This window comes from Ursus arctos, unplaced genomic scaffold, assembly GCF_023065955.2.
Source record: "Ursus arctos isolate Adak ecotype North America unplaced genomic scaffold, UrsArc2.0 scaffold_4, whole genome shotgun sequence".
Taxonomy (NCBI): Eukaryota; Metazoa; Chordata; class Mammalia; order Carnivora; family Ursidae; genus Ursus; species Ursus arctos.
In genome coordinates this window covers 17,496,518-17,557,465 of record NW_026623056.1, presented here as the reverse complement: position 1 = coordinate 17,557,465, position 60,948 = coordinate 17,496,518, and the positions used below count along the sequence as shown (strand labels likewise).

Genomic DNA, 60,948 nt, shown 5'->3' with positions numbered 1-60,948 from the left:
TTCTATTAAAATACTCTTTTGAAAGCTGTGGTTGTGGAAAGAGGAAGAAATGAGACAACAGGTAGGAGCTGGGTTGGGAGGAGAATGTAAAAGGCACTGCATTGCATTCCCAAAGCGAACATCAGTGCTCTGTGGTATTTATGGATGAAACCATTTAATGTCTGAGACTTATTTTAAAATAATATGGGAGAGTTCAGATAATGAAGATGGGTCATATATTGACATTGTTGAAGCTGGGTGTATTTGGGTTCATTATATTCTTTCTATTTTTTGTGTATACTTGAAATCTCCACGAAGTTTAAAATAAGGTAATGAGTGCGTTTCCCTTCCTCCAGTCAAGACCAAGTTCAAACTATCCCATGGAATCTAAATTTGTATACTTTTGACTGATGTGACAGGAATCTTGTCACAGATTGTGTTTTTGAGAAGCAGACACTGATATGAAGACGGGGATTTTCATTAGGAATGGATAGGAGCAGGATTGGCCAGAGGAAGATGTTGAACTGCTACTCAGGTTGAAGGAATCTTCAGCCAACTTGGGGGAGAGCTGAAGAGTGAGTGGTGCCCATCAGAGAGTATCCTGGGTCAGGTTGAAATGGCCAACCCTTTGCACTGGATGCTGTCTGCCTCAGGAAGGGTACAATTTCAAGCAAGGTGGCTCTCTGCAGCTGAGGCATATCCTAGAGAAGCTAACAGAGGGGCTGCCAGCTGGCCATGCTCTCTGGAGTTGTGCAGCAAGTCCTTCCTTGAAGGGGAGTCTGGGCAATGCCTCTTTGCATCTTCCACAAAACACAGCAGAATGTAGCTTCAACAATAGGGGATGTATTGACTTCTGTAAATGGACTGTTATGACAGGCATCGGGATTGGTTATTCCAGCAACTCAATGATGTCGTTCACGACCCATTCTTCCCCTCTCAACTCTGCCTTGGGTAGCATCTGCTTCAGTTTGTGGCCAGCTTCCCTCAGGGTGGCAAAATGGCTGTAGCAATTCACCTCACATCTACACACTGTGCACACTCGCAGAGGAGATGGACACATATTCAGTAGTTCCAAGACGATTCTCAGGCTAGAAGAGAGAAAAATATATATACATTCAGAGGGGCGTCTGGGTGGCTCAGTTGGTTAAGCGTCTGTCTTCGGCTCAGGTCATGATCTCAGGGTCCTGGGATCAAGCCCTGTGTTGGGCTCCCTGCTCAGCAGGGAGTCTGCTTCTCCCTCTCCCTCTGCCCCTCCCCATGCTCGTTCTCTCTCTCTCTCTCTCTCAAATAAATAAAAATCTTTTTTAAAAAATAGCCAAAAAGTGGAAACAACCCAAATACCCATAAACTGATGACTGGATAAACAAAATGTGGTGTATATATATATAAATGAACTATTATTCAGCCACTGAAAGAGATGAAACACTGATGCATACTATACAACACGGATGAATCTTAGAAACACGCTAACACAGCCTCCAGAGCCAGACACTGTGGGTTAAAACTTCGGTTCCACTTTCAGTAGCAATGTGGCCTTAGGCAAGTTAGCTCTCTGTGCCTCTTCCATAAAATGGTGATAAAGAACGATACCTTATCCATGGGCTGTGAGAAGGACTAAGTGTGTCAATACATGCAAAGCATTTAGGACAAAGCATGGCAAATGGGAAGAATGAAATGTTAGTTATTATTTTATTTTGTATTATTGTGTTTATGATCATTAGTGTACTTAGCTGGAGAAACGACTTGAATCACAATATGGTGTTAGAATTGAATACAATGTTCTACAGAACATCCAGATGAAAAACAAATAAATAAACGGTTCTGCCTGCATATTTCAAAGGAGGAAACTTGTGCAATTTTAAGTGTTAAGCCTTTTCTTGTGAAACACCAAAAGCCCATTTTTCTAAATGTTGTCATTTATTACTTTGGTATGCATCCTGCCAATTTAAAGGGCTTTTTCCCCTTTCCCTAAAAAATAATGTCAGATGGAGGCTGCATCTTTTCTGTTCATTTTAATTTCTTAAAAGTCCAATAGCCTTCAGGTGTAGCTGGTAAGGTCCAAATCTTTCTCCTTGTAGTGATTCATATGAAAAGCTAGCTTGTGTGGTTATTTAAGGATAAACATTTCCCCACTCTGGACAGTTTTGCTCTCTTTAGGAAAAAAAAAAAAAAAGCCGGGGTGCCTGGGTGGTTCGGTTGGTTGAGTGTATGACTCTTTATTTCGGCTCAGGTCTTGATCTTGGGGTTGTGAGTTCAAGTCCTATGTTGAGCTCCACGCTGGGCATGAAGACCACTTAAAAAAAAGAAATCAAATGTAACTTAATCTAAACTATGAATTATGATTCGGAAGAGTGGAAGTCATTGCCATTTCTGTAGCTTCAAATACCAAGATTGCCTGGTTGCTTGTTGTGCTCAAGTCATCCTGCCCCATAAAAGGGCATCTACTGCAGTAACCGCAGGGGGCTGTTATGGTTTGAATTGTGTCCCTCAAAAAGACGTGAAGTCCTAGACAGCAAGACCTGTGAATGTGACCTGATTTGGAAATAGGGTCTTTTCAGATGATTAAATTAAGATGGGATCATTTAGTGTCCTTATAAAAAGGGTAAATTTGGTTGCAGAGATACACCCACACAGGGAGAACACCATATGAAAACTGCAGTCATGTTGCCACAAAGCCAGGGAACTACCCAAACCTAGGAGGACCTGGAATCACTCCTTCCCCAAAACAAACAAAAATGTTACACTAAGTGAAAGACACCAGGTGCAAAGGCCACATATTGTGTGATTCCAATTATATGAAATATGTGGGATAGGCAAATCTGCGTGGTGGGTACAGGGTTTATTTTGGAATGATTAAAATGTTCTGGAATTTGAGAGTGGTGATCATGTACACCTTGTGGATATACTAAAAATCATTGAATTGTACACTCTATTTTTTTAAAGATTTTATTTATTTATTGGAGAGACAGAGTGAGAGAGAGCATGAGAGGGGAGAGGGTCAGAAGCAGAAGCAGACTCCCCACTGAGCGGGGAGCCCAATGCCGGACTCGATCCTGGGACTCCAGGATCATGACCTGAGCCAAAGGCAGTCACTTAACCAACTGAGCCACTAGGCGCCCCTGAATTGCACACTTTAAAAGGATAAATGGGATAGTGTGTTAGATCTCAATTTAAAAATTCATTATCCTTTAAAAAAAGACAATATCACTTGAAATTTTCAGAGGCATCAGAGATTGATATCGCCTGTAGAAGTTGGGTTTTGTCCACTGGATTGTTTGTGATTGGGAGGCCACTAGAAATGAGGGCTGTCCTTGCTAGACTGGCTGTCCCTGATAGGTTGGATACCTTCATACTGCGGCTTGTTCCCAGGACCTCAAAGCAATCCTACTTTCCAAGACTTGGAAACTGTTTTTATTTCCAAGAAGTCAAAGAGTATGAAAATAGTCCCTAATCCTAACTGAGATTTGCGAAACATCAGTGAACGAAATCATTCCATTGTTTTGTTTTGTTTTCCTCTGAAACTTCCAGACTGCCTTACGACCACGTGATGGACTGTGAGGGCCACCAGGGGCTGATGGCATCTAGAAAAACCTTGTTTCAGTGGTGCACTTTTGGAGGGAAGGGGCTGGGCCTGGTTTATCTTTCGTCTTCTGCCCAGGCCTAGCACATAATAGCTGCTCAATTCATGGATGAATGAAATATTAGAAATCACAATCCTTAGGAATGACAGAAGAAGAGAGGGTTTTTTTTTTTCCTTTTGTCTATTTTGTATCTATATGAGATGCCAAATGTTAACTAAACTTATTGGGGCAATCATTTCCCAATCTATGTGAGTCATTATGCTATACACATTTAACTTATATAGTGATGTATGTCAATTATATCTCAACAACACTGGGGATATTTTTTTTTTTTTAATGATTTTTTATTATATTATGTTAGTCACCATACAGTACATCCCCGGTTTCCGATGTAAGGCTCGATGATTCATTAGTTGTGTATAACACCCAGTGCACCATGCAATACGTGCCCTCCTTACTACCCATCACCGGTCTATCCCATTCCCCCACCCCCCTCCCCTCTGAAGTCCTCAGTTTGTTTCTCATAGTCACTGGGGATATTTTTTAAAAAAGAAAAAAGAAGGTTGGGGCAGACAAGATACCCATACATTTCACTAGGTTGCGCGTTATAGTAAGACAGATAAAATTACTGTTCTGTAAGTGGTTGGTACCATACCGGTGAAATTCATGGTGCGTGTATTTTATGTTCCAAGCGCGTGTCCTATCACCTAATCGGTAAGACCCCAGGTATCTATCTCTGTTAAGAAGGCTCTTGAAGATGAAAACTGATGACAGCTCCACCAAGTTAGTGAACCCAGAAGTTGTCCAGCGAAGGCAGGGTTGCAAACTTCGACCTGCTGGCAATCACACCTATTTTCCACGGTCCTCCCGGATCTACGTGGCGATGGGAACCTGCGCAGAGAAAGAGAGCACAGGCGCCTGCGGAGCGCGGGGGCGGGGAGGGGGGAGGAGGAGAAGCTTGTGGGAGGGCCGGCGGCGGCGCCCGGCGCCTCGGGCGGCTGGGGGCGGCGGGAGGCGGCGCCGGGCTCGCATTGGCTCAGCGGGCGCCCCTCCTCGCCGGGCCGGCCCCGCGCGTGGGGGAAAGCGGCATCGCCCAGCACGGGGAAGCGGAGACGACCTCCGCAACCGCGGAGACATGGCCGAGTACACGCGGCTGCGGAACAGCCTGGCGCTAATCCGCCTCCGAAACCCGCCGGTCAACGCCATCAGGTAACGGGCTCGGTGGCCCCCGGCCCCGGGGACGGCGCGCCCTTCGCCGCCTGCCTGCTCTGAGGCTTTGACCCCCCTGCTGGTTTAAACGCGGAAAGACACTGGCCCAGATGGAACCGCGGCGCATGCCAGGGCCTTGTGCTTAAGTTAGCTTGGTTAATGTTCGCGGCGAACTCTAATCCCTGCTTCACTGGTGAGGAAACTGAGGCTCAGAGGCAGACGGAGGGCTACTAAGTGGGGGGGATCTGGGCTCGAACCCGGGTCGGCCGTGCCAGCTTCGTGCTCAGCCCTTCTGCTCGCTAGCAGCTTTGACTTATCTGGTGTACGTTCTGTTCCAAAGGTGAACAATGCTGGCTGGACCTTGATCCCTCACTTCCCAACCTCAAGTCCAGGCCACGCTAACAATGTGTGACGGAAAGATTTAAAAATCCGATGAGAAGGTGGCTTCACATTTGTAAAAAAAAAAAAAGAAAAGAAAAGAAAAGAAAGAAAGAAAGAAAAAGAAAAGAAAAGAGTAAAGAAGGTCCTCATTAATGCCAAGGCAGTGAAAACAGGTGAAATGTGGTGTGGTGCAGAAATGCAAAGTTCTCTCTCCTGATCTGTTCTAAACTCAAGGCCTTGGTGCTTCCGTGGAAGATATGTTTGGAGTAAGCCTGTTCAGTAGCATTTCCTGAAGAACGAGTGTTTGAGCAGTTTATCTTCTTTTACTACATCGTGAAGCGCCTTACTTATTAAACATTTCACAAAAATGTGTGAGGTGTACTTGCAGCTCTGCTTTCAAAACTGGTGGTTTTTCTGTTTTTAATTTTTAAAATGTTTAATTATATAGGTTTGGTTCGTGCATATTTTTGTAAAAAGGATACTGATCCATCAGCCCAGGAAAGAACCACCCATCCTCAGAGAGTAGGATTAACAAATTATAATTTACAAAGAATATATAAAACAGCAAGAAAGGCCTTTGGTCAACGTTCTTATCACATAGGGCTGGAGCCAAAAGAGACTGGAATGAGGAGGCCTGCTAATTTTAACTGAATTTTTACCTTAGTGTCATCAGATTTGATTTTATCATGAGTATTAGTGTAATTCTTATTTTTAATATAAGTCATTGCATTTAATAATACAAAAAAGTGCAGGAATAAAATCCTACAAGAATATGTCCACTTGCGATTCTCAGGAAAAAAAGCAAAATATCTGTTATTTTGGTTTTGATGAAGAAGAACAGAAGTGAAATGATTACGTATCCATTTTGGACTTGTGTGTGTTTTAGTTGGAGACACTAGATATTAGGACTGCGTCAGCCTCTGCTCATAACGGCAAACCATGCCCGTCGCTGAAATCGGGAAAAAAGTTTCAGTCTTATGCCCATAACTAGAAATATTTTCTCATAACGACTTTAAACGTTCCTTGTATTTAGCCTGCCCCTCCCCCCTTGCAAGAGACATGTTTGTCTCTACCTCATAATGTGCTGGTTATGCCGGGGACGTGCGCTGGCTTTGCACAGGTGTTAGCTCCCTGTCATGGAAGTCCTTCCCAGCAGGCGCTGCTGCCTGGGGTTTATTTCAGCTTCATCAGGCTTTCTGTACTTGGGAATGCTTTCCCGCCCTTCCTTCTATCTTCTTCTGAAGTTATATACATATATTTTTTTAAGATTTTATTTTTGAGTAATTCGACACCCAATGTGGGGTTTGAACGAATGACCCCGAGATCAAGAATCACACGCTCTACCGATTGAGCCAGCCAGGCACCCATTCTGAAGTTGTATTTTACATCGAGGTATATACCCCAGCGTGTTCATCAAATTTAGGTTGCCTATTTTTTTCTTTTTTTAAAGATTTTTATTTTTTTATTTTTATTTATTTATTTATTTTTTAAAAAGATTTTATTTATTTATTTGACACAGAGAGAGACAGCCAGCGAGAGAGGGAACACAAGCAGGGGGAGTGGGAGAGGAAGAAGCAGGCTCCCAGCCGAGGAGCCTGATGTGGGGTTCGATCCCAGAACGCTGGGATCATGCCCTGAGCCGAAGGCAGATGCTTAACGACTGAGCTACCCAGGCGCCCCTAAAGATTTTTATTTTTAAGTAATTCCACACTCAATGTGGGGCTTCAACCCAGGCACACTCCCCCTATTTCTTTTCTTTATACTTTTCTTTCCTTCCTTTTCCCCTTGCTACTTGTATATGGGAAATTATCTCTTCCTAGCTCACTGATTCTTATTTGAATTTTTTTTTTTTTTGGCCCAAACATATAGTTTAAATCCTTTGCTAGTTTAGCCACCAAGTTTCCTTCCATTCAGATGAATGCCAACCCTCTTCATAAGTGTAGGATATGTCTGATTACTAGGCCCGTCTCTCAGACAATGGCTTTCAGGCTTCCCGTGTTTTACACAGCAGCCTAATACACACACATACACATACATAACTGAAAACAAAGTTTTGTGAAACAAAACTTTTCCTTATGGGGTGCCTGGGTGGCTCAGTCTGTCAGGCATCCGACTCTTGAGTTCAGCCAGGTCTTGATCTGGGGGGGGGAGGTTGTGACTTCAAGCCCTGCACTGGGCTCCGCGCTGGGAGTGGAGCCTACTAAAAACAAACAAACAAAAAACCAAACCAAACAAAACCCTTACCCTTACATGTTATGTAGTTTGTCATTTTTTTTTTTAAGATTTTATTTATTTATTTGACAGAGAGACAGCCAGCGAAAGAGGGAACACAAGCAGGGGGAGGGGGAGAGGAAGAAGCAGGCTGCCAGCAGAGGAGCCCGATGTGGGGCTCGATCCCATAACGCCGGGATCACGCCCTGAGCCTAAGGCAGACGCTTAACAACTGAGCCACCCAGGCGCCCCTAGTTTGTCATATTCTATTTTTCTCTTCTCTTCTATTTCTCTAATTTAAAAAACTCTGGTCACAAGTCACAAACTTGATTTGATGACCTTTGGTTTTAAAAAACTGTCACAGGAAAGGCTTCCTAAAATCACAGAAGCTAAAGAACTTTGGTCAGCCCCCATGAAAATGTGATCTTTACTCTAGACTCGATTTCTCCATACTTGCACAATATTAAGGGGAGAAAATAATTTCTTAACCCCTGTAAACTTATCATTGCTACAAGGCTGTGGGCCCTTTACTCAGCTTGAATCTAGTAAAGCTGTATCTGTTTACAACCATTTTCATTTCCCTTTGTTTGAATTTTGCAAAATTAGCAGGACCATAAGAAATAAAAGAGTAGAGTTTGGTTGAAATGGGGGAAGCCAGCCTCTTGTCCTCAGGAGCACTGATTTTGGCTACTTTTGCAGCCATTATTTATGCAGAGGAAATACTTGCCTTTTGGACTTCTGAGTATTCTGGATGGGTCCAAATCTCATTAGCAGATTTGGTTTCTCTCTTCTTCTTCCTCTTCCCCCCCCTCCTGCTCCTTCTTTTAAGATTTATTTATTTAGTTTAGAGAGAGAGGGAGAAAGTGAGCAAGCACAGGGGGAGGGGCAGAGGGAGAGAGAGAATCTCAAGCAGACTCCCTGCTGAGCACCGAGCCAACGTGGGGCCTCATGTAGGGCTGGATGTGGTGGGGGGACTGTGTGGGGGACTCAGTCCCATGACCCTGAGATCATGACCTGAGCTGAGATCAAGAGTTGATGCTTAACCAGCTGAGCCCAGGCACTCCTAGCAGATTTGGTTTCAAATTAAGCAGTCAAAGCCAAGAAGTTTAGTTTGGTTTCCTCTAGGTTAAATGATGAAAAGTAACTAGGTGAAAGGGAGTTAATATATACCAGTATCTCCTTTATTTCCCGAGATTTTTAACTTATAGTTGCTGGTCTGAACAATCTGGCTTTTCTAGGAGTTTGTTGTGGTTTTGTGTGTGTGTGTGTGTGTGTAAGATTTTTTTTTTCACCCTGTATACTAGGACAGACCTTTTACCCAGAATGCTTAAAATTCCAGTACAAACTGATTGGATTCTGGTTCTGTCATTTTTCCTTTAAGCAGTTCCTCATCACATTTCCCAGGTTCTCCTCCTTCACCATCCCCTGACACTTACTGATCCTCTGTTGCTTGGCAAATTCTCTTCTCTTGATCTTTGTGACTTTGGCCTCCCTTGGTACTGAATTGCTCTGCTGAGCCTCTCCCACTTCTTCAGTGAGGGTGTATACCCCCAGCTCTCTTTTCCTTTGGCAGACTCATTCAGTCCTGACTCTCTTCTGTAGATGACTCCCTCATCAATGAAACTTAGCAGTCTATTATATGTCTTTTCTTTCCCAGACCTTGCCTTTGCCTCCTTAGTTAGTATTAGGTTTGGCTGTCAGAGACAGAAAACTCAAGAGAGTAGTGGATTAAACAAGACAAGGTTGATTTCTTTCACAGCAGTGTCTTAGAATGGCATGACTTCTCCACAATCATCAGGGACCCCATCTATTTATCTCTTGCTCTGCCATCCTCAATACTCGGCTTCCACCTCTTGGTCCATGACGGCTGCCCATGATCTAGCCATCACATCCCCATTCCTGCCAGAAAAGGATCAGAGAAAAGCATCCCCAATCCTTTAGGACTCTTGCCACAGTTGCTGCCATCCTGTTGGTCAGAACTTAATGCCTTACACTGTCTTCCCTGAGTAGCAGGCTGGAAAATGCAGTCTTTACTTTGGGCAGTCATGTATCCAGCTAAAGACTAGATGCTTAATACTTGGAAGAAAGTGGGGAGGGTTGGATATTTGGGGTAACTTGAAGCCCTTGACACGTCTCTTAAGTTGTTTCTTTTAGACTATTTCAGTTTTCTTATATTTTGCTAATATGACAAATTGTAAGTAAATTCTTCTCTTTGTGAACGTCCACATCACTTTCGTTGTAATTTTATTACAGCACTTATCTTAGTGTGGTATTTTGTTGTTTCCTAGGATGTTGTAGACTCCTTTTCCTGTACATAGAGAATGTACAATAATATTTTAAAATTGATGAGTGCTGCTTCTGTGTGGTCAAAGTTACAGCAAAGTTCAGGAAAATTTTATTTTTTTTTAATTTAATTTTATTTTTTAAGAAGTTTATTTATTTAGCTTCATGTTTAATTCACAGTTGACATATGTATTATATTTTTAAGATTTTTATTTATTTATCTGAGACAGAGAAAGTGAGTGAGAGAGAGAACATGAGTGGGGTGGAGGGGCAGAGGGTGAAGGAGAAGCAGACTCCCCACTGAGCAGGGAGCCTGACATGGGGCTCGATCCCAGCACTTTGGGATTATGACCTGAGCCGAAGGCAGATGCTTAAACAACTGAGCCACCCAGGCGCCCCAACATATATATTATCGGTTGGTTAAATTAGCGAAAACTGAATAGTAAGTAACTAGGGTTTTTATCCATTGTGTGTTTCATTTTCCATTGTTAGAAAAGGAAAAAACTCTGAGATGGTAGAAATTAAATTCTAATGCCTCATGTATTTTTTTCCTTTTAGTGCGGCCGTACTCCATGGACTAAAAGAGGGACTGCGGAAAGCTATAACAGACCATACAGTAAAAGCCATTGTGATTTGTGGAGCAGATGGCAAATTCTCTGCAGGTAACCAGTCCCTAACCCTCTCCCACTGTCTCCGGAAACCAGCCACAGACCGAGACCAATACTGCGTGAGCTGTCTCTGTGGGGTAATGCCTTAGAGTTGGTAAAGGATGTGGGAGAGTTGAGTGGGAATGAGGAACACTGTAGAGAGACAGAGTCACAAAGAGACCCGGCAAAGATTCTGACCTTACTCTCTTTTTTATTGGATTGGGCCTTTGGCGGACATTCAGTGCCAGGCTTGATGGGTGTTATACCTGCTAGTATACACTAACTAACACTAGCAGGTGTGTTGGTACAAACCTGCTCTGCATATTTCTCCACCCTATGTGAGCTTGGGCAAATCCCTGTAATCTCCGGAACCTCAATTTCTCTGCTTAGAAGGTAGATAGCTGGGGTGCCTGGGTGGCGCAGTCATTAAGCGGCTGCCTTCGGCTCAGGGAGTGAACCCAGTGTTGTGGGATCGAGCCCCACATCAGGCTCCTCCGCTAGGAGTCTGCTTCTTCCTCTCCCACTCCCCCTGCTTGTGTTCCCTCTCTCGCTGGCTGTCTCTCTGTCAAATAAATAAATAAAATCTTAAAAAAAAAAAAGAAGGTAGATAGTAGGGCCGCCTGGGTGGCTCAGTCGGTTAAGCGTCTGCCTTCGGTTCAGGTCATGATCCCGGGGTCCTGGGATGGAGCCCCAAGTGGGCTCCCTGCTCAGTGGGGAGTCTGCTTGTCCCTCTCCCTTTACCTCTCCCCCCCCCCATGCTTGCTGTCTCATTCTGCTTGCCATCTCTCAAATAGATAAATAAAATCTTTAAAAAAACGAAAGTAGGTAATAATATCTATCTTAACAGGTTTCTGGGAGGTTGCATGAGATATATCTGAAAGTCCCCAGTGCAGTGCCTGCCTGCATCAGATGTTCAGTAAATGTTATTGTTTATTTCACACAGACTTGAAATGGAGTTCATTTTTCTTGTGAGGGTCACCCATCTCAGCGACCATGGCAATCTTTATTGGGTTCTTCCATGAAGATGCAAAAATATTGAATATGGCAGAAGAATCTGAAATGGAGATTCAGTGGTATTTGTGACAGTTTTTCTTCTTTTCCCAATTGAATATGTTTATGCTCTTTGACAAAAGTCACGTGGATAGGAGGGCCTATGTGATCTTACTGCAGCCAAGGGAATTTAGTGTATGTTAATTGAAACCTGAGAAGAGCCAGATATTGGAATCATGACAATAAAGAAATGTAAAAATGTTAGTCATTATAATAATTGCCAACTACCTTGCCAGTTATGTAGGTAATTTATTTATTAATAATGAAAATAGTATTTTTACATGTATTATATTTTAATCCTCAGTAAATCCAACCATCTCCATTTACGGATGAGAAGGATGAGCCTGAGAGATTAAAATACTGTGCCAAACGTTAACCAGTTATTAAATGGCTTACTTGTTGTTTGAACACTTGAGGTCAGCAGTCCAAGACAGTGACTTTGTGGCATGGAGAGAGGGATCCCAATTATGGAGAACTTGATTATTTCTTTGTAAGAAAGGAGATAGAAAAGAGAGAGTGTAGTTAGAGGTCAAGGACAGGAAAAGTTATTTTCCTAGAAAAGCATTATGAGTTGTTAGACTTAATGGATTTATATAGAATAATGCACCCAACAATTGGAAAATATACATTCTTCTCAAATCTCAACATTTACAAATTTGACCAGATACTGGACCACAAAACTTCTCAATAAATTTCATTTGCAATACATATTCTGACAACAGTGCAATTAAACTAGAAATCAGTAACAAAAATATAACTAGAATTAGAAATTAAATTCACTTCTTAATAATCTCCGAGGCAAAACAGAAATCATAATAGAATTTAGAAAATATTTTGAACTCAATGATAGTGAAAATGCAACATGTATAACTTGAGGAATACAGCTAAAGCAAAACTTAGCAGGAGATTTATAACCGTAAAGGTATTTATCAGAAAGGAAAACAGACTGAAATATAACGAGCTAAGCATCTATATCAAGGAACTAACAAAACAAGCAGTGAAATAGACCCAATGAAGTAGAAGGAAGGGAATAATGAGGAGGAAAAATTAATGAGATAGAAACAAATGTGATTTAAGACTATGTCAAAAGTTAGTTCTTGGAAAGACTAGTAAAATTGACAAAACTTTGGAAAGATGGATCAAGAAAAAAAGAGAAGGCACGATGTATATAAGGAATGGTGAATGGGATATCACTGCAGATGCTGTAGCCATTAAAAAGGATAACGAAAATATTATGAAAATATTGTGGCTTACAAATATGACTCAAGAGGAAATTGAAAACCATTCAAGAAATTGAGCTAGTAATCAAAAATCTCACAAAGTAAATTCCAGCCCCAGATGACTCTAACTAAAAAGTCAAGGAAAATATCCTAATTTTACACAAATGTTTTAGGGAATAAAAAAAGAGGGAACACTTCCCGTATTAGCTTCCTAGGGCTATGGTAACAAATGACTTTAAGTAGATGACTTAAAACACCAGAAGTCTGTTCTCTCATAGTTCTGGAGGGTAGAAGTTCAAAATCAAGATACCTGCAAGGCCGTTCTTACTCCAGAGGCTCTAGGGAAGAATCTTACCTTGCCGTCTGTGGTTGCTGGCAACCTTTGCTGTTTCCTGGCTTGCTGCTCTCTCACTCCTGTCTCTGCCTCTCTCTTCCCATGGCCATCTCCCCTGTGTCCAGATTTCCCTGAGCTTACACAGATCCACTCTTATCCAGTATGATCTTATTATAACTCAATTATATCTGCAAAGACCCTATTTCTAGATAAAGTAAGTTTCGTAGGTTCAATCCAGTACAATTTCCAATTCATTTTGTGAGGCTAGCATAACCTTGGTACAATAGCTGTCAAGGCCAGTATAAAAAAACAAAATTTGCAAATGAAATTTACAATGAAAAAAAAAAGCAAAATGAAAGGCCAGTTTCATCCATAAACCTAGATACAAAAAATCTTGAACAACATATTATGAAATTGAATCTAACAACATATAAAAAATGGAAGACATCACCTTTTTCCCAGAAATACCTGATTGGTTGAACATTAGAAAATTAATGTATTTCATCCTATTAAAAGATTGCAAGAGAAAAAAACGTGATTTTTTTTCAAGAAATGCAGAAAAAAAATTTGATAACATTTGACATGTATTAAAAATAAAAACTCCTGGTAAACTAGGTATAGAAAGAAAATGTCTTAATTCATTTTGGAAAACCTACAGCAAACATCAAATAAAATGGTAAATTGAAAGCTTCCCTTATGAGAAAGGAACAAGACGAGGCTAACTGCTATCACCATTTCTATTTGACATTGTGTTCCAGGCCCTGGTCAGCCCAGTAAGCCCAGAAAAACAAATGGCAGGTATAGGGATTGGAAAGGAAGAAATGAAACTTCGTTATCCAGAAGATATGATAGTGTTTGCAGAAAAATCAAAATAATCTATTAGAAAATTGTTAGAATTAATATGAGAATTTTGCTGGATATACAATCAATATCCAAAAATTAATTACATTTCTATATGCCAGAAAAAAACAATTAAAAAGTGAAATCACTGAACTCTTGTCTGTGCCTTGGTTTCTGTAAAATGGGATAATAATACTAACCTTACGCTGCAAGTAGAAGGATGTAAGTATAACATTTAAGAATGTGGGCTATGGGGGCGCCTGTGTGGCTCAGTCGTTAAGCGTCTGCCTTTGGCTCAGGGCATGATCCCGGTGTTCTGGGATCAAGCCCCGCATCAGGCTTCTCCGCTGGGAGCCTGCTTCTTCCTCTCCCACTCCCCCTGCTTGTGTTCCCTCTCTCGCTGGCTGTCTCTCTCTGTCAAATAAATAAATAAATAAAATCTTTAAAAAAAAAAAAAAAAGAATGCGGGCTATGTAAACTGTCTGAGTTCAAATCCTTATTCTACCAGTGATTAACTGGGCATATGTCTGAACTAGCCACTTTAACAACTCAAAGCCTCAACTTCCTGACCTGTGAAATGGGGATTGTTACACACTTAATCTAGGTGTTAAGAAAATTAAATAAGAGAGTATATGAAACTATTTAGCACGGTGCCCGATGTAAAGTAATTATCCAATATGTGCTAATTGCTGTTAGGATATGAAAATCGTTTAAATATAAAGTTACAGGATTGATAGGCCTGAAATACAGGCTGAAATAGATCTTGTTTTTCTTAAGCCAAAAAGGAATCTAAATAATAACAATAATAATAACACTAGGTTAAAACGTGAATATGATGGATTGGTAAGAAAAAAACATAACGTTAGGTAAGGAGCAGGTAGAAACAAAAAGATGAATAGGCTTAATATGAAATACTCATATTTTAACTTTTTAACTTATACCAAGCTTAATGTATTTATTTATTTACTTACTTACTTGGGTGCAAAAAGGTGGTCTCATTAAAGCACAGGGACAGGACCCATGGGCAGAAAGAGCTGCTTTTTTTTTTTTTTTTTTAAGATTTTATTTATTTATTTGACAGAGAGAAAGAGCACAGAGGCAGGCAGAGGGAGAAGCAGCCTCCCTGCTGAGCAAGGAGCCCTCATGCGGGACTGGATCCCAGAGGCAGATGCTTAACCAACTAAGCCACCCTAATGTTTTTAAAGAATAGATAATGCTATAGGGAAAATGCTCGGTATTTATAATGTTATGTGAAAAAAGGAAAATATTTTAAAAAATGATGCTATAGAATGCTCTCAGTATTGTTAAATATTATAGACTTTCGTTTAATTCTCTCGTAAGTCATTTAAGATAGGTGTTAAGATTAAGAGGCTAAATAAATAACTTACTGAAGATTACAAAGCCATTTACACATATGAACTGGGAAACAACTAAGAATTCACTAGAATATTACATTGTTATCTCTGTGTGATGATTTTTTAGGTGGTCTTTATGTTCTTTATTATTTTGTATGTTTTTCAGATTTTCTGTAATGCATGTGTTTTTTTTTTTTTTTTAAGATTTTGTTTATTAGAGCAAGCACAAGCAGAGGGAGTGGCAGAGGGTGAGGGAGAGGGAGAGGGAGAAGTAGGCTTCCTACTGAGCAGGGAGCACAATTCGGATTTCGATCCCAGGACCCTGGGATCATGACCTGAGCCAAAGGCAGACATGTAACCAATCGAGCCACCCAGGCGCCCCACATGTGTTATTTTTATGATTAGGAAAACAAATAAATGTTGTTACTTCTCTTGATCACAAAAAATTATTATGAAAACATAATTCCAAGCTGGTTGATGAATATATAACTCATAAATATGTGTGTTTCAAGTTTTATGTTGTAATGACTTCACGTTCTTAACAAAGATATGGGTCTAAATGGCTGTGAATAGGGTTGGTGAACAACACCATGCAAAAAAAATAGGAAGGGCTGGCTCAACCTCAGAATCTCTGTTCCCCTTCTTTGGGCTTTTTAATGTTTTGTTTTGTTTTTTTTAAGATTTTATGTATTGATTTATTTGAGAGAGAGAATGCATGTGCAAGCAGGGGGAGGGGCAGAAGTGGAGGAAGAGGGAGAGGGAAAGAATCTCAAGCTGACTCTGCTGAGCGTGGAGCCCTACCCGGGACTTGATCTCACAATCCTGAGGTCATGACCTGAGCTAAAACCAAGAGTCAGGCCCTCAACCAACCAAGCCACCCAGGTGCCTCTGAGCTTTTTAATTTTTTAAAATCTTTTTAAAGATTTTATTTATTCATTTTAGAGAAAGAAAGAGAGAGCACACGAATGTGAGAGGGAGAGAGAATCTCAAGCCGACTCCCCGCTGGGCATGGAGCCTGATGTGGGGCTCGATCCCAGGACCCTGAGATCATGACCTGAGCTGAAACCAAAAGTCAGACACTTAACTGACTATGCCACCTAGAAACCCCTTAATTTTTTTAAAGGGTGAGTGGCTGCCTATCATATGGAAAGCTAGATTTTAGAAGATTACAGGATTCCTGATAAAGATTTGGGGATTTTCTCTCATATTGTTCTACATTTTCCAGGCTGTTTTTTCTTCACTGTGTGTCCAACCAAACGATGAAATGTTTCATGGGCCCAGAGAGGTCTGTGATTCCTTGAGAGTGATCTGTTACCTTATTGTTATATGACAGAACCCAAGTCTTTCTCAGCTCTCTTCTTCCTTGTCTGTGTCCTTAGGTGCTGATATCCACAACTTCAGTGCACCTGGAAAACCTGGCTTGGTACTGGGACATGTAGTAGATGAAATACAGAGAAATGAGAAGCCCACCGTGGCAGCTATTCAAGGCCTGGCTTTAGGAGGGGGACTGGAGCTGGCCCTGGGCTGTCACTATAGGATTGCTCATGCAGAGGTAACAGCCAAAGCTCCATTAGGGGCTTCATGGGGGGAACTTTAAGGCAAATTCTAAATGCTGTGTAAGCCTTAGAGGTGATAGTTTTAAAGGGCCAGCTCACTGGCTGGCAACTCATATTTTTAACACTGGTTTTTCAGCTGCTACGTACGAGCACCAGGATAGTAGTTGTTGAAATATGTCCATTCTCATGGGTGAATGGCTAATAGCCTGAGCCCCGTGACTGTTCTTTTGCTTCCCCTAACCCTATCCCTTGGGTCTCCCCATGATCCACCACCTAAGGGGAACTCCTGGGTCGGTACTGGGCCCCCAGGACCCTGCTCCAGTAGTATGACTCAGGTCAGGCTCCTCGGAGCCATGCTCGTGCAGTGCAAGCTATGAAATATTTTGCCTATCATCCTGAGTATGTGTACTTTTTAAAATTTTATTTCCTATCTCAAAGGTTCCAGTTTTGTGGTCCCTCATAATTATCAGTACCTATGAAGACAATTTCCTGTTCAAAAATAGCACAAAACTGTACATCCATTTGTTTCCGTAAACAGATTTAATTTGGGCTCTTAGGTTTGTAGATGAGGTCTGTGATACCAGTCTTACAATGGTGACAGTTTTGTAAGTAACATATTTTTCTAAGGATAGAGATAATATTGATCATTGTAATAGACTAGAAAATACAGGAACCTATAAAGATGTAGACTAAAATCACCCATAAACTTACAGTTCAGAAATAACCACTATTAGCGTTCTATTTTGTTTTCTTCTGGACTTTTTCCTAATTAATATTTTTTTCTTACAGCTTTTTTTTTCTTTGCTATCTTTTTTAAACATATATTTATTTATTTTAGAGAGAGAGAGCACACATGTGCACGCCTGTGTGCACGAGTCAGGGGAGGGTCAGAGAGAGAGAATCTTCAAGCAGACTCCTCACTGAGCTCGGAGCTCAGGGCTCGATCTCACAACCCATGAGATCATGACCGGAGCAGAAACCAAGAGTCGGACACTGAACTGACTGAGCCACTCAGGCGCCCCTAATTTGCCTTCATTTTCAAAAGCTAGTTTTGCCAGGTATAGAGTCCTTGTTTGACACGTTCTTTCTTTCAGTGCTTTGAATATGTCATCCCACTGCCTTTTGGCCTCCGTGGTTTCTGATGAGACATTTGCTGTTAATCTTACTGTAAATAGTCTTTAAAAATATCATTTTAAATTGCTGCATAATTTTGTCTTATAGATATACCATAATTTATTTCACTATTTCCTCAGGGCATTTCAATTTTTATAAAGGCTTATGAATAAAGACCTATATCATAAGTGCTCCTTTTTCTGTGTCCCTCTTATATGCCTTCTGCACACTGAGTGCAGATCTAAGTTATGAGCAATAATAAGTCAGGGAATGGGGATGAACAGTGGTGGAAAAAATCATGACTGACTGTTAGGAAAGCCTTGTGTGGTTGAGGCTCAAAAATTTATTTTGGAGCTGTAGGCATCACAATGTGGGTACATGACAGTCTGCTTTAAAGTACTCTCCTCCCATCCTGTACCTGGAAGATGACTAACAGAGCTTTAGCCACTTTTTTTTTTTTTTTTAAACAGAGGGCATGTGTATGTGTGCAGGGGGTGGGGGGGTGGCAGGCGGTGCAGACAAGAGGGAGAGGGAAAGAGAGAATCCCAAGCAGGCTCCACGCTTAGCACGAGCCCAATGCAGGGCTCGATCTCGCAACCCTGAGACCATGACCTGTACCGAAATCAAGAGCCAGACACACTCAACTGACGGAGCCACCCAGATGCCCCAAGCTTTAGCCACTGTTAAATAGCCAGGAGAGGCATGTGGTAAAGGATTCAAGCTTACTTTCTTGTCTGGACAGAGGTGGTTGCCTGATTATTTTTCCATAGTAGCTTTATTGAGATATAATTCAAATACCATATAATGCACTAATTTAAATTATACAGTTGAATGGTATATTAGCATATTCACAGAGTTGTGTAACCGTTACCACAGTTAATTTTAGAACACTTTATCATCCCAAAAAGAAAATTTGTACCTGAAGGAGTAACCTACCATCTATCCTCTCCCCAGTCCTAGGCAACCACTAATCTACTTTCGGTCCTATGGGTTTGCCCATTCTAGACATTTCATATGAATGGAATCATACAATATGTTGTCCTTTATGACTGGTTTCTATCACTGAGCATAATGTTTTCAAGGTTCACCCATGTAGCCTCTATCAGTACTTCGTTCCTTTCTATGCCTAATAATATTCCCCTGTATGGATAAACCACATTTTCTTCTTCCATTCATCAATTGATGGACATTTGAGTTGTTTCCATTTTCTTGGCTTTTGTGAATAATGATGCTGTGAAAATTCATGAACCATTTTTGTGTGTGTGTGGATATGTTTTCTTTTCTTTTGGGCATATATCCAGGAGTGGAATTGCTGGGTCATATGGTGACTGTATGTTTAACCTTTCAGGAACTGCTAAATTGTTTTCCAAAGTGACTGTACCATTTTATATTTCCACTAACAATATATGAGGGTTTTGTATTCTCTACCTTCTCTCGAACACTTGTTATTGTCTGTCTTTTTATAATACTCATCCTACTGGACATGAAGTAGTATCTTGTGGTTTTGATTTGCATTTTCCTGATGGCTAACGATATTGAACATCTCTTCATGTGCTTACTGGCCATTTTGTATCTCTTCTTTGGAGAAATGTCTATGCAGATCCTTTGCCCCTTTTTAATTGGATTGTCTTTTTATTATTGAGTTGAAAAAGTTCTTTATGTATTCTACATATCTGATTAGCAAATATTCTCTCTTATTCTGTCAGTTGTCTTTTTAATTTCTTGGCTGCCTGGCTTTTTTAGGGCTCCATAAAGCTGTTTCTGGAGAGTATCATTTTTGTTGGCCCAAACAGGTCATAATGGAGTCAGAGAAAAAATGTGTAAGAAGCTAGAGATGTGTTTCAACATGAAGACTTAGGGACAGCACAGCTCTGCTTATTCTGTTAACTAAAGTAGAGTGTGCACTAAATTTGCCCTGTAGAAACTCTTGCCAAATAGTATGAAACAGGGTTTTTGAGAGTGTGGGAAATCCAGGGGAATGCTTGCCTTGGCTCTACAGGTCACCTCATTCTTATGATCTTCATGCCTTCAAACTTTGATAGGCTCAAATTGGCTTCCCAGAAGTCACATTAGGACTCCTTCCTGGTGCAAGAGGAACCCAGCTTCTCCCCAGACTCATTGGAGTTCCTGCTGCCCTTGACTTAATTACCTCAGGTCAGTACAAACCCTGCCAACAACCGAGTAGAGCAATGTGAGGAACTGAACTAGGATGTAGAGAAATTCTAGATTGACCATTCCCTACACATGTAATCTTAAGAGGATACTTTAACTTCTTTGACAATCAGTTTTCTCATCTGTAAAATGGAAAGCGTACCTTCCCTGAGAGCTTCTCAGACATTACCATGAAGACTACGTGGGAGTGTCTTCTAAATGAAAGTGTATACAAAGCACCAATTATATATAAGGTTTTATTATAGTTCGAGTGTCCATGCACAGACACTGGTATTCACATAGGGTGCATTAAGTTCAGACCTAATTTAGAAATTGTAATATAAACAAGAATTAAAACCAGAATTATCACAGAAAGTTTTCAAGTTTTAGTGTGGAAATGATTGAATTTTTCATTTCACAACTCTTAAGCTTTTATCTACAAATAAAAGGTGTTCTCTCTCACTAGGGAATGTGAACAGTGCAACACTAGAAAACATTTAGACACCCTGGATTTACCAAATACCAAAAGACTTATAAAAAGATTTCCAGTTGAGGTGAGGTTAGAAGAAAGAGTCACGTTTTGATTGACATTATTTCTTCTTTCTTTATTTCTATGGGTCGGGAATTTGGGACCGGCTTAGTTGGATTCTAGTTCAGGGTTTCTCATGAAGTTGGAGTCAAGACACTGACTGGAGCTGTAGCCATCTGAAAACTTGAGTGGGGCTGAAGGATCTTCTTCCAAATTGGCTCCCTCCCATGGATGGCTTGTGGGGGCTGACTGTTGGCAGGAGGCTGCATGTCTTCTCCACGTGGACCTCTCGCTAGAGCTGCCTGAGTGCCTTCACAAGATGGAGGCTGGCTTCCTCTGGAGTGAGTGATCCAAGACAGAGCTAGGCAAAAGCTGCAGTGTCTTTTATGACCTAGCTTTAGAGTCATGCACCATCTTTTCTGATTATGTATATACATTATATATATATATATATTTATATTTATATATATAATATACATGTATACATAATATATATAATATACATGTATACATAATGTATATATGGTATTGATTATAGAGGTCTTCCCTATTCAACATGGGAGGGGCTTGAACACCCGAGAGGTGAAACTCCCTGGGAGTCACTGTATACTCACACATACGCCTACCTATTACGTGAGTCACATGTATAGTAGGTTAGATGGAGATAAGTGCTAAAGAGAAACATAAAACAGAAAGTGGGAATATAAAATGTTAGGCATAGAGGGGTAATATTTTAATATAAAATGTTAGGAATGGAGGGGTTAAAAAGGCTTTCCTACAAAACGACATCTGGGTGAAGACCTGAAAGAGGTGAGGAGGCTTATTATGCCAATATCTGGAGGAAGATATTTCATGTGGAGAAAATAGCAAATGCAAAGCCTGGAGTCAGCAGTGTGCTTGGAAGTGTCAAAGAAAAGCAAGAAGGTTGATCCAGCTGGAGTGAAGTGAGTAAGGGGAAGAGATGTAGGGGTTGAAGTTGCATCATGGACGGCTTTGAAGATGATAGAACCAACTTTGGCTCTTCTTCTAGATGAGGCAGAAAGGCATTGGAATATTTTGAGCAGGGGAGTCACAGGCTCTCATGTTTTTTGAAGATCACTCTGGCTGTTGAAAATATATTAACTGGAGGTAAGGGCAGACCTAGAAGGCTGATTAGAAGCCTGCTGTAATCATCCAAGGGAAAGATGAGGAAAGCTGGGACCTGAGCGGTAGCAATGTAAATGGCGAGACATGGTCACATTCTGCATGTGTTCTGAGGGGAGGGCCAGCAGGATTTTGTGACCCATCAAAAGTGAAATGTGCGAGAAAGAGGAGAGGGAGCGATTCTGGCAGCCTGAAAGGATGGTGCCATTATCGAGATGGCAGGGCAGGTTCTAGGGAGGAATCGCCAGAGCTTACTTAGGGACACGTTAAGTCTGAGAGCCTATTAGACATCCACGTGGAGAGGTCAAGTAGCTAGTTGGACGAACTGGCCTGGGGTTTAGGAGAGAGGTCTTCTGATCTCCTCTCAGCCTCCATTTTCTCATCACTACAGGTTGCGTTAAAGAATAATGAAATTACATGACTTGCTTCTGGTATGGTACCTGCCACATAGAAGACATTTAATGAGTGGTAACGAGTGGCAGGTAATGGTAATGAGTGGCAGGCCGAATAATGCCCCCCCACCACCAGAGATGTCCATGTCATAATCCCCAGAACCCCTGAATATATTACCTCACATTCAAAAGAGACTTTATAAGTGTGATTAAATTAAGAATCTTAAAATGGGAGATTATTCTGGATTTTTCAGGTGGGCCCAGTTCATCACAAGTGTCCCTAGAAGAGGGAGGCAGGAGGTCAGAGAGGAGAAAGATACTGTCCAGCTGGCTCTGAAAATGGAGAAAGTGGCCACAAGCCAAGCAAGGCAGGCAGCCTCTAGAGGCAGGAAAAGACCATGAAATGGAGTCTCCCTTAGAGCCCCCAGCCAGTTTTGCTGACCTGTTTCAGACTTCTGGTATCCTAAACTAAGATAAGAAACGTGTGTTGTTTTAAGCTGCTACGTTTGTGGGAATTTGTAGAGGAAACTAATGCAGTGCCTATTAATGACGCTATTAAGACTGTTGCTGTTTGGTTTGGAAAACTTTTTTTTTCTAGCAGAGTATGCTAAAAAAATTGTTATTGAAAGTTGAAGATCCCCTACTGATGTTAATGTTGAAAAAAATACCAGCTTGTTAGGCACTGTGCCCATAGGAAGTTAATAAGTAAACAGATTTAGATTAAATTAATATGTAAATAGCTAACCTTTGCTGATCTTCTGGAAACCATTAGAGAGCTAATTCTGGAAAGTAGAGCAATTATGACAACCGCCATTGCTTTTCCACACTTCCCTGAAAACGCTACCTGAAAACAGCTGAATCTTTCGCAGTCACCACAAAAGAGATGCTTGAGCGCGTTGCGATTCATTCCCTGATGTTCCCTGTCCAATCAAATGACAAGGCTTACAGTGCCCTGCTCTTGCTTCTACTTCCTTTTTTTAGGGTTTCACTGAACAGCATAGAAGGTCTCTGCTCTGTTCTCAGAGAGCTTTGCTCCAGCCCCTGAATTTCTTTCTGGTCTCTCCTGGGACAGGGGTACCCTCAGACTCTAGACTTTGAGGAGATGCTTCTTACCACCTAGAATAGTCAGGGAGAAGTTGCGAGTGGCATCCTTACCCTACCTGCCTTTCAGGTGGGTTAAGTCCAGGTGAGTTTTCTCTATATTTGAACAAGACGTGCAGGGTGAATTTTAGTAGCCGGGGCTCCCAAGCAGCGATAATAGGTATCAGCAAATATAATTCGGTGATCAAAGCCAACAGATGAACAAAAAAACTTAACACTGAACCCAAAACCTATGAAAATATTCTATGACATTAGAAGAGTGAAACATTAATGTGAAACAGATTAAAGAAAATGAAAATTTTAGAAAATAAATTAGAAAAGAAAATATTGTATTTGTTAAATAAGAACACACTGTCTAAAATCAAAGCGTTAGGCCAAATAACTTCTTTTTGAAGCAATGAAAAGAAGACAGGATGGAAGAGACAACCCAGTCAGCAGCATGGAGGATAAGTTGAGACATATTTTTGAAATTCAGAAGAATTTAACAAAAAGATACAGAAGGTGTGTGATCAAGGTCTCTGCTTTGAATAACAAGAGCTCCCAAAGCATGAAGCAAAAAAGGTGAGAAACGGTAACCAAAGGAAAAAATAGAAGAAACGCTTCAGATATGAAATGGAACCAGAGATGGCATTTCAGCGAGCTCACCGTTTTCTTGGAAAAACTGATGAGATATCAATTGCCTGATGTATTTTGGTAATGATTTTAAACTTCCAGGAAATGGAATCCCGCAAGATTCCAAAAGATAAAAAACAAAACCAAAGATTACTTTCAAAATAACTAAGATCACTCCAGCCACAAATAAATGCTAAATATATGGAACATTCATATACGATCCTAGTACCCAGGGCTCTGAGGCAGCGATAGTGTGTATCAAATCAGATAATACACGATCCTCGTGTGTGAATGTTCCATACGTTTGTCATACATTATTATCCCTACATTATCATCATTTTAAAGACTCTATAGGGTCCTAGAATGTAGGATCCTATTCTAAGATATATGCAATCTTTAAAACGATAATCTGTATCAGAAGTTGTTAAGGCGTGGTCCAGGGACCCTTGGGTATGCCTAAGACCACTGGGGCGTTTCATGAAGTCAGAGCTACTTTCATAACAATAGGACGTGACTTGCCTTTTCCACTCTAGTTCTCTCACATATGTATAGTAGAACTTTCCAGAGGTGGTTGTATGCTGTGTGATGTCAGAGCAGATGGAATGCAGAAGCAGATATGAGAACCCAGATGTCTTCTATTAAGCCAGACATGAAAGAAATTCGCAAAAATGGAAAACAATGTCACTCTTCTCACTAAGCTTTTGAAATTTTGGAAATATATTTTGCCTTAACATGTATTCATGTTAACATTAATGTTAACATTAACATTTTTCCTTGTTATTTTAAAGTGATTTAATAAAGAAACGTTTTTAAAGTTCTCAGTTTTCATTTCTAATATGGTAAATATTGATAAAAATAATCCACATAAACAAAAGCTTTTTGGAACCCTCCATTATCTTTAGGAGTGCTAAGCAGTCCTAAGATTAAAAAATTTGAAAACTGCTAATTGAGATCTGTATTTTTTTTCTGACACAGAAACCACAATATAAAACTGTATACATGATCCAAATTAGAAAATAGTATGAATCTATGTGCGTAAAAAATGCTGCTTTTTTTCTTTTAAATGCTGGGGAGGTGTTATAAATCTGTACAGAGTATGAAAGGGTAGCTAGAAAAACTAAAAGTATTACACTTCTTGCTTTCAATAAATTAAATTAGAAATTGTCTTAAGTTACAATGGTATGATAAGTATACTTTTAAGAATGTACAGTATGTGAAGTATCTAGTGTAAAATTTATAAGAGGGTGCTTACAACCCAGTATACTACAGAATTCAAAGCACACAAGACAATTCATTCTGCAAAAGATCAAATAGAAAGGAAGCAAAGCAGAATAAAATATAGGGGAAATTATAGTAGTGTGAAATGAGTCCATAAGGTCTAAGGTTTACAAAAATTGAAGCATGTGAGGGCGTATTGAGGAATTTTGTGTCTCTGTTTTCACCATTAAGTCTCAAAGACAAGCATATCTTGGGGGAAATCAGGAAGAAATCTGGCTTCTTTGACAAAAAGAAACGAAGTGAACAAGGATTGCCTTTTCTAAAGCACTGCTGCTTATAGAAATATCACCATTTTTAACCTGATGAAGAGAAGAAGTACAAACAGTGAGGATATGATGGATTTTTGATTTGCATAGAAAAGGTCACAGTGAATTAGAAGAACACTAACATTAGAATCATACACCTATCTTTTTAAGTTGTCTGTACGATTTCAGGGGGACTTTAAAATGACATCTGGAAAGGATTCTATGTAGAAAAGATTTTCTAAAGGCTGGGAAAAAAGTCACGAAGAACATTGGAAAAAACCGAGATTACCCACTTTGGAGAAGCAAAGTCTCAGCTTCAGTCAGCCCACGTCTCCTTATAGCAGCTCTAGGCAGGGCTTTTATTCAAGTCCATTGGACAGTGGTTATTGTCTACACTGAGGGCAGCAAGAGAAAAAGCAAGTTTAAATCTGAGCCTGAAGATTTGGGTTATACCTACAGAGCTGTGTCTTTCGGCCCTTGAAACAGAATTAAAGTAGCCACAATCTCTCTGACTTTGTAAGAACAGTCATGATACACCTCCTCTCGTGTGAAATCCAGGCTAGAAGCGATCATTACAGCTGAAGGAATTTGCAGTCCATCCTCTGGGTAGCTCACATTACCTACTCAGGGGCCCCAAAGCTTCTTTTCATACTCGGGTTTCCATTTTCCATTTTATCTGCTGTTGGTGCTCTTAACCTGGACAGGCTGATTCACTCACCACTTACCCAAGTGATTTTTTTTTTTTTTTTTTTTTTTTTTTTAGGGTCTCCACTTTAGACTCCCTTGTAAACTTAAGTATGAGTCAGGGAAACATTAAAACAGACTTACTAAACATAGCCTAAGCTGATATCTAGAATCATAACACCAGCTACGGCGTTAACACTTTATTTTTTAAAAAGACTTTTGATTTATTCATTTGAGAGAGAGAGAGAAAACACAAGCAGGGGAGAGGGAGAGGAAGAAGCAGACTCCCCGGCGAGCTGGGAGCCCGAGGTGGGGCTGGATCCCAGGACCTGAAGATTGTGACCTGAGCCAAAGGCAGATGCCCAACCATCTGAGCCACCTAGGCACCCCCCTCAAGTGATCTTATACATAGGAGACTTGACTCCTGCAGCCACACATCCACTCCTCACTGCCCTCATCACCCCAGAAGGAAATCTGGGAGCCTGTTTTCAAAGGCACTTCTAGAAAATCCCCCAAATAATGTTGCAGAGTGGCCCCTGCTGGAAATCATTGAACTGTCTCTCTGGTCCAGAAAACCCATTTATAACTCTCAGAAGCACTGCTGAGAACCGGGGAGGGAGGGTTCTTCTCGAAGGTGACATCCACTAACACTGTACAAACAGCAAGGACTGTGGCATTGTTGCCACCAAGACTGATTCGATGATCACTTTCCACAAGGCAAGATGGGACTGGCAAGGAAGCAAGCAAGGTGTTACTGTCTCCTTTCTTCTGACCCCGTGATAAGGGATGCTCCTATCCCTTAACCCGCTACTTCAGAATATTCAGATTAAATTATATATTTACACCCGGTGAAGAACTCAGGAGTGATGCTTATCAAAGTTCTTAACACCCTACAGCTGTCATTCCATACTGGAGGCTGCCAGTGCCGCTGCCACGGGATACTAGATGCTCCTGGTACCACCTCCATCAGACACTAGATGTCGCTAGCTGCTGCTTCGTGTCCTCACTCCAGGCTAACAGCCCTCTATAGGGCACTCCTTTCGCCAAACCTGGGGTCATGGGCCACAGCCTACCTGCATGGATCTGAAGGAACAATTGTCTGATCACTTCTGCTGCCTTTATAGCTTCTGTAGGAGAAGGCAGGGCTCCAAAACTCACACAACAGCAACTCTGCCAACGAAGGGAGGGGGTGAGATGCTGGATAGGCAAAAAATGACAGCCGTCCATCCCACTTATCCTGTGTAATTTTGCTTATAATGTAAACAGTGTCAACTTAATGATTTCCCCCCGTTACCCAACTACATTCATGTTTCAGGACTGTCTTATTTATTTTTCTTGTAATCAGTATTGGTATGTACGTCGGTATATATTGGTGTAAGAGAGAAACTGCTACTGCTCTGCATTATTATCTCTTATTTTTCTCAAAAATCGATCAGCTCTTCTCTAGAGAGGTATAGTCTACACAGTGCTTCTACAGAGACTTACAGAATACAAAGAAAATGCGTTATTCTCACTTGATACTCAGAATTACCAAGGTAAGCATAATTATTCCCATTTGCCTAGGAGGAAGGGGTGGTCCTCGTATGATTCTTCGTCATCACACAAATAGTAGTGGAAGGTAGAGCTGAAGCTTGAACTAAGTTTTCTGGTTACCTACGCAGTGACCTTTCTACTATAATAGTCAGTGTTTTGCTTATTTATTTCATTTAATAATAGACGTTCGTATCCAGGACAGATAACCTTCCCTACTAGAGAGAGTAATGCTTGTGCTTTAACCTCACATTGTTGTTTTGTTTTGTTTTGTTTTTTGTTTCAGGAAGACACATTTTGGCGGATGAAGCACTCAAGCTGGGTATTCTAGATGAAATTGTGAACTCAGACCCGGTTGAAGAAGCAATCAAATTAGCCCAGAGAATTTCTGGTAAGAAGATAATCGTGAAAATAGCACAAGATTAGAAGCAAGCTAAACTTTCATTTTAATAAGGAATTCCTTAAATATCTTATGGTACATCCATGTGATAGAATATGATGGAGCTTTAAAATGAATAAGAAACTTTACATATTGCTACATTATGAATGCTGCGACATATTGTATTATTAGGTGAAAAACACTATGCCTCAGGGACCTTGAGTGGCTCAGTCGGCTAAGCATCTGCCTTCGGCTCAGGTCATGATCCTGGAGTCCTAGGATCAAGTCCCGCATCGGGCTCCCTGCTCAGCGGGGAGTCTGCTTCTCCTTCTGACCCTCCCCACTCTCATGCTCTCTCTCTCAAATAAATAAATAAAAATCTTTAAAATAAGAAAAAAACACTATACATCATTGTGTATAGCGGTTCACCATTTATGGAAAAAGGAAAGGGGGATGGGACTGAATGTCTATGGGGGGGACGTATGTAGTAACTGTTCATCTACATGGAAGATATTTCTGTAAAGATTCACAAGAAATAGTTCATGGTTTCCTCTGGGAATGGGGTTGGTCAGCCAGGAAAGCTTTTGGAAGAAGACTTCATTACCTTTTTGTACCTTTTGAATTTGCACTGAAATAATGTATTTTCTGTAAGAAATAGAGTTAAAATGAAAACAAGCAAACATTTCAGCCAATAGAAACAAGCCTCTCAGGGCACCTGGGTGGCTCAGTTGGTTGAGGATTCAACTCCTGGTTTTGGCTCAGGTCATGATCTCAGGCTGCGAGGTCAGGCTGCACTCTCAGCGGGGCGTCTGCTTGAACATTCTCTCCCTCTGCCCCTCAGCCCACTCTCTCTCTCTCTCTCAAATAAATAAATAAATATTGAAGAAAAAAGAAAGAAAGAAACAAGACTCTAATTTGCCGCAGTGAAACCATGGTTATGTCTCAGCTGTATTTTCCTTCTCTCACTGGTTTCTCACTTTATGGATTCATGGCATTCCTTTAAGAGTGGCACCCCTAGAGTTTTCCCTTTTTCTTTTTTTCAGCCGTTCCTTTCCAATTTATGGAGATTGGCAGCGAGATGGAGAGGGTTAAAGAGTGCCAGAAGAAATAATTGGGAGCAGCGTTGGGTCCCAGGGAGAGCAGTGCGTTCCTCTTTCTGCTTGCTGGTAGGCAGTGGCTCAGTGTCATTCAAAGGCATTCTTTTGAAAAAGTCATTCTTTCGTCGCGACCCTGGCAGGGACCAAACACTTCCCTGAAATAATCTTTCTTTTTGTGGCTATAGCCAGTTGAGGTTTCAGTGAGACCGTGAGAGCTTAAACTGGAGAGGCCAGGGACTGTGGAGAGAAAATCCTGGTGACTCAGAAAGAGAATTAGCAAGTCTTTGCCCAAAAGGGAATGAGTCTCCTGGTATCTTTCTCCCTTCCATACAATCATCACCAACTTTCTGTTGCAGATTTTGTTGTGCCTCTCGGGAGGGCTTATTGTTGTGTTAGAAGTTGCTCGGTTGGCTGACAGCAAAAGCTATTTGCATTTGGAGACCTGTACATGAGTTTTTTGGTTTGGGGCTTGTGATAGACCCATGTCTAACATTGACACCCATGGCTTCAGTGTATAAAGAACTAGGTCTCAACAGGAAGTTCTTTTCCTTAACTGATTTCCCTAGATTGAGATTTGAGAGTTAAGCAACTAAAAGAGATAAATGAGGATCATAGTCTGGTAAATTGTAGAATGGTCTGTTTTAATTTTAAAAATTTATTTGACTTTAAAAATAATTTTTAAATTAGAAAACTAAACATTAAGTTATTTTTTTATTTATAAAATTTATAAAATGGCCTGCTCAGTCTCAGCAGCATTGCACAGTTTGTCCACTTGATGGCATCCAAATATCGAGGAGGAATTATATGCCTTTTTTTTTTTTTTGAATCATCTGCTTTAAAATTTGGTAATTCACCTGTTAACAGTAGGGAGATGGATTTTGGCTTTGGACAATTATGTATAAGTATTTTAAATTATAATTATGAAGAGTATACATAAATATGTAAAATTATATATAAAAATGTCTAAAATATAAATTTACATATATTCTATAATTATAGCTGTACAGAGTATGAATATAGCCAAAAATTTAAAGGAAATATGCAAAAATGAAAATAAGTTTTTTTTCAAGAAATTTCAAGTTATCTTTGCTTCTGTTTTCATTTCTTCCAACTTTATTAGGGTATAATTTAAACACAATAAAATCCACCCATTTCAAGTGTAGAGTTTGGAGAATTTTTGTAATTGTTTATAGGTGTGTAACTACTGTCACAATCAATAGATAGTTCTATTGCCCTAAAAAAAATATTTTCATGCCTCTTTCCAGTAGACTCTCTTCCCTTCCCCTTGGCCACAGATAATCACTGACCTACTTCCTGTTACTATAGTTTTTTTTTTTTTAGAATTTCATGTAGTTGGAATCACAATATAGCAGGTAGCCTTTGTGTCTGACTCCTTTCACTTAGCATAATGTTTTAAATTCATCCATGTTGTTTCACGTAATAATATTTCATTCTTTTTTTTGTTACCTAATAGTATTCCATAGTATGGATATACCACAATTTGATTACCCATTTATCAGTTGATGGACATTTAGGTTGTTTTCACTTTGGACCTGTACACAAGTCTGTGTAGACACATTTCCCTTTCTCTTGAGTAAATACTTAAGAATAGAATTGCCGAGTAGTATAGTAAGTATATACTTAATTCTTAAATGCTTTTGAAACTTGATGGTTAATGAAAAATCATAAGTGAATTGGAAGATACTAATTTTTGCCAAGCAAATTGGAGAAGAAAAATAATAGGGTGAGATTGAGCGTAAACAAGCTCTTAACTATACTGCTTGTAGAACATCTCACTTAGAGGGCAGTTGGGCAATTATGTATTGAAACTTGCTCATATCTTTTGATTCTGTATATTTCTATTAGGAATTTATCATAAAGTATCACAGAAATATACAGAGATTTGTGTACAGTGATACTACTGAAGCTTTATCATTGTAAAATATTGGAAACCAACTCAAAAACCTAATTTTAGGGGATTAGTTACATAAAAGATGGTGGATCACAATGAAGCAATCCCATTCAGCCATTAAAACTTCCATTTTCTAAAGAAAGTTGAAGAACTTGGGGAAATGCTTACATGTAATATTGTAGAAAACAGCCAGATAGGAAAATGCACAATTTTGTGTGTATGTCTTCATATGCATATTTGCATAAGGAAATAAACTAACAAATTTTTATTAGTGGTTGTATTGGGCGGTAGGTAATGAAGACACTTGATTTTTTTTTTATGTTTATCTTGGGGCGCCTAGGTGTCTCAGTCGGTTAAGCATCCGATTCTTGATTTCGGCTCGGTTCATGATCTCAGGGTTGTGTGATCAAGAGTCCCAAAGTAGGGCTCTGCACTCAGTTGGGAGTCTGCTTCTTTCTCTCTCCCCCCACCCCGCCTGTCCCCCTGCATGCATGCTCACGTGCGCCCTCTCTTTCTCTCTAAAATAAATATATAAATCCGTAAAAAAAAAAAAAAAAAAAAGTTTATCTGAGTCATTGAATTTACCCAAAGGAAAATAAGATGTCTGGCCGGTGTGGAAAAGGTGCAGTCTGTAGAGATCTGGGCTCCGGACAGGAAGTCGGGAGACCTGGATTATAGTCTTGACCTTCTATAGACCTTAGCAAATCAGCTTTTTGGACTTGATCAATAAAAGGAAAAGATTCAGTAAAATTAGTTTTGATTTCAAACCCTGTTCTGAGACCCAACAGGCTCCAGTGGTTGGGCTCCTTTTTTGTTTTTGCGACACCCTGGGCAGTTCCACTATGTCTCTTATGGAGGTTAAGTCTTAGAATCCCCATGGGAAACTCTGGGAATTTTACTGTTTGGTTTTATTTATTTATTTTTTTTTAGAGAGAGAGAGAAAGAGAGCGAGAACACATGAGCTGGGGGGGGGGGCAGAGGCAGAGAGAGAGAGAGAGAGTCTCAAGCAAGCTCCACTCCCAGCACAGAGCCTAACCAGGGGCTGGGTCTTACGACCCTGAGATCATGACCTGAGCTGAAATCAAGAGTCAGACGCTTAACTGACCGAGCCATTCAGGCGCCCCTGTTGTTGCTGTTAAAATGAGTTCCACTATTTGGAATCCTATGATTCCTTGATGCTCCTTTGTAATAGGTAAATGTCAGAGATACAAGGTAGAGAAATAGTGCAAATCAACAAAGGACTATCTCATAGAATCGTATGTATATTTGCCATTTATTATCTTACAAAATGCATAGCATAGAGAGACTTATCTATTTTATCTTTTATTTTCATTGAAGGTCTTGTGCTTTTTCTTTCTTTTTGTTCCAGGCTTTCCCTCCCCTTCTTCTCCTCCTTCTCCTCCTCCTTCTTCTTTTTGGTCTTTATTTGCTTTTCAATATAGCTATGAGTATGTGGTTATTCGGCAGAACAAAAATGATGGATTGACTTGAAGGAGAGACTCCACAAAAATCTTTTATAAATATACATTTACATTTTATACTAGGTATTTGTGAGTATATTAAAAACCACTGAATTGTAAACTTTAAAATGGTGCCTTTATGGTATATGAATTATACCTCAAAATTTTTAAAAGAATTTATTTATTTATTTTAGAGCGAGTGAGTTGGGGGGGAAGGGGCCAAGGGAGAGGGAGAGAAGATCCTCAAGCAGACTCCCCACCGAGCACAGAGCCCAACGTGGCCTGAGCTGAAATCAAGAGTCAGCCGCCTAACCAACTGAGCCACCCAGGTGCCCCTATACTTCGATTTTTCAAATACCTGTAAAATTATTGAGTTCTCCTTTCCCATTTGTGAAAATATTCCTTTAATTAAGCCTATTCCTACCCCAATCCTGCATCCCACCCTCCCACCCTTACCCCCAACCCCCGATCAACTTCTTCAGCTGAAATGTTGACTTAAAAATAATAACAAGATAACAAAATAATAACATTTTTATACACACACACACACACACACACACACACACACACACACACAAGGAAAAGATTAAGGAGCTTATTTAGTTTCCACATTCCATAGGAAAGGAGAGAAGGAAGGGAATTTCCAATGGTCAATGTTGCAATCAGCAGTTTGGAACCAGTTATGGGTGGAAGATTACAGGAGGTTAGCATGTATCTAAAAATATGACTTGGAGGGCATCTGGGTGGTCCAGTCGGTTGAGCATCTGACTCTTGATCTCAGCTTCAGTCTTGGTTTCAGGGTCGTGAGTTCAAGCCCCCCATAAAAATATATATATTTACATTTTCATATATATATATATGAATCTATATATATGAATCATATATATATATGATTTGGGAAGTAGCTGCACATTTCTTTACAATTTAACATAAATGCTGGAGAGCAGAGTTGACTGTGAAAGTTAATTAGCGTCATGCATCTTAATGCACTTGTTATATGGGGCTTCTCAGACTACTGCAGTGCAGTGGATTTAGCAGAGCAATTCAGAATTCCTTGGCTAAACCAGATTGCTTTGGCTAAGCTGGGAGGAGAGGGTCCTGTAAAATGCTGTTTATTTGCACCTGCATTTGGCCCGCAGCCTGCTTATTCCCGAACTGAGTAAGAACTCCCCATTCCCACATGCGTGTTTCTGGCATGAAGCTGAAAGTGGGTGCTGTTTTTCAGAGATGGGCACAGGAGACATCCAGCTGGGGGCCTCCACTCAGGAACCCGATGCTGTTTTTGTCCCCGTACTGAACCCTAGTTCTGTTACTGTTACAGCACCATGGTAGCCATTTTTAGCGATTCTAATTCTGCCTACAGACTTTGGTCTGTGTGTTGATTTTGATTCTGTGACTTTAAACAAATCTTAATGGTATTCTCGTCTTTCTCTCCATTTTATCTTTCGCTTTTTGTAATTTATCTTTGCTCTCTGTGGACCTTTATAGACACGTTTCACAAGAACTGAGTGACCCTGCCTCACAGAGACGGCCTAAGCACATGTCTAAATTGAGCTGCCCTTTTTTGTAAGACCTGAGTTCTGTGGGTGACCTCCTGCAAGACTGAAAAAGTACGGTTGTCCTGTTTGTCCTTTGCAGAGCTGTGACAAACACAGCTTACTTACTGTTTACCCAAATTGGAGAAGAGACCGTCTCTGTCTTAGGTAACCATTTCTGTCAATTGCATGTTGCGGTTTAAAAACTAGGCAGAGAAAATCTCTTCCCGTCAGGCTACCAGAAAGAGGGAAAATAATCCCCTCCTTTTCTTCCTTTAGGAGGGTGATTCCCCCCCTTTTTTTAAAATCAAAACTTGAATATTTGTCTGCTTTACAATACCTCAAAGAATTAAGAAAAAAAATGTGAATGAGTCAAGGAAAGAATTCAATTATAAACATATTCGGATCACGAATTAGCTCCTCTTCTCCCCATTTTCCTGGGCAGCAAATGCTGGTGCTGACTTGCCTGTAGCTGCCTCTCTTATTATGTAGGTGCCGCTGAGTTAATTTTAAACAACCAAGCGTATAAGAAACACACGTTGAAAACACCGTACCCAAAGGGGATCTGAGTATGTTTTGTTCTAATAGAACGAATTTGTAAGGTAATAGCATCCTTTATAACTGCAGCAGGAAAGAGGTAGAAAATTGAGCAGGGAAAAAGCGTCTGTCCTTGCGCCCGGATCCATGGCTCTCCAGTGGGTGTGCTCAACTTGGCCCTAGACGAGTCCGGACAGGGGCGGCGGGTAGTTCCCAGAACGCCCCTCTGCAGTCAGAGAGGTTCTGAGCATCCCCAGGATAACAGCGTTACGCTGATCAGCCATAATTACTGCAGGAATTACGGCACACCATTAAGCAGGCTTTTCTTTTTTTCTTTTCTCTCTGTTTTTTTTTTTTTTCTTTCTTTCCTTTTCAGTGCCTGGCCCAGGGCAAAGTTTGCCGGGAGCTGCAGCTGTCCTCGACCCAGGGGCTGACCTAATGCTCTGCTCTTACACTTTCCAGAAGCTATACCTCAAAATCAAGTGTTGAAGTTTTAAAAATACTCATGCGTAGGCCCCACCCTTAAATATTCCTAGCTGGGTCTGCAGCGGGACACGGGCATCTGAACTTTTTAAATTCCGCGGATAACTCTGATGTGTACTATGGTGTTGAGAATCTGTCCCAATCAGATGCGAATTCTGGTGGTGTCACAGGGGCAGAGATTCAGCTCTAAGATATGCCCTGTCCCCAGCACAGACTGCCCCAGTGCCCGCAGCACTGGCGGCTCAGTCCCCTTTCCTCATGCACTTCATCCTCCACGTACTTGTCCCTCTGTCCTCCTCCCCACACTGACCACTCTTGTCTGCCTTTTGGGCCACCAGGAAATTAAATCCGCTATAGGCCCTGGAAAGGTCTTCATTCTTCTCAGCTGAACTTGCCTTCCTAGAAATTGAGGATCAGACTAACACACTGGATAACTGAGCAAGTCATTAGAAACCTGTTGGGTAGAGTTCATGTCATTCCAAGAATAGCCAGGCAGATAGGGACCACATGTCTAACCACCGTCTTCCCCAACTTTCCTGTTCTCAACACCATATGGGAAAGCATTAATTTAAAAATCCATTATTGGGGATGCCTGGGTGGCTCAATTGGTTAAGCATCTGCCTTCAGCTCAGGTCATGATTCCAGGGTCCTGGGTTCAAGGCCCGCATCAGGCTCCCTGCTCAGTGGGGAGCCTGCATCTCCCTCTGCCTGCTGCTCCCCCTGCTTGTGCTCTGTCTCTCCCTCTTTCTCTCTGTCAAATAAATAAAATCTTTAAAAAATAAATAAAAATCCATTATTTTCGATTCTACTTAGTCATCAGGCATTAAGGAGGTATTGTTGCCTTCTAGGTTAAAAACGTTTGAGATTATGCAGTGCCTCAAAGATAAATTTACACGTGTACGTGATTAAACCCAAACCTTAGACAGTCTCCCTTGCACACATAGTAATACACCAATGCCAGACGGGTTCATGTTCATATGCCTTTTTATATTGAAACTGCTTCATAACCTCTGGTAGGTTTTCTGTCTAATTAGCCAAAGCGTGCATATTTGATGTGATGGTGTATTCTAGAAGAGATGGTAGCATTTAAAAAAAAACAGTTTCTGGCAGTGTTTTAGACAACAGTTTTGGCAATAAGATTTGTTACACATTTATTCTTTTTATTTGAAGATCTGCTAATGCATTTATTGTAATGCAATTGACAAGAGTTTGTTATATTGCAATTGGCGAGAGAATTTGGTTATTTCTGTGACATACATCTTAAAATTATGACTGGTAACATTACACCAGGACATAAATTTTTAGGAATTTTATATAAATATGTTCTGAAGAAAGTTCAACATCACATCCTATTTGATAATGCTTCTCATACACATTTATCCTTTGATGCAAACTTCAGAATCATCATTCTGTTGAAAAAAAATCATTCCGTTAAGTTATTTTTACTTTTATTATTATTTTTTTTAAGTAGGCTCCACACCCGATGTGGGGTTCAAACTTACGACCCTGAGATCAAGAATCACATGCTCTACTGACTGGGCCAACCAGACACCCTGTTGAGTAATTTTTTTTAAAAATATAGAACCACAAGGGTTCTGATTAGAAATTCATATATAATATATATGGAAAATGTTTATATTTTTATGTTATGAAATGTTTATATCCAGGAACATGGAGTCTCTATTAAAGTCTTTATATGTTCTTCAATAAAATGGTATAGTTATCTTCTTCTTAAACGTCTTGTACATTTCTTGATAAATTCATTTCTAAGTATTTTAAAAAATAGCTTTAATGAGGTGTAATTCACTGTACAGAGTTGCACAGCTATCCCCATGAGTCAGTTTTAGGACTTGTCACCACCCCCAAAATTTCCCTCGTTTTTTTACAGCCTATCCCACTTCCACCCCCAGCCTTAGGCAAACACTGATCTTTCTTTCTCTACAGATTTTCCTTTTCTGGACATTTACCACGAACAGCATCGTATCATATGTAATCTTTTGATCTGGCTTCTTTCAGTTTGCATAATATTTTTGAGGTTCAACTGAATTGCAGCATGTATCAGTAATTTGCTGATAGTATTTTAATTTCTGAACAGTATTCCACTGCATAGCTCTCCCACATTTTCTTTATCCCTTCATCAGTTGATGAGCTAGTATGAATAATACTGTTACGGATATTTGTATGCAAGGTTTATGGGGACGTATGTTTTCATTTCTCTTAGGTAGATTCCTTGGAGTGAAGTTGCTGGGTCGAACAATAAGCTGATCTTTTTAAGGAACTGCCCAAATGTTTTCCAAAGTAGATGTACTGTCCTGTTCTAGATTTTCACAAAGAGTGGCTGAGGATTCCAGTTACTCCACATCCTCACCAACACCTGGTATTGATGTCTTTTCGATAACAGTCATTTTAGTGGGTCTGTCTTAGTTATCTCTAGCTACATAACAGAATTACCCCAAAATTTAACTGCTTAAAAGCAAACATTTTTACCTGGCAGTCTCTGTGGGTCAGGAATGTAGGTGTGGTGAGCTAGGTTCTCCGGTTTAGGATTTCACGCAAGATTGCATTCAAGGTATTGTCTGTGGCTCTTCCACCTCAAGGCTTGACTGGGGGAGGATCTGCTTCCACGTTCACTCAAGTGGTTGTTAGTTGGATTCAGTTCCATATGGTCTGTTGGACTGAGGGCCTTAGCTCCTCGCTGGCTGTTGGCTGAAGGTCTCCTTCAGTTCTTTGCCACATGGGCTTCACCAAAGCGTGGCTCACACATGGCGGCTGGCTTCCATCAGAATGAATGAGTGAGAGAGCAAGAGAGGGGGAACAAGATGAAGCCAGAGTCTTTTTGTGATTTAATCTCAGAAACGACACCCCATTACTTAGAGACAACCTACCACATTCACTATGGTTTTCTTTCTTTTTTTTAATCACTGTGGTTTTTATTTGCATTTCCTTAATGACTAATGCTGTTGAACACCTTTTCACATATGTATTAGCTGTTCATATATCCTGTGGTGAAATAAATAGCCACTCAAGTTTTTGCCCATTTAAAAAACTGAGTTGTTTGCCTTGTAACTATTGAGTCACAAGAATTCTTTCTATACTCTGGATACACATACTTCACTAGATATTTAATTTACAAATTGTATTGCTTTTCTATTGCTTTGGTAGCAAATTACTGGAAGCTTAGCAGTTTAAACGACATGAATTTATTATCTGACGGATCTATAGGGCAGAAATCTGCTGGGCAGGTCTCACTGACCTAAAATGGACGTGTCTGCAGCCATACCCCTTTTGGAGGCTCTAGGTGAGAGTCTGTTTCCTGCTCACTCAGGCTGTTGGCACAATTCAGTATCTTGTGTTACAGGACCAAGGTCCTCATGTTCTTGCTGGTTGTAAGTTGAGGGAATGGCCCAGAGGCCACTGAGTTCCTTGATTCTTGGCCCCCTTCCTCCATCGTCAAGCCAAATCATCACCAACAGGTCGAATCTTCCCCATATTGCGTCTCTCTGACCCTCCTTCATTATCAATGTGTCTTTCACCATAGCTGGGAAAGGGTCTCCTCTTTTAAGGACTCATATGATTAGGTTGGGAACATCTAGACAATAAAGGATAATCTCTACATCTCAAGTTCTTTACTTTTAATCATATCTGTAGAGTCTCTTTGCCATGTAAAATTATATACTCATAGGTTCTAGGGATTAGGAAATACACATTGGGGGCATGCAGCGTTACTCTGCCTACCATACAAATATTTTCTTCCAGTTTATGGTGTATCATTTCATTTTCTTAATGGTATCCTTTGAAGTACAAAGTCTTGAATTTTGATGATGTCCAGTTTATTGATTTTTTTTTTCTTTCATGAATCATGCTAAGAATCCTTGGCCTAACCCAAGGTCCTGAAGATTTTCCCTATGTTTTCTTCTAGAAATTTTTATAGTTTCAGCTCTTCAATTTAGATTTATGATTCACTTTGAGTTAATTTTTTTTTAAAGATTTTATTTATTTATTTGACAGAGATAGAGACAGCCAGTGAGAGAGGGAACACAAGCAGGGGGAGTGGGAGAGGAAGAAGCAGGCTCATAGCAGAGGAGCCTGATGTGGGGCTCGATCCCATAACGCTGGGATCACGCCCTGAGCTGAAGGCAGACGCTTAACCGCTGTGCCACCCAGGCGCCCCTGAGTTAATTTTTATATATTGTTCTAGGTAAGGATCTAATCAATTTTTCTTTCTTTCTTTTCTTTCTTTCTTTCTTTCTTTCTTTTCTTTCTTTCTTTCTTTCTTTCTTTCTTTCTTTCTTTCTTTCTTTCTTTCTTTCTTTCTTTCTCTCTTTCTCTCTTTCTCTCTTTCTCTCTTTCTTTCTTCCTGCATATATCTTTCCAGTTATCTCAGCACCCTTTATTGAAAAAACTCTCCTTTCATTGAATTGTTTTGGCACCTGTGCTGAAAATCAGTTGGCTGTAATTGTCAGGATTTATATCTAAACTCTCAGTTCTCTTCCACTGATTTGTATGTCTCCCCTTGTACCAATATAACACTGCCTTCTTTTCTAGGTCTTTTTAAGTGTTTGTTACTATTAGGAATGGAGTTGAGATTATTTTGAATCTAAAATATTCTTTTTTTTTAAGATTTTATTTATTTATTTGACAGAGAGAGAGACAGCCAGCAAGAGAGGGAACACAAGCAGGGGGAGTGGGAGAGGGAGAAGCAGGCTCCCAGTGGAGGAGCCTGATGCGGGGCTCGATCCCAGAACACCGGGATCACGCCCTGAGCCAAAGGCAGATGCTTAACAACTGAGCCACCCAGGCGCCCCTGAATCTAAAATATTATTAACTCAGAAATATTTTCCTTAAACTCACTGAGAGTTATTTAATCTATTATAGCACCATCTTGGCTTTGGAACAGAAGGAAAATGAAACTTTTATGCCTACGTGAGGTAACTTGAAAATTGCGTTGAATATGTTAAATTCTATCTTACCAGACTAAGGTGCCTCAGATATTTTGATGTTAGTGTTATGTTAAATGTCTTGATGAATAGTATTTAATTTTGTACTTTGAATTTGAACAGGTTGTTGTTCATTATTATTATTACATACTCATATTCCCTTTGTATAAGTAACATTTCCAAAGATCCGATTTTCTTTCTTCTTCCTTCCAGATCAATCTCTGGAATCCCGTAGACTCTGCAACAAGCCAGTTCAGAGCTTGCCCAACATGGACAGCATTTTCAGTGAAGCCTTTCTGAAGATGCGGAAGCAGCATCCCGGGTGCCTTTCTCAGGAGACGTGTGTCCGTGCAGTCCAGGCTGCCGTCCAGTATCCCTATGAAGTGGGCCTTAAGAAGGAGGAGGAGCTGTTTACGTACCTTCAGAAATCAGGGCAGGCTAGAGCCCTGCAATATGTCTTCTTTGCAGAGAGGAATGTCAGAAAGTGGTCAACTCCCTCAGGAGCGTCCTGGAAAACAGCAGTGGCACAGCACATCTCCTCAGTTGGCGTTGTCGGTAAGAACATGGTGGGGTTAAAGTCATTCTCCAAACCTACACATACAAAGTGCTGCCATTTGCTTAGGGCCACCAGGTACCAGGCTCTATACTAAACACGTTTCTTGTGTGGCTAACGTATTTTCCACCCCAGCCCGTGAATTATCTTCATTTTACATGTGAGGCCTAGAGACAACAGCCTCCTCACCAGTGAGCTAAATGCAAGCGGTGTGAGGATCTGACGCTAGGTCTGTCTGACTTAAGACTCTAGGTACTTTTTTTTTTTTTTTTTTTTTTTTTTAACTCATCGCCTCTTCTTCCCTTCATGAATCTCTCACTCCTGTATTTCCCAGCAATGATTATTATTTGTACCACATTTCAAAGTATGGTCTGTCACTCTGGTAGCTAGGTATTTGGAATGAAGGCTCTGTCTTTCTGGTCCCTGGATTCATTCACTTCTCATTCGACACCACTATCCTCAAATCTGTCTGCACCCTGAAACAGTGACCTCCTTACTTTCCCTCTGGAATTTTTCCAAAAAAATGTCTTCTTTCCTCAGAAGCTAGCCCTCTGATTGGCTTCTTTGGGCTACTTTCCTAAGCTTCCCTTGTTCTTAGGCTTGACCCAAGAATGGTCTTTGGTGGATTTTAACCCCCCTGAAATGGTAACCAAAATGTTATATGTGTCAGCTTATGTATAGTCTTCTGAGGGAGGAGGTCCATAGTTAACTAAAAGTGTCAACTTTCTTAACCCTCACCCAGCTGTCCAGCACCAACCCAATTTAGAGGGAAAGAGCCAACTCTACATCTTCTCAGTCTACTGTGTCAGTCACACTGTGCTCTTTCCAGCATTGACTCTGTTCACTTGTAATTTTTTTAATTTTATTTTATTTAAATTCAACTAATTAACATATAGTGTATTATTAGTTTCAGAGGTAGAGCTCAGTGATTCATCAGTTGCATATAACACCCAGTGCTCATTCCATCACATGCCCTCCTTAATGCCTGTCACCCAGTTACTCCATCCCCCCACTCACTTGTGATTTTTAAAGAAGGTGAATAGAGAGTGTGACAGAACTATGAGTATTTCTTTTTTGTGCTTTTTTCAGCAACACCAATATTTGTTTCTAGTTGTTGTGCGCTTATCCTGTTTCTTCTCTATATTCCTTCAAGCCAAGAATAATTGATGTAATATAACAGCACAGGTGAAATTTATCAGTATTGTGTTCATCACCCATTGTTTGAGAGTTTCCCTATTCCCTTGTTGTGAGCCTTTTAAAAAAGATTTCAGATTCGTGTCTGGCATGAAACGTCTTAAAGTTTGTAGTTTTTTTTTTTTTTTAAGATTTTATTTATTTATTCAACAGAGATAGAGACAGCCAGTGAGAGAGGGAACACAAGCAGGGGGAGTGGGAGAGGGAGAAGCAGGCTTCCCACTGAGCAGGGAGCCCGATGTGGGGCTCGATCCCAGAACACTGGGATCATGACCTGAGCCTAAAGCAGACACTTAACGACTGAGCCACCCAGGCGCCCCAATAGAAGAGGTTCTTGACCAGAATTAATTCCATGGCAGTTAAAGGCAATGAGTTGTTAGGGAAGCAGGACCCCTTGCCCCTCCATGTGTTTAATAAGGAAAAATTAGGAAACTAAATTCAGTATAAATATAATATGTACCTTTGGAAACATAATTACCCATGGTGAAAAGCTTGATTTTTCAGCCCCTCCCCCCCTTTTTTGAAATCTTTGAGACCACAGATTTGTGAGAAGAGAAATTAGGAGCTAAGAACTATTTATTTTTTTATGATTTATTTATTTATTTGAGTGAGAGAGAGAGGGAGAGAGAGAGAGCATGTGAGCAGAGGGAGGGGCAGAGGAAGAGGGAGAGAGAACCTTCAAGCAGACTCCCCACTGTGCAAGGATCCCAGAGCCCTGAGATCATGACCAAAGCCAAAACCAAGAGTCAGCTGCTCAATTGGCTGAGCCACCTTGGCACCCCAGAGCTAAGAATTTTTTGAAATAAATATATATTGTGTTTTCATGTATGTTTTTATTTTAGTGATTAAATGAAATGTGTCAGTTTATAGAGCTAAAGAAAATCTAAAGTTATGGCTAGGACGCTTGCAAGAAGCATTAGTCTGGTCCACTTTATGATTTGGGTTCTAAGGTGATTTGTAGCCCCATAGGTCATTGAGCAGATCTGCTCTGCAAGGTGAGCACTGAGGAGCTGTACTTGACCTTCACAGGGGCCTTTCCTTCACTGCTCTGTGGTCAGTTCTGAGATATCACCTACCTTACTTGACACTTTAACAAAGTACTTTCACATTGCATCTTATTAGTCCTCATCGTCTCTGATTATAATTCCTATAGTGTTAGAAATTTTATGTGAGGGGCGCCTGGGTAGCGCAGTCGTTAAACGTCTGCCTTTGGCTCAGGGCGTGATCCCGGCGTTCCGGGATCGAGTCCCACATCGGGCTCCTCCGCTGGGAGCCTGCTTCTTCCTCTCCCACTCCCCTGCTATGTTCCCTCTCTCGCTGGCTGTCTCTCTCTCTGTCAAATAAATAAATAACAATCTTTAAAAAAAAAGAAATTTTATGTGAAGCTTGGGACCGAAAGCCAGGAGGCCAGGATTTTAACCCCATGATCTACCTCCTACTTACCAAGGCTAAAGTTTCGGATACAAGTTGCTATAGCAGTGAGAGCTATCCAGCCTTCTTGCTACGGAGTGAAATGCAAATGTTTATTAATTTTGGAAAATTAAATGTTTTAAAATAATAGATGTATTAAATTAAATAAGTTAATACAATTTAAAAATTAAATGTATTCCAGAGAAATAAGGATTTCTGATGACTGATAACATTCTGTATTCAAAACCAATCCCCAAAAAACTAAACAAAACAAACCAACCCCCAAAGCTAGTCAATGAGAAGTGCAGAAGAGTAATATACAAATAGTTTTCACAAAATGGTTTCCTCCACAATGGATTGATTACGTAACAGATAACCACCCGGGGCTGAAACAGATAGCAATCTCAGTGGTTTAACACAATAAAGATTTATTTCCTGCTTGCTCTATAAGGCCATTCTAGGACAAGGTTTTTTCTAACTAATGGCTCTGCCATTCTCCTGAGCAGGGGTCAGGAAACTTTTTTTTAAAGGGCCAGATAGTAAATATTTTAGGCTTTCTGGGCCACATGATCTCTTTTGCAGCTCCTCAACTCTGCACACAAAAACAGCCATAGATAGTATGGAAACAAATTAGTGTGGTTGTGTTCTAATAAAACTTAATTTATGAGACTGAAATTTGAATTCGACATAATTTGCATGTGTCACAAAGTATTGTTCTTCTTTTGGTTTTTTTTTTCAACTATTTGAAATGCAAAACCATTCTCAGCTCACAGGCAGTACAAAAATAGGCAGAGGGATGGACCTGGCGCCCAGACCGTAGTTTGCCAACGCCTGCTCCAGGGTCTCCTCCAAGGCCTCACAGCTGTTGTCTGCATAAACATCCTGGTAGTAATGCAGGGCCTTGTGGGAGATTCTGCGGGCCAGTCGTGATCCCACACCACCCTACTTTCCCATTTCATTGACCAGAATTAGTCACAGGCCCTATCAGGACAGAAAGGATCCAGAATAGTCTTCTATGTGCCTAGAAGAAAAATGGAATGGTCTGGGGAAGGAACAGTGACATCTGTGCCATCAAATAATTTGTCTACTTTTTCTGTTCTTCTTGCCTTTGCTTAAAGTATTACTCTCCTTTTCCCTTCCCCAGTCTGGTTGACTCAACTTCCCCAATATCACCCATTTCAATATGATCTTTCTTCAGATATTTCTACAAATACCTTTATCTTGAAGCTTTTCTTGATTCATCCAACCAAAGATAATCTCTTTCCTTTGACTCATCAAGGAAATTTGAACTCTCACACCACGTCCTTTACCTTATAGAATGGATATTTGTCAACTTTTCTTCTTCCCACCTCTAGCGTATAGGCTCACTGAGGGTCGATACTCATATTTTTTATAGTAACTTTATTGAGGTGTAACTCATACACCATAACATTCACCGTTCAATGTAAAATGGTGTAACTTCTATGGAAAATAGTGTGGCAATTTGTCAGAAAATTAAAAATAGAATTACTATATGATCCAGTAATTCCACTTCCGGGTATATACCCAAAAGAATTGAAAGCAGGGACTCAAACAGATATTTGTACACTGATGTTCATAGCAGTATTATTCATAATAGCCTCGAAGTGGAAGCAACTCAACTGGCCATTGACAGATGAATAGATAAACAAAATGTGGCATAAATGCAATGGGATATTATTCAGCCTTAAAAAATAAGAAATTCTGACATATATGTATGCCTCCACATGGATGGACCTTAAGGATATTCTGCTAAGTGAAATAAGCTAGTCACAAAACAACAAGTGCTGTATGATTCCACTTAGATGAGGTAGGCAGAGAAGTCAGAATCATAGAGATAGAAGGTAGAATGGTGGTTGCTGTGGGTTGGGGGAGGGAGGAGGAGGACGGGTTATTTTTCAATGGGTATGCAGTTTCAGCTTTGCAAGATGAAAAGCGTTACAGAGATGGATGGTGGTGCTGGTTTCACAATCATGTCAATACACAGGTGCCGCTAAACTGCACACCTGAAGATGATAGTTATGATGGTAAATTTTGTGTTATGTGTATTTTACCACAATTCAAAAAAAAAACTGAAGTGCATTGTAACAATGTCACCAAAAAAAGAATACACTTCAGTAGTTTTTAGATATTCCAAAGTTGTGCAACCGTTGCCACAATCCACTTTGTTCTTTTTATTTTTAAAAATTTTTAAAGAGTTAATTTTTTTTATATGAGAGAGAAAGAGAGCACGAGCAGGGAGGGGGCAGGCAGAAGGAGAAGGAGAAGCAGACTCCTCACTGAGCACGGAGACTCAATCCCAGGACCCTGAGATGATAACCCGAGCCAAAGGTAGATGCTTAACTGACTGAGCCACCCATGCTTCCTGTCACAATCAATTGTAGGACATTTTCATCCCCCTAAAAAGAAACCCTGTACCCATCAGCAGTCATTCCTCATTGCCCTTTCCCCTGCCCCTGGCAACCACTAATCTACTTTTTCTCTCCATGGATTTGCCTATTCTGGACAATTCATATAAACAGAGTCATATAATATGTGGCCTTTTGTGTCCAACTTCTTTAGTGTAGCATAATGTTTTTAAGGTTCACCCATGTTATATAGGACTTCATTCTTTATTAATGTCAGTACTTCTTTCCTTTGAAGAGCTGAATGATATTCCACTGTAGGGTTACATTTTGTTTATCCATTCATCAGTTGATGGACATTCAGCTTCTTTCTACTCTTTGGCTATTTTGAATAGTGCTGCTACGAACATTTATGTAAAAGTTTTGTGTGGACATATGTCTACAATTCTCTTGGGGATGTATATATACACACCTACCTGCCTACCTGCTTACCTAGGAGTAGAATTGCTGGGTCATATGGTAATTCCGTGTTTAGCATTTTGAAGAACTTCCAAATTGTTTTTCACAGCTGCACCATTTTACAATCTTCCAGCAATGCATCAGGGTTGCAATTTCTCTCCATCCTCACCAGAACTTGTTATCGTCTCTCTTTTTAATGATATCTCTCCAAGTGGGTGTGAAGTGGTTGCCCATGGTGGTTTTGATTTGCATTTCCTTCATGATTAATGATGCATCTTTCATATGCTTCTTAGCTATTTGTGTATTTTCTTCGGACAAATGTTAAAATTAAATTGTATTTTTATTGTGAGTTGTAAGAATTGTTTATATATTTTGACACGAGTCCCTTATTAGATACATGATTCTGTGGGTTCTTTTTACTCTTCTTTATGGTGTCCTTTGAAACACAAAAATTTTTTATTTCTGATGGTGTCTAATTTATCTATTTTTTTCTTTTGTTTATGCTTTTGGTGTCATAAGAAATCATTGCCTTATCCAAGATCATAGAGATTTACTCTATGAGTTTTATAGTTTTAGCTCTTACTCAGTCTGTGATCCATTTTAAATCAATTTTTGTATATGGTGTGAAGTAGGAGTCCAACATCATTCTTTTGCATATGGATATCCAGTTGTCCTAGCATCATTTGTTGAAAATCGACTATTCTTTCCCCATTGAATTGTCGTGGTTCTCTTGGCACTCAAAAATCAATTGACTGTAAGTTATGAGATTATTTCAGGACTCTCGATTCTGTTTCATTGATCTATAGGTCTACCCTTATACCACACTGTCTTGAATACTGTAGCTTTGTCATAGGTTTTTAAATTGGGAAGAGTGAATCCTTCAACTTTGTTTTTCTTTTTTAATATTGTTTTGGTTATTCTTGATTCCTTATATTTATGGATGAATTTTAGGATCAGCTTAATTTAATTTGTTAATTTCTGTAAAACACCAGTTGAATTTTTGATAAGGATTGCATTGGAGATGAAGATCAGTTTGGGTAGTATTGCCATATGAACAATATTAAGTCTTCTGATCTATGAACATGGGATATCCTTCTATTTATTAGGTCTTCTTTACTTCAACAACGTTTTGTGGTTTTTAGTGTATAAGTCTTGCAATTCTTTCTTAAGTTTATTCTGAAGTATTTTATTCTTTTTAATGCTATTATAAGTAGAATTGTTTTCTTAATTTCCTATTCTGATTTTTCATTGCTAGTATATAGAAATACGATTGATTTTTTGTATATAGATCTTGTATTATACAACCTTGCTGAACTTGTTTATTAATTCTAATCGTGTGTGTGCGTGTGTGTGCACGCGCATGAACATTACTCAGTGTCACATCCTCTGGAGCACTTAACACAGTGCCTAATCTTAACTAATATTCAGTCCATTTGTATTCCTCGAATTGATCTCTTTAAATGCCCTGTTGCCACAGAAGCCTCCCATTAGCTGAGTAATTTTTCAGTTCCCGGTATTATTGAATCATTCTTTTTCTTCTTCACTCTTATCTGCAGGCTTGGGAACAATGGGCCGAGGCATTGTCATTTCTCTTGCAAAGGCCAAGATCCCTGTGATTGCTGTGGAATCGGACAAGAAGCAGCTAGAGGTTGCCGAGAAGATAATATCCTCCCTCTTGGAAAAGGAAGCATCCAAAATGCAGCATAGCAGCCACCCTTGGTTAGGACCAAAACCTAGGTTAACTACATCTATGAAGGAGCTTGGTGGTGTAGATTTAGTCATTGAAGCAGTATTTGAGGAAATTAACCTGAAGAAGCAGGTCTTTGCTGAACTCTCAGCTGTGTGCAAGCCAGAAGCTTTTCTGTGCACCAATACTTCAGCCCTGGACATTGATGAGATTGCTTCTTCTACTGATCGTCCTCACTTGGTCATTGGCACTCACTTCTTCTCGCCAGCTCATGTCATGAAGTTGTTAGAGATTATTCCCGGCCAGTACTCTTCCCCCACTACCATTGCCACAGTTATGAATTTATCGAAAAAGATTAAAAAAATTGGAGTAGTTGTAGGTAACTGTTTCGGATTTGTTGGCAATCGAATGTTGAAGGCTTATTACAATCAGGCGTATTTCTTGTTAGAAGAAGGCAGTAAGCCAGAGGAGATAGATCAGGTGCTGGAAGAGTTTGGTTTGAAAATGGGACCTTTCAGAGTGTCAGATCTTGCTGGACTGGATATTGGTTGGAAATCTCGACAAGGGCAAGGTCTTACTGGACCTAAGTTGCCTTCAGGGACGCCTGCCCGAAAGCGAGGCAACGGGAGATACTGCCCAATTCCTGATATGCTCTGTGAATCAGGACGATTTGGCCAGAAGACAGGTAAGGGTTGGTACCAATATGATAAGCCATTGGGTAGGATTCACAAACCTGACCCCTGGCTTTCTGAATTTCTGTCACAGTACAGAGAAACCTATCACATTGAGCCACGTATCATTAGCCAGGATGAGATCCTTGAGCGCTGCTTATATTCCCTCATCAATGAAGCATTCCGTATCTTGGGAGAGGGGATGGCTGCTGCTCCAGAACACGTCGATGTTATCTATTTACATGGGTACGGATGGCCAAGGCACAGGGGTGGGCCCATGTTCTACGCCTCCACAGTTGGGTTGCCCACAGTGCTAGAGAAGTTGCAGAAATATTACAGGCAGAATCCTGATATTCTGCAGCTGGAGCCCTGTGACTACCTGAAAAAATTGGCTTCCCTGGGCAACCCTCCTCTGAAAGAATGGCAAAGCTTAGCAGGACCCCCTAGCAGTAGATTGTGATTCAGCCTTCCAGCGTATGCCTCCCATGCTAGCATCAGATAATGCTCATGGAATTTCATTGATATTGAATCCAAAGGTCCAAAGTAAGTGTGCTCTGAAATATAAAGCAAAAGAAATAAGTGGTCAGCTCAACCTTCTCTTTGGGTCTTCCGTCTGATTATTCTAATGGGTCAAATCTTTAGGAATGTGCTTTCTATGCCTCTGAGTCTGCCTTTATCGGATAAATCATTTTGATCCCGGTGAATAAACTTGTGTTAAGACCATAATAGCTAAGGAGAGAGATTCAAAATTAAGTTGAGGTTTCCAAGTGCTTTGATGGTTGGAGATGTCAACAATTAATCACTGAAAAATGCTACTAAGCCGTACATTCATTTTGACCCCTCTCCACCTCACACACGTGGCACTGATAGGAAATCTTACGGGTCAGTCTATCTATTCAACAAACAGTCACTGTGCCCCTCCTGAGCATTTTGCACAGCGCTTGGTAAACCCTGAGTCCAGAGAGCCATTCATTGAGCAGGGAAAGCTATGATGACGTTCAGTCTATAGTCTCGGGGCGGGGGGGGGAGTGGAGGTGGTTGACAGGGTCGAGTCAGCAAGGAGGGTCTCTATGAGTGAGTATGAACATCACCCACGGAGAGTGGAAGGAATAACCAGAAAGAGAGGCAGAGGGTTGAAGGCGTAACAGCACTAAAGTTGTAGGCAAAACCCAGTCGGGAAGTAGTGAGGGTCTCAAGTGCTTCAGCCTAGAATGGGGGACTCAGAGTAGCTTAGCAGCTCCTACTCGGTGTATGACTTCTGTCTCCAGGGCAGTTACATGGGCATGGCCGTTCTTGCTGCTGGCAAGGGCCTCAGTAATGTTTCTTGATAACTCGGTCGGGACTAGGGGTGTCTACCACCTGTCATTCTTGTCTATGCATGGAGAAGTAACAGAAAGTAGTACTTGTTGACTTCATGTAAGAAGGGATCTTAGAAAACATCTAACCTCCTCTGCTTCTATGATAGTGTCATGATGCCAGTCTCCCTGTCATGATGAACCTTGTGATGCTGGGTATGGAAATTGTTGAGTCTAAAGTCTGAAATGACTGCGAAACAGATTCTGTATAGTTTCATGATAAGCATTCTTCTCTTTTTACTTTCTTGTGGGGTTAAAAAGTTGAGGGGCTGGTCAACACAAAAACCAGTCCACAAGTGTCTCTAGTAGTATTGTTCATAATAGCCCCAAATTGGAAACAACCTAAATCTCCATCAACAGATGAATAGATAAACAAAGTGTGGAATAGCCATACAATAGAGTATTTGGCCGTAAAAAGAAAGAAAGTACAGATACATACTACAATATGATGAACCTTCAAAATGTTATGCTAAGTGAAAGAAATCAATCACAAAGGGTCATATATCGTATGGACATTTATGTGAAATAAAATAGGCAAATCTACAGAGAGAGAAAGCAGATCAGAGGATGCCTAAAGCTGGGGCACCTGGGTGGCACAGCGGTTAAGCGCCTGCCTTCGGCTCAGGGCGTGATCCCGGCGTTATGGGATCGAGCCCCACATCAGGCTCTTCCGCTATGAGCCTGCTTCTTCCTCTCCCGCTCCCCCTGCTTGTGTTCCCTCTCTCGCTGGCTGTCTCTATCTCTGTCAAATAAATAAATAAAATCTTAAAAAAAAAAAAAAAAAGAGGATGCCTAAAGCTGGAACATTAGGAGCTAGGGGATGGGGAGGGACTGCAAACGGGGACAGGGTTTCTTTCCGGGTTGATGAAAATGTCCTGAAATTATTGTAGTGATGGTTACATAACACTGTGAATCTACCAAAAACCATTGAGTTATATAATTTTAAATGGGTGAATTGTATGGTATGTGAATTATAACTCAAAATTTTCAATAAATAAATAAATAAACAAATGAGCTCAACTTGTCCTTCAGTGTGATGGAAATGAACTATTTTCACAGTATTTTCACTTGTGATCCCAAACAAAATTATCTGATAGAGCAATCTTGAACAAATACAGTTTTCCATTATCAAAAACAAAAACGCCATAGAGTGTGTCTTGAATTGTAGTTTAGAATAATTTTTAAATTGTATATTGCTGGATTTTATATAAATTGGTCCTTGAAATTAAAGAAAAATTTTTAAAAACTTGGGAAGTAGTAACTGTGTAAAGTGATTTATCTTCAAATCAATGTTAAAGGACTGGCGTGTGCACTCGTGCACACACACACACACACACACACACACAATTTCCTCTTTAGACCCTGAGTGGATTTTATTTTGAGTCCTTATTTTCACCCTACACTACCCTGTAGATTGGGCCTTTGAAACTAGAGTGTCTATGAATAGCTTTTGTGAGCCCCAAATCCCTAAACTCTGCTGCTGACATTTGTGAATATGAATGTGAGCGTCTTGCTTCGAAGAGGTACCGCGTCTTACGTCGTATTTTCAAAAGTGTCTGTGACCCAATAAAGGTTAAGGAGTAACAGTCTCTATATAATATGGGAAGAAGAAATAGGAGTTCAGTTATTCTTATTTTCTTTTTTTTTTTTTAAGATTTTATTTATTTATTTGACAGAGATAGAGACAGGCAGCAAAGAGGGAACACAAGCAGGGGGAGTGGGAGAGGAAGAAGCAGGCTCATAGCGGAGGAGCCTGATGTGGGGCTCGATCCCAGAACGCTGGGATCACGCCCTGAGCCGAAGGCAGGCGCTTAACCGCTGTGCCACCCAGGCGCCCCGTGTTATTCTTATTTTCTATCAAAGAAGCAAAACTAATTTAAATTTCTTGGGTCCTACGTACAACAGTGGGTAATATGATGAAACCTGTCCAGAATATTCCATTTCATCCTTGAAAATGTACTTGCTTCAAAGGCTTATTTTGTTGTTGCTGTTGTGATTGGTAACTTTCAAACTGCCTGTCTTCTTTTTTTTCTTAAACAGCTTCTGAATGACATTTTAAAACTATGTTCTAATGGTAATCGACTCTGACGAGAACTATATATTAGAAGCACCCTTGAAGCTTTGCCATAATACTCCAGCTTTAAAGATAAGACTGACTATGTTCCTTAAATCAGCAAAGCCCCTGTGCAGCTGTGGCTGCTCTCTACTTGCTTCCAGGAAGAACAGGTGTGTGTGAGAGAGAAAGTGTGGGATCCTAGACTCCCCTGATTAATGATGTTTCAGAATTGTGTATGCAAATTATACTCCACAGCAGTTAGGAACCGGAAATTTCTAGGGTCTTACATTTGTCTTTAAAATAGACACCTAGAAATCAGAAATATTGTAGGCTTACTAGATTGGCTGACTCTTCTTGGTAGCCATTGATGAGATTAATAGGAAAGAAGTTCACTGGACCAAAAACAGCTTTCTGCAAGAACAGAAGAGTCTTTGATTATTCTTGGGACTATCAATGCCAACTGTTTATCTTGTGAGCTTGTAATTTTGAGATTAACAGCTAAGTTGCACTGCTTTCTAGTAGGACAGAAGCATTATACAACTCTGAAGGACACCACTCGTACTCTGTTCCAAGGGGTTGCCATTCACATAGAAATGATGTGAATAGCACCCCCTAGAGTTGTGTGGCTCCTGGTACTGTTTTCAAGTCAAAAACTCTTTCTGTAGCGTTTTCAACCTGTGTAGAGGTTTCAAGTCAAAAACTCTGTCCTCTGTTTATTGCTTTAAGTATCTTTCTAACCAAAAGTTAGTTGTCAAAAGTAAAGGGAAAGTTTCTCTAGATTTGTGTCTCCAGTGGGACCAACATTTTACAAAGATTTCATCTTGTCTGTTCATCTCAGTATTTTTTTCTAGTATTCCAACAAAGAGGAACATAAGAGATGAACGGTGTTTTAAAATTCTTGTCTAAAGTATTCCAGGACCTTGCAATCGTAATATTTATTTATTCGCTTTCACCAAACTTAAAATAGCCTAGCAGAATGAGTGCCTGAATGCATCTAATGAGGTGACATGAGCAGAGCTGATGCGATCTAACTCTTTTACTGTATTTACGGTTATTCCACCTTCTCTAAGCGGAAGCAGTTGCTAACTCCAGCCATAATGTGAAATCCTTAGGATGGGTAGGGCAAACCCTTCTCCAACCGAACCGTAACTGCACTTGAATTCCTGAAGTCTGCCAAGGCCTAGACAGTTGTTAATTTGTACATTTTGGCAGAGACTGTTGGCTGTCCCCCAATGTTTTTCTTCTTCTGTAGTAATACACTTCTCAATTTTTTAGCTGAGCATTAGGCTGCTCAAAATACACAATATATTTGTCAGCTTCTCTTGCATCCAGTTGCAAATATGTGAGTGAGATCTAGAGAATGGGAGGTATATAGAAGCATCACGTGGCACCTTTGGGGAACCTCCCTTAGAAGTCACCTGATGTGCTTCCTTTGCCCATTTCTTTTTTGTCCCCTCCTCCGTTTTGCTGCCTGGAACACAGATGTGACAGCTGGAGTCCAACCACTATCCGGGGCCATGAGGACAAAGGTCATGCCTTAGGGATAGCCGAATGGAGGGCTGTAAAGAGCTGGATCCCCAAAGACCTCCTAGAGCAGAGCTGCTACTCTGCCTTCCAACAGTCTCTTACGTGAGAGAGAAATCAATTCCTATTATGTGTAAGTAAGTAAGCCAGTGTTATTGTAGGTCTTTAATTATCACAGGTAGGGACCAAGAAGCAGTGCGGTTTGTTGTCATTTGTTTGTTTTTGTTTTTCTCAGTACCATAGGTAATTCTGATACATAGGCAGGCTGAGAATCCAGTCTCATTAAACAGGATTTCTTGTTTTAAGAAAAAAAAATGTGCCAGTGTGATGTGATTTTCAACTTGATATTGAATTGCTCATAAATTTTTCTGTCATGTTTCACATAGAATTGTTGTAGGCAGTTCATGGAGACGCCCAATAAGAACTTGAGAATGGGGCTTTAAATCAACATTTAGTAGGAAGTAGTCTCACAGGCCTACTTGAACCTCAGATGGACTCCTACTTAATGAGAGACAAAAACACTCGAGAAAGTTTGCGTTATGGGAAGGAAAGGTGGTCAACAATGGCACAAAGGAAAAGAAAAACAATTCAAGAAGCCATATCTTGAATTAGACAAACACTATCTCTCAGCACTGACCACAAGGGTGGTGATAAATCTGGAGTACACTAACCTTCTGCTCAGTAGATCAGAGATCTCCAAAATGGGGGGCCCTTACCCAAGGAGGTGTAAAAGATGACTCACCGAGGTAGAGGCAGAAAATATTAGAAATGATTGCTACTTATCTTTGTCCAAAGAATAAGAAATTATTCTTTATTACTATTTCATGGACATATGGACACTGTTGGCCTCACCAGGTTGCATCCCAGATAGCCATACATGAGGAATGAATTATCCTGTGGGGAGAGGGCAAGCTCCCACATATAGAGAGGTTGACAGTGGCTTCCTCCCTCTTTCATTTGCTGTCAGCATGTTGAGAAATATTGAGGATTATATATGCTGGGGTAAGTGAATATTTAGACTTCACTATTTAATCTTACTAAATTAACCCTCACAAAAGACTCCTTGAAAGAAAGTACAGGTGACGATAATGCAAGTAATACAAACAAAAGGAAAAAACAAGAAAATTGCAGAGCTGGCAGGTCTGTACAGCTTTTTGTCAGGCGCATTACAAGGTAGAATTATTTAGTCAGATCCAGGAAGAAGCTGACTAAAAAGCTTCTAAATTATCAAGAAAATTATTAGGAATATTGATTTATAATCTACCATTCATGATGAAGCTCGTCCTAAGTGTGTATTGTGTCTTATGATACTAGTTAATAGGACGAAACCATCACCTATTAGCAAAATGCTTTAACATTGTTTATTTCAACGTTATCTCATCGTTGACAAATTCCTTTTCTTTCTTTCTTTTTTTTTTTTTTTAAGTAGGCCCAAGCCCAGCGTGTAGTCCAACGTGGGGTTTGAACTCATGATCCTGAGATCAAGACCTGAACTGAAATCCAGAGTGGGACGCTTAACCGACCAAGCCACCCAGGTGCCCCCATTTATAAATCTCTATTTAATTGTGTTTTATAACGTGCATATGTGTCAATAGAATGGTGAAACTATATAAACATCCTACATATTAGAGATGTATACCAAAATTTATGCAATCCTTTACGCAGATCCTCCTTTAGGAATAAGAGATTTATCTTCCTAGCTGCTAACAGTGCTGCCAGAAAATGGCCTTTGGGGATTGCCTTGCTCAAGGTCACATCTTCTTCCAAAGGGAGCTTGCACCCGATGACGGCTTAGTGCAGGAGTATAAGTGCCTGGTCCTCATGCCCCAACTTTGAAGGGCTGACAGCTCTAGGGCTCCCAGTGATACTGGCCTGGGGTCTTCATCGGTACTGGACTGAAACACAACCTCTCCCTCTGCTCATTCTCCACTTCCTCCTCTCTCCTTCACAGGTGTTAATCCCAAGAACACTCCCTAATTTCTATCTCAGAGTCTGCTTCCCAGGGAACCCAAACTATGACAATGAAGCTGCATGATCAAAAATGATTTGGATCAGGGGCGCCTGGGTGGCACAGTGGCTAAGCGTCTGCCTTCGGCTCAGGGCGTGATCCCGGCGTTCTGGGATCGAGCCCCACATCAGGCTCCTCCGCTATGAGCCTGCTTCTTCCTCTCCCACTCCCCCTGCTTGTGCTCCCTCTCTCGCTGGCTGTCTCTCTCTCTGTCAAATAAATAAATAAAATCTTTAAAAAAAAATGATTTGGATCAAAAATATTTGGATCCATATAATCTCTATCAACTCTTTGGTATTGGTCTAACAGGTTTCTTTTGATCTCACATGTCATTAATTTTTACAAATATTCTGGGTGTGCTAGAATGTGCATTCTTTGACAAATATGGGATTTTCTCATAAGATCAAGCTTGTTAATTAAATTACATTTGTCAAATTTTCTCTTCAGCCTTGATGATGTTTTATCTGTAGTCCGCCTCCTCCTGTGACTGGGGACAATTACCCATGCCAGAGCGGTGACTCCTTTCCTTGGCGCAAAGAGCCAGAAGTGACTGAGAGGCACAGGCGGTGTACAAAGGCTCTTACCACCAGGGGGTGGAAGCGTTTCCCCTCTAGGAACGGACTTCTAGATCTCAGAGTGTTAGTTGCTGCTACTGGAAGCAAGAGTCTCCAAGTGGGTCACTGGCAGTAAAGTTAAGTGGGGCCAATTCTACTTCCACTCTTTGGTTCCTATAACCTTGAATTGTACCTATTAGAAGCATAGCACCACATAACGGTGATTGAGTTAGGGTGTGAACTGCATCCCGGAGGATGGTACCCCGTCCTCACAGGGTATCTTCTCCAAGCTGGCACCTCAGGGCTAACTTCAAAGAGATATTCTGTTATTCCGTTAGGAAGGCAATAGCTTCTGGGTGGCGTTGTACGCGATGGAAGTAGGGAATCCGTGCGCATAGGCGCGCTTCCACACCACCTGTTTTAAAGCGTGTCCTTTGGTCTGATGCAATATTCTGTGGGCTCTTGTGTCACTGGCTCAGATGCTCTCTAAGTCCTTGGAGAGTGAAGTCCTGCCGTCAGGAAAGGAAAACCCACACATGGAGTATCTGTCAATTCCGGTCCCGATGAAACGCTGATCTGCTGACTGAAGAGTTCCAATGTAATCGGCTTACCCACCAAGTGGTTGCTGGGTCTCAGGATAGGATAGTGCCTGGGGCTGCCTGTACAGTCAGCATCTCGATTCGCCTTGGTGAGCGGGAGCCCATTCTGCTGGGCTCATGCATAACTTCCGGCCTTACAGCCTAGTCCGTTGACAGGCTATTTGCGCCTGCACTAAGCTGGTCAAGGACACTGGCTCATTGATGTCAGCTAGCCTGGCCGCTCTACCTACTTGTTTGTTTAATTCATCTTCTGTGGTAGAGGTTCTCTGGATGACCTTCACACGTGATGCCCAGCTCTTCACGCTTTGTGCCCATTCCCACAGGTCCGTCCCTCAATTCTCCAGTTTTTGCTGCCCCCTATCTTCCAATATTTCTCCTCCTACGCCCCGTGCAACCATCCAACCATTGGGCAATTTACCATTCCCCATATATGCTCTCACCTCAAGTCACTTGTCTTGAGTCTTTTGCTTCCTTCTCTCACCATCTGCCACGGTCATTCTGCTGTGTCTACTTCACTGGTTATGTGCCGTCATTTTCTCCAAGCCTCCAAGAGCCAGCTTAGCAGTGTATTAGTAATGTGTCCCAGGGTCTTTACCTGGACACTAAATCCTCTATTGTGGAGAGTGCTTCCGTATCAGTAAGCTCCCTCTACCAAAGTTTATGTCTGCCCTCCCCCTTTATCTGGCACACTCAGGGCTCACTCCCAAACGTACTCTCCTGGTATCCACTGACACATGTTGGCTAGTCCTATAGCTTCTTGGGGGATATAAGACCTTTCCTTCTTTAGTCTCAGCACTGCCCTGAATGGCTTATTTTGTGACTTAACTGTAACTATCGTTCTGCTGGCCAGGAAGGAAGATATTTCCTGAGCTAGGCATGCATTTTGCAGACAGAAGCCTCTGATTTGTCTTAGAGCAAGTAGGGGTGGGGGTGGGGAGAAGTCACAGGTCTTCAGCAACGAGAGGTGAGCCTCCTCCACAGAATTTGATATTTTCGACTTCATTGACCCGGATGTCCCGATTCCAAATCACAGGGTCACACCTCTTCCCGATCACATCCCTAACTTCGGCAAAGCAGAATTGCCATGAGAATCCAACCCTCTCTGGAACTCCATTGCCTTTAAAATTTAGTCCTGACTTGATCCTCTGTGTTTTCTGCCCTGTGACTACAGTAGATGAGTCTCCCACACGCTGCCAGGGGAGGCCTCTGACATTTGCTGTTCATCTTACATTGGTAATGAATGACCTTCACACATTTTATTGTGTTTCGCTAGTGCAGTGGTAGCCCCCAGCAATAGCCATCCAACTCCATGTAATTACAGCTTCCTATAAACCTCTCAAATGCCTGAGATATTGCCCTCATTACCTTTTATGGGTATCCTGCTTCAACCTCTCCACTGATGAAAGTTGTTTGGGATTTTTTGTTTTTTGTTGTTGTTGTTGTTGTTTTAAGTAGGCTTTATGCCCGGCACGGAGCCCTCCACTGACGGTTTTAACTTTTTCGCAGTTACAGCATGCTGGAAGCTTTCATTTTCCAGTTTCCACCAGCGATGATGTTTTCATGCCAGCTGCCTGGTTTGTAATGCAGCTCCCAAATCCCATTTTAGAGTTTGCTTCCAGGGACCAGTTCTGTTGGCAGCTGTCATAGGCCATGATCCCCAGGAAAGAGACTCTGGAGTAGAGATTTCCATGCAGAAGGCCTGCTGCTGAGTGCTCTTGGAAACAACATCCGTACAAGAGTGAAGAAAGCAAGACTGAACAGAAGGAGGAGTTGAACTGCAAGGCAGGTGCAGCAAAGCTTTGTCAGGCCCCCTGAATTGAGTCAAGGGTCAGGCTTTGTATGCCCACCTTGCTTTTGAATGTGGGTTGCCCCCAGCGAGGCATGGCCTTGAACAAGGTATCTACCTTCAGCCAAGGTCAACATCCTTGGAGAAACTCAGGTCCCTGGCCTCTGCCAGCAGCCAGCACTCCCTGAGAGCGGTGCAGCACAGCTTCCAATGCACAGTTTTCACATTACTCTCATCGTACCCGTGCCCTGTTTTGGTCATTCACTGCCAAAAGTCCAAACTCCCATCCACCTCTCCCTTCATCCCTGAACTCTCACCCCCATACGTTCTGTACATCTCCTGATCTGATGCCTTGTCTCCCTCAGCTTTCCAGATCCTTCTCCTGAGTTCTCAAGGGACTCAATTCACAATGTGCATTAGCAGAATCTCCTCTAGTCTCAAAATGTTCTCTGAATATTCCTTTGTCTTCTTGACCTAAATCCTTAGGGTCTTCAAGGAGGTCTCTAATGAATGGCTTGCCCAGCCAGCTTCAGAATAAATTGAGGAATAAATCAGAAGTAACTCCGGGCGCCAAATATCACCTTTATTAGTGGTACAGTCCGGGTGGAAGGATGTGGGTTTCGGTACATTAACCCTGCTGACTGGATAGCACTGTATTCGAGAAATAGATCTCCCCAAACAGTGGCTGCAGTGCTGGTCCACAAATATATCCCCCCCCCCAACCTCGTCTTCTGAAGTCCTCAGTTACAGAGTTTGAAATAATTCTCTACTGCACGTAAGTTGTCTCAGACCCCTTTGTGAAACAGGTGAGGAATAATTAGAAAAAGAGAGAGAGAGAGAGAAGATTCTCAAAATCAGATAAACGGTAATAGAATGAAACATGTGTCATGGGGAAATGAATAATGTAGAATATTAGTATTGGAGTTCAGAGAAGAAGGTGGTTACTAAAAAATTAATGCCACTAACCTCAAGGAAGCTATCCTGTTACATTTCCCCATGCATTCATTTCCCCAGCCTCCTTCTGGCTGCCTATACCTCCTATTCTTCTGCATTCCATCACTTCCTTCTCCATCCTCCTTCTCAGCTGATGTCTTTGCTTCCTTCACAGAGAGAATAGAAGCAATCAGAAGAGAGCTTCCACAGGCAGCCATCAACACATCTACCCACCCCCCTGCATCTGTGCTCATATATCCTGCCTTTCCCCCTATTTCTGTGAATGAGCTATCTGTCAAAACCCAGCTCCTCCACTTGACTCTAGATCCCCTCCCCTTTCACCTACTCAGATCTGTTCTCCCAGCAATCCTTTCCTCTTTCTTCTGCTCCGGCTTCCCTTTCTCTGTGGCTTCTTTCCAATCAGCCTATAAACAAGCTGGAATTTGTTTCATTAAAAATATATATTTAAAAAAAATCTTCCTCCTGTCTTAAAAAATCTTGATCCTGTCTCCCCTTCCAGCTACCTTCTTTCATTCGTAGCAAAGCTTCTATACTGATGATTCTCTTGGTTTCCCATTCTTTTCCTCTCATGCTCTCTTGACTCTATTCCAGTCAGGCTCGTATCCCCACCTCTCTACCAATACTGCCTTTGTCAAGGTCACCAATGCTCTTTTGTTGCTGAATCCAATGGTCAGTCCTGGTTCTCATCCTACTTGACTCATTGATCGTCCCTTCTTCTTACAAAGCTTGCTTTACCCAGTTCCAGGATACCACCACTCTTTTGATTTCTTCCACCTCACTAGCCTCCTGGTGGGTCTCCACTGCTGGTTCTTCATCTCCCTCACCTCCAGATGTTGGAAGGCCTCGGGGCTCAGTCCTTAAACCTCTTCCTTTGTTCATGTACGCCTAGTCTCCTAGTGATCTCAGTTGCACCGCTTTAAATGTCATCTATGCACTGGAAACTCCTAAACTCACACCTTTAGCCTGGACCTCTCCCCCGTTTGTCTTGTCTACTTGAAATTTACATTTGGATGTCTAATGGATGTCTAAAACTTAACATGTTTAAAATTGAGCTCTTGGGGCGCCTGGGTGGCTCAGTCGTTAAGTGTCTGCCTTCAGCACAGGTCATGATCCCAGGGTCCTGGGATCGAGCCCCGCATTGGGTTCCCTGCTCAGCAGGAAGTCTGCTTCTTCCTCTCCCACTCCCCCTGCTGTGTTCCCTCTCTCTCTGACTGTCTCTCTCTCTGTCAAATAAATAAATAAAATCTTAAAAAAAAAACTGATTTAAAAAAATGCTTACAAAGAACTAAAAATAAAATCACATTTTATGGTATAATTAACAAATCTCTTTACTTAAAACAATAACATTACATAAAAAGAAATCTAAAATTCTAGAATATTTATTAGAATCTATGGAAATTTGAAATTTGAACTGTTGGAGAAAATCTAAGCTTTGCTATACCACTATGTTTTCAATTATCCAAGTGGTCCTGAAAACTATCTCATAATTCAGACTCTATGTCAGAAGATGGAACAAACTTCATTAAGTAAAATTTAAATACATCATTCCAAGAAGTAGATGTTCAGACTGGGCTTTTTGCTGCACTCCCCACTAGATGGTGCTAAGAAGTTTTCTAAAAAAGTCCAATTTAGGGGTTCACTTTTAACTAAGCAATAGGATATAATTCATACATTCAAGGATGCTTCTCTAATAACATTTGTTTTTATAACTTTAGATAAAACATTCTGTGGGCTTCTAGAGCTTGTGTGTGGATGTGATGTGGGTCCGTTTCATAAATCATAGTCTGAGTAGGTGGAAATCGGAGATAGGATTTCAGCTGCAACAGCATTTGAAATTATTAGATTTTCAGCAGTCATCATGTACTTGGCTTCCAATAACCTTTCCTGGAAACCTCAGCAGGCCTCCTGAATTGGAGATGTTGTTCAATCTGCAAGAGTGAGCGTTATAATACTATTTCAACTTAAAAACCCAGTTACTTGTTCTTGTGGTTCATGAAAAGCCAGCTTTGTT

At 40.8% G+C, this 60,948-nt stretch overlaps 1 protein-coding gene and 1 long non-coding RNA gene across 4 annotated transcripts; both read left to right on the top strand.

Annotated features, from left to right (window-relative positions):
* Positions 1-4,565: 4,565 nt before the first annotated feature.
* EHHADH (enoyl-CoA hydratase and 3-hydroxyacyl CoA dehydrogenase) lies at positions 4,566-50,467 on the top strand. 3 transcript variants are annotated; one of them, XM_026497346.4, is made up of 7 exons: positions 4,566-4,769; positions 10,203-10,306; positions 16,470-16,642; positions 19,802-19,913; positions 27,711-27,815; positions 39,978-40,319; positions 47,300-50,467. In XM_026497346.4, the coding sequence occupies exons 1-7, from the start codon at positions 4,696-4,698 to the stop codon at positions 48,559-48,561; spliced, it is 2,172 nt and encodes a 723-aa protein (XP_026353131.1). In that variant the 5' UTR covers positions 4,566-4,695; the 3' UTR covers positions 48,562-50,467. The 3 variants fall into 3 exon arrangements, with proteins under 3 accessions (XP_026353131.1, XP_044239506.1, XP_048070947.1); XM_044383571.3 differs by lacking the exons at positions 16,470-16,642; positions 19,802-19,913 and having other exon boundaries at positions 4,579-4,769; XM_048214990.2 differs by lacking the exons at positions 4,566-4,769; positions 16,470-16,642.
* A 695-nt stretch (positions 50,468-51,162) lies between these two features.
* Positions 51,163-55,304, top strand: LOC130542684 (uncharacterized). The gene is made up of 3 exons (XR_008957393.1): positions 51,163-53,169; positions 54,466-54,571; positions 54,988-55,304. It is a non-coding gene; the product is annotated as an uncharacterized LOC130542684 (long non-coding RNA).
* The last annotated feature ends 5,644 nt before the right edge of the window (positions 55,305-60,948 follow it).

Excerpts from the sequence above, each read along its gene's own strand:
- EHHADH (XM_026497346.4), top strand. The coding sequence starts at position 4,696 with ATGGCCGAGTACACGCGGCTGCGGAACAGCCTGGCGCTAATCCGCCTC. Across the intron at positions 16,643-19,801 it reads ATAGGATTGCTCATGCAGAG|GCTCAAATTGGCTTCCCAGA; the intron begins GTAACAGCCAAA and ends AAACTTTGATAG. Across the intron at positions 40,320-47,299 it reads CTCCTCAGTTGGCGTTGTCG|GCTTGGGAACAATGGGCCGA; the intron begins GTAAGAACATGG and ends TCTTATCTGCAG.